This window comes from Saccostrea cucullata, unplaced genomic scaffold (assembly GCF_032062105.1).
Source record: "Saccostrea cucullata isolate Sc308-1 unplaced genomic scaffold, CSIRO_AGI_Scuc_v1 ctg1803, whole genome shotgun sequence".
In the NCBI taxonomy this organism is placed as follows: domain Eukaryota; kingdom Metazoa; phylum Mollusca; class Bivalvia; order Ostreida; family Ostreidae; genus Saccostrea; species Saccostrea cuccullata.
Window position 1 is genome coordinate 302 of NW_026917940.1, and position 72089 is coordinate 72390.

The 72089-nt window shown below is 36.0% G+C and overlaps 1 protein-coding gene and 1 pseudogene across 1 annotated transcript; one reads left to right on the top strand and one right to left on the bottom strand.

The window, feature by feature from the left end:
• Window positions 1–1808: 1808 nt before the first annotated feature.
• On the bottom strand, window positions 1809–41788 carry LOC134265031 (poly [ADP-ribose] polymerase tankyrase-like). The gene is made up of 14 exons (XM_062747310.1): window positions 41092–41788; window positions 38557–38862; window positions 35874–36227; window positions 35378–35755; window positions 34882–35187; window positions 34609–34644; window positions 34229–34386; window positions 24287–24335; window positions 22658–22939; window positions 6952–7218; window positions 6055–6158; window positions 3281–3650; window positions 2569–2697; window positions 1809–2140 (listed from the first exon to the last, which is right to left on the bottom strand). Exons 1-14 carry the CDS (start codon window positions 41786–41788, stop codon window positions 1809–1811), a joined length of 3768 nt encoding a protein of 1255 aa, XP_062603294.1.
• An 870-nt stretch (window positions 41789–42658) lies between these two features.
• On the top strand, window positions 42659–43677 carry LOC134265132 (uncharacterized; annotated as a pseudogene).
• The last annotated feature ends 28412 nt before the right edge of the window (window positions 43678–72089 follow it).

The following is a 72089-nucleotide window of genomic DNA, read 5'->3' on the forward strand; positions in this document are numbered from 1 at the left end:
CTAGTCTAATTTGTTACGCCTTTAATTTTTTACGTTTTTACGCTCAAACGACGTATGCAATAACGTCAGCAAAGTATATGTTGACGTTACAAAATCAGCCTCAATTCTGTGCGCGACATATATAGACTTAGCATGCTTACTCTATTTAATTAATACCCAGAGGTAGATCAGAGTAACATTAAGAGAAAATGCACTTCCACTTTATAACCAGTTGTGCATCTCATCCCAAAGGAACCACTGATCCTGGGGCCACATATTTCAAAATTTTGCAAATTTTATCATAAAATGGTTGATTAACACCAAAGAGCAGATTTCAAAGCATTAAATTTATTTTCAGACTTTGCACCCCCTCACCCCCGACCCAGGGAAGGGGCGGGGTGCATAGAATTTACCATTTTTCTAGGTCACCTTTCTTCATCATGAATATATATATTTGGATCATTGGCATAAAACCCAGGAGCAAAGGAAAGATTTTCAAAGAATTAATGTATTTTCACTATATAATCAATAGAGTCCCGCCCTAACACCAGAACCCAAGACCCTCGGGCCATAAAATTCACAATTTTGGAAGAGGCACTCTTGCTTATCATAACTATGTACTAAGTTTATTTAATACTCAGGAGCACAGAAGAAGATTTTAAAAGAATAAATGCATTTTCACTATATGATCAATAGAGCCCTGCCCTAACACCAAAGCCCCTGACCCTGGGACCATAAATTCAAAATTTTGGATGAGGCACTCTTGATGATCAACATAACTATTTACTTACATAGTTTATCTAATACCCAGAAGCAGAGAAGAAGATTTTCAAAAAATTAATGCATTTTCACTATATAACCAATAGAGCCCCGCCTTAACACCAAAACCCCTGGGGCCATAAAATTCACAATTTTGGAAGAGGCACTCTTGCTCATCATAACTATTTGCTTAGTTAGTTTATTTATTACCCAGGAGCAGAGAAGATTTTCAAAGAAATCATGCACATTTTCTCTATATAATATAAATAGCCCCGCCCTAGCACTAGAACCCCTGACCCTAATTTTAGTGGTTTTGGTCCCACCCCTCAGGCCCCTGGGGGGGGGGAGCGGGGACCATAAAATTCACAATTTTTGTTCCCCTTCACCCATAGATGCTGTATACCAAATTTGGTTGAAATTGGTTAAGTGGTTTCAGAGAAGAAGCTGAAAATGTTCAAATGTTAACACACGACGCACGACACACGACGACGGACGAAAACGGATAGCAAAAAAAAAAAAAAAAACTAGAGGTACTGTGAGCAATGAGCTCACTAAATGATACCCCCCGCCTCCTATATGGTTATATGTCCATGTTTTGCTGTGGCCGGGAAACCCGTGTCGGTGTGTCGGATCAAAAAGTAACAAATAGGAGGTGTACAATGGCAATGTGTAAAAAAAATTCTGCAAAAGTTTCATTCAATTTCACTCAGTGGCATAAGAGGAGTTGCGGATAAGAGATGGGTACCCCAAAGCATAACAGACAAACGGACGGACAGACATACAGACAGACGGACGGACATAACGATTACAGTATACCCTCCCACTTTTAAAGCAGGGGCTATAATAAGGTATAATGAAGTTATATTACTTCAGATATATTAAAGAAGGAAAAATCTACCATTTCTATGCAATATTATAATTTTATAATAGAAAGTGACCGAACGGCTGCGAAGGAACAGCCAATACCTATATTTACATCTAAAGGTGGATGCAGTGCGACAAAGGGGAATTAAACCCCGGAAATTCTTTCACTAAGTGAATGCCCACCACTAGTCTTTACGAGACCGGTTTTAAATACCTGACGAGAAATAACGATGAAGTGGAATCTGTTGATGCTTTCCCCTATGATTTACATCTGCACCTCTATTGACCAAGATCTGAACAACGCCTTGAAGTCCGTTGGATACAGCCATATGTAAAACAGAGTCTTGTCCTTTTTCATATTCGTTGCATTTTGCCCCATACAAAAACATCATTTCGACTAATTCTTGAATCTTCGTTTCATTCCTGCTCTTCGATAATGATTTAATAATAATTTCCAGTGGCCGTCCGCCGGAGATATCACTGATATTAGGATCTGCCCCAGCTTCCAAAAGGAATTCGATCACTGGCAGTACTTCATCTAGATAAAAATATTTTAAAGACTTTTCTGAGGTGTTTTTGTATATACATGTATCATATCCTATTCCAAGCATATAAATCTCGAAACACTCATTTTTGAATTACCCAGATATACTAGTATCACATAATTCATAAATGCATTCTTTAATCTATTTCAAATGAATCAATTTCGGTATTTCAAATGAAATGCAAGTGGGTCGTAAGAAATTTTAATTTTGATGAAGAAAATAATCTAAATACACGTCAAACAAATTAATCAATCTGATACACAACCTGTTCTTCTTTCTGAATGATTCATTTAACACCATCTATAAACGTTCTTGTACAAATGAAAATATGTCACTTTAAGCATACAATAAAAAGAGGGGGTAATTTTCAAACAAATATATTATTACAACTACTGTTAACTATTTACTTTTCTGTCCATACCTTTTCTTCGCTTGCACGATGATTTCAAACAAAACATTAATCCTGTGTTGCCTTCCAATTCTCGTTTATTCACATCAGAACCAGCTGCCAAAAGTTTCTGAATCATCTCTATTCGCCCTGTGATGTATCCTTTTGAATCATTTAATACATTTTCCTTGCATTAATACCAACTTGTAAAACATTAGAAGAATAGAATGAGGTATATTTAAATATTTCATCACAATAAACATATTACTTATTAGCAAATGAATCTTTTAGGAGCCTTATAAATTGTGAAAACATAGAATTAATTTTAGTACACCGAAAAATGTGATTGTTACTATAATGAATTACCCAGTCTCCTTTCAAACAAAGCAAATCGGGAGCAGAGCAAACACAGACCTCCTGAAACATCAGAGATGGGGTCCGATGTCATAGAGGAGTAAGCTTCCCCTGTCGATCGAACAATTTTGTTCTAAACGCGGCACTAAGGGCCATTGATCACTGAGGGATCATTTTCGTGCCAGCACCTACTGCGACACCGGAACTTGATTTATAGAATCTCATCCAAGGGACCGGTCTCCACGTCCCACAGTGGGATTCTAACCTGCGACGTAATGACCAACTTCTTATTCCGCGGCTCTGGAGAGGACATTCTTACCACAACGTCACATTGCCGTTCGTTATCTTAAACTTTTACAAATAATTTTGAAGAGTTAAATGTCTGATTTACCGCTAGTAAGCTCCAAGTTTAAAACGGCATGAAGAGCAGTCAAACCAGATTTTCCTTCATGCTTTACATCCCCGCCAGCTTTCAATAAATAAGAAGCAACGTCCAGTTTACATCTCAAAAGTGAATTTATCAACGGAGAATTGCATCCTTTGAGGCATATATTTGGACCAGCTTTTTGCATAAGTAAGTCCTGAACATCTTCCACATTCAAATTTGTCTTTTCCTTTATCATTAGGTTTAGAGGAGTGTATCCTTCGTGGTTTAAAACATTAATATCCGTCACACTTTTAAGCAGAAGCTCCAGAATTTCTCCTTTCTTTTTTCTTTTTAATGTAGTTGAACCTAAAATCATACTGAATAGCTTACAAGTCTAAAATGAAATCGATTCTGTTTGTTAAATGTTATTAGTGATGCAAGTTATCATCAGATTCAAATCTATGTAAAAAGTTTCTTATGCCCCTGTAATCGAAAATTCTGGGTAAATATTTTTGCCCTGTCCGTCTATCTGTCTGTTTGTGTGTCCGCCAAAACTTTAACCTTGCCCATTACTTCTGACTAGAAGGGGGTATGGCTTCCATATTTCACGAGTGTATTCCTTGTGATAAGACCTTTCGTTTGGAGACCTTTTGACCTTGGAGTTTGAAACAATTTCACACAAATAAAACCCAAACTTTTACTTTGGCCAAAACTTTGAACGGTTGATGCAAGGACTTTTATCCAAGAACTTTGACCTTTTGACTTGACTTTTTGGAGATTGACAAACTATTAAAAAACTTGAACCCTGGCCAGGGCAAGGTACTGGCTAGGGCTTTCATATTTAACATATGTAATTCTTGTGACAAGACTTTTCATTGGATACTAACAACTTTGACCTTGGAGTTTGACCTGCTTTTATAATTGATTTGCATTTGGGAACTTTAAACTTAACTAGGTTGCGATATGTGGGCGTCACTGTTTCAAAAAAGACATCTTTTTATGTCCCAGTAAACAAAATTTCAGGGTTATATAGTTTTTGTAGTGTCCGTCCGTCTGTCTGTCTGTTTGTCCGCAAAAACTTTTACCTTGCCCATAACTTTTGATATAGTTGAGCTATGACTTTCATATTTCACGTGTATTCCTTGTGACAAGACCTTTCTATGGGTACCATTTGACCTTGGCCTTGGAGTTTTATCAACTTTTACATGAAAATTTTAAACTTTTACTTTGGCCATATCTTTTGAACAGTAGATACCAGGACATTTATACATCAAATATGTAATCTTTGTCAAAAGTCTTTTCATTGGATACCAACAACCTTGACCTTTTGACCTTGACATTGTAGATTTCCGTACTTGTGAAAAAACTTTAACCTTGGCCATAACTTTTGAACGGTAAGGGATAGTGCTTTCATACTACATATAATATTATTAAATGATAAGGAATTTTGGTGCTCTCTGATTGGTCTAGACGCCATTTACTAGTGTGTACCTCAGAGTGAGTTAACCTCAAATGACGTTCTGGGAGGTTTATTCGGGTTTTCCCTCTCGACCAACCATAGATTTGCTTACAGCTTTTTCGACCAATCAGATTGCGTGTTTCAAAGCATGTGTCGGTGTGAATGTAAAACATGTCAGACGCCATTACCAAGGAGATTACGAACTTTTGAAAGTAAATGGTTGAGCATTTATTGTTTATTAATATTGTTTTTAACTTTTTAACTAATATTTGTTTAGCTGTTGAAGTATATCAACACGTAAAAAGTGTAATTACACTTTACATTATGGATGTTTATATTTGAAGGAGACAAGAATGAAAGAGTCAGCAGTGTTGTAAAATTCCTCATCATTTAATAAAACGGTTATTGACTTTTGAATTCGGTCTACTCGTGACTATACAGACCTGGTCAGGTATTGGTTAACCTCGGCCTTCGGCCTCGGTCAACCTATACCTGACCAGGTCTGTATAGTCACGAGTAGACCTCATCAAAAGTCAATAATTGTATAATGTAATCCTTGTGAGAAGACCCTTCATTGGATACCAAAAACTTTGACCATTTGACCTTGACATTTGAGACTGACCTACTTTAAAAAAGCAAACCTTGACATTACTTTTAAAGGGTTAGAGCTAGTGCTTTTATATTTGACATATTTTATCCTTCTGACAAGACCTTTCATTTGATAACAAGAACTTTGACCTTGCAGTTTGACCAACTTAAAAAAAAAATTTTCTTGGCCATAACTCTGAACGGTTAGGGCTAGGCCTTTCATACTCTATATATAAGTATTCTCTGTGGCAATACCTTTCATTTGATACCAAATACATTGACCTTCTGACCCTTGATTTCTGTACTTGTTGAAATTAAAAAACTTGAACATTGGCTTACTTTCAAATTTCACAATTGTTTTCCAATGAGAATACCCTACTTCTGTGCCAATTAATTACATTTGCATTTAAGAAAAGTTAAATCTTTGCTATGTTGCCATACGGGGGCATCAGTGTTTCACAAACACATCTTGTTTGTATATACTAGTAATAAATATATATTTACATGAAAGGAGACATACACAAATGATGCAATACGGTGTTTCCATTTTGGTCTTGAACTGTTGGATCTGCACCAATATCTAGAAGTTGCTTGATGAGACTGTAATTACTAACTGCTAACATCAAGCAAGTAGTTCCTCTTTATTCTGTCTGTCAGGATAGATTCCCTTTTTAAAGAAATTGAAAACAAATTTGAAAAGACCGTGCTTTTTCTCATTGTTTAAAACGAAACAGCCTTTATTTATCCTTACAGTCACTGGTGTGTTCACACTGCTTGCTTGGCTGTTCACTGAGGCTCCTGCTCCTAATAGGAGATTGAAGATTTCTGTGTTAGGGTCCTCTACTTCAAATTTACCTTGAAAGATAGGTTAAATATCTATACAAGACGTTAGGCTAAGAGATATTTTTTCATCGAGTTCAAGATTATTGTATTAAAGTTGATGGAATCTTGCATCGAAAAAGATAAAGGGACGGTTTCAATCTTGCCCTGTGTTTTTCTTAAAAATAAAAGTGATGTAAAATAAGTTAAACTCATGTTTTCTGGATCTTTGGAATTCCATGCATAAATATCATATTTGTTTCTCATTACCTTCTCAATGCTAATTGTGACGTCATAAATTTGTGCATTTTCACGTATTTTCTTTAAAAAAGTTGCAGAAGTCACTATTTCAATGAAATTTTTGTTTCAGTTGATATTGTCCACAGGCATCACCCACAAAGATTTTGAGATATGTGATTTTTCAAAGAACTTTACACAACATATCCAAAACATAAAGTTGGTCAGGGCTGTGGACACTACATGTATATTCTAAAGGAAAAGAACCTTTAAAATGATTTTTTAGATTTTTTTCTCTTTAAAATTGAGGTGGATCAAATTAATGACGTCACATTTTCAGAATTGTATTCCTTCAAGACATATTCTTTCGGATTTATTACAATTATATTCTTGACTAATATTTCAGCCAGTTTCAAAACTTTTTGAAATCATGAAATTTTTAGGGCACAATAAAGCTTAAACCGTACCTTTTTTATTCATCATATAGTTTTAATAATTTTTAATTTTTTTTGTGTACTTGAAACAGCTGCATTTAGTTGTTTTTATTTATTTCTCAACATTTTAAAGGTTGGTTTAAGAATTTATTGCTTACCCTTGATACAACATTCATGTAATGCTGTAAATCCGTTCTTTCCATGGTGATTAACGTTTGCTCCTTGTCGGAGTAACAAATCCACAAGTTCAAATGACGAAAGTCTGACAGCTTTTATCAGAGGTGAAGCGAATCCCTCTTCACATTCGTTGACGGAGGCACCATTTTCAATCAAAATTTGAACAAGATTTACTAAGTTGCTTGCCTTAGAGAATTCTCCGTTCTCATCCAGAAATCTATTTAGCAACGACTGTTTTTCACCAGTACCTACAATATGTATTTTATTGTATACTTATGAACATGTAGGTGTATGTCAAATCATTCATTGCGTTTTACTCAGAGTTGAATACATGTACTAGTACTGTATTTATTTTTGCAGATTTCTCCAGTCCTAGAATTAAAAAGGTAATAAAACATAATTACAGTATTTCTTTGGGAATTAATAAATGAAAGACTTGATAATAAAATTTAAAGAAAATGTTTCATGTTGGTACCTTCAAAAGAATTGAGATAAACTTTCAGATATGCATAACGAGTATACTACATGTATATGATTATATTTAATAATTATGCAAGTCATAAGAACAATTGGACTGTCGGAAGAATACTGTAACACGTTCGTTTAAGAAATAAACAACAATGTGAAAAAGTTCTCTGCGAAATGAACTTTTAGTTGGTCATGAGATCAAAGCCGAAGGGCTTCTCTGCAGGTGTCATAACTGTTATGTCCATTATACCGGAAATCCGGAGTTCATATCATATTGGGTTCATCTTTTAGATATTACGCATGCTTTCCGTTTTGTGTATTGGCCAGTAGCCATGATGTGTTGTAGACTGATGAATAAACCATAGTTCCCGCACCTGTAGCAAGGTTTACTCTTTACAACACTGACCTTGTGTACAGTTTCATGTCCGTGAGCATCCTGAGCGTCAGCCTTTAGTTTGCGGGCTTTGTTCTCAGCGAGTTCCATAGAAATTGCTATGTCCACGGCTCTCTTTAACTCTAATTTGTCCTCAGCTAATAATTTCCGCTGGGTTGCCAGTGATGAAAGACCACACACTAAACGATCACGTAATGCTTGATTCAAAAACTCACCAAAATCACAATGTTCACTAAGCTTTCTAAGTTCAGCAATATACTGACTAACAGTTTCCTGTTTTCCCTGATTTCTCTGGTAAAATCGAAATCGCTCCGCAATCGCTAGTGGTTTTGGTTTCAAGTGTTGCGCTATCAAAGTTTTCAACTCTGCATAGGATTTATCAGATGGCTTTTCCGGGGACGTTAAATTACGAATAAGTCCGTACATCCTCTGACCACATACTGTCAATAATATAGACTTCTTTTTGTCATTATCGTCAATTCCATTGGCAGTTAAAGAATGTTCTAACCTTTCAATGTACTCGTCCCAGTTCATGTCGAACTCGTAGTTCTCTATTTTTCCGTAGACAGCCATAGTACCAGTATTTGCGGTTGTGGTGTTGTAAATCTCGTCGCCAATTGTTATGTTTATCACTCTGTTCATAGGGTTCTTTTAACACACACAACATTAACTGACTATCCGAAGACTAACCACACACCCGATAAGTGCTTTTACAAGAACAGTAAATGTCACACATGTCAGGAAATGGGACATATACAGTGCTCTCCCGTTATAATTCCCCCCGTTATAATGCCACCCCCGCCTACCGCCAAAAAAAAGTCAAGTCCCGATTTCCTCGCTATATAAAACCCCGTTTTACCGCTATCCCCCGCCTATCGCCATCCGCCAACGTATTTCAGGTACAAATCTGTCCATTACCGTTATAATCACCCCGATAATTACCGCCAATTATATCGTCGGGGAGAGAATTTCAGTGAACAGTCTTAAGCAATTATCCGTCATTAGTCTTCCAGGTATCAAAGTTTGGAGTAAATAATAAGTTACATACATAATTATTTGAGTTCAAATCTTTACTCTTCTTTTTGAAGTCAGAATATGGCTGACTCGCCGAAATCAAGGCGGGTTATCTTGAATTTGAAACAAAAACTGGAAATCATAAAATATCACGAAAAAAAATCCAAAGCGTTCGCAGCAAGAAATTTCAATTTATTTTACGGAACTATGGAAAATTGATGTGAAAAGATGGAAAAGGCGTGTTCCTACATACGTAGAGTCCAGACAGGAACTTGAATGTTTCTTACGGCATTTAGAATCAAAAGAATCAACAACTAAATCTGAAATAAACTTTTTACTGGAGTAGCTATTTAAATAAAACCATCAACACAATCAATAATTGATCTGTTTTTCAAACCAGAAGTCTCTGTCGAGACTGTAGCTCTACTGGTTTGTACTTATCAAAAACCATTGCACTATTTTATGTATCTTTGTGTAGTCTACTTGTGTGCCAACCTATTTTGAAATCAAACTAGAACTGTAGAAGGAGTAGCGTTTTTAAGGAATTTCACAGAAAATTTTATTTTTAGTAACCATGGTAATACCGTTAATCGAAATCAGAAACAGATGCACTATTCTATGTATCTTAGTGTAGTCTACTTGTGTGCCAAGTTATATTGAAATCAGACCAGAACTGTAGAAGGAGTAGCGTTTTTAAAGAATTTCACAGAAAATTCTATTTTTAGTAACCATGGCAAAACCGTTCATCAAAATTAAAAACTGATGCACTATTCTATGTATCTTTGTGTAGTCTACTTGTGTGCCAAGTTATATTGAATTCAGACCAAAACTGTAGAAGGAGTAGTGTTTTTAAGGAATTTCACAGAAAATTCTATTTTTAGTAACCATGGCAACACCGTTCAACAAAATCAAAAACCGATGCACTATTCTATGTATCTTAGTGTAGTCTACTTGTGTGCCAAGTTATATTGAAATCACACCAAAACTGTAGAAGGAGTAGCGTTTTAAAGGAATTTCACAGAAAATTCTATTTTTAGTAACCATGGCAACAAAGTTCATCGAAATCAAAAACCGATGCACTATTCTATGTATCTTAGTGTAGTCTACTTGTGTGCCAAGTTATATTGAAATCAGACCAAAACTGTAGAAGGAGTAGTGTTTTTAAAGAATTTCACAGAAAATTCTATTTTTAGTAACCATGCCAACACCGTTCATCAAAATTAGAAACCGATGCACTATTCTATGTTTCTTTGTGTAGTCTACTTGTGTGCCAAGTTATATTGAAATCAGACCAAAACTGTAGAAGGAGTAGCGTTTTTAAGGAATTTCACAGAACATTCTATTTTTAGTAACCATGGCAACACCATTCATCGAAATCAAAAACTGATGCACTATTCTATGTATCTTAGTGTAGTCTACTTGTGTGCCAAGTTATATTGAAATCAGACCAAAACTGTAGAAGGAGTAGCGTTTTTAAGGAATTTCACAGAAAATTCTATTTTTAGTAACCATGGCAACACCGTTCATCGAAATCAAAAACTGATGCACTATTCTATGTATCTTTGTGTAGTCTACTTGTGTGCCAAGTTATATTGAAAACAGACCAAAACTGTAGAAGGAGTAGTGTTTTTAAGGAATTTCACAGAAAATTCTATTTTTAGTAACCATGGCAACACCGTTCATCGAAATCAAAAACCGATGCACTATTCTATGTATCTTAATGTAGTCTACTTGTGTGCCAAGTAATATTGAAATCAGACTAAAAATGTAGGAGGAGTAGCGTTTTGAAAAATTGTTTACAGACAGACGGACAGACAGACAGACAGACAGACAGACGGACGGACGCCGGACGCATTACTATCACATAAGCTCTTCTGGTCTCTGACCAGTAGAGTTAAAAAAGACAAAGAAATAGAAGATTTTAAGGAATTTCACAGAAAATTCTATTTTTAGTAACCATGGCAACACCGTTCATCGAAATCAAAAACCGATGCACTATTCTATGTATCTTAATGTAGTCTACTTGTGTGCCAAGTAATATTGAAATCAGACTAAAAATGTAGGAGGAGTAGCGTTTTCAAAAATTGTTTACAGACAGACGGACAGACAGACGGACAGACAGACAGACAGACAGACAGACAGACGGACGGACGCCGGACGCATTACTATCACATAAGCTCTTCTGGTCTCTGACCAGTAGAGCTAAAAACTGATTTTCTGACAAGCATACGTAAACTTTTATATTCGTTTATTTGATATAAAGGCATTGAAATCTTGAAATACATGTAGTACATGAACATTGATAATAAATTTGTTTTCATTTATTTGTGCACGTCACTTCTCTCCCCCCGATATAACGCCACCCCCGTTATAATGCCAAAATGACCAAGGTACAAATGTTGGCGTTATAACGGTGGATCACTGTACATAAAATGTGCTCGAAAAAGAAATCCGTGCAACATAAGAAACAAAAGAAGAAATCCAAGTTAAATTTTGTGACCGAAAACCAGGACTGTTCAGATGATGACAATGAAAATGAACATTGGCCAGTAGCCATGATGTGTTGTAGACTGATGAATAAACCATAGTCAGTTAATGTTGTGTGTGTTAAAAGAACCCTATGAACAGAGTGATAAACATAACAATAACAGTATTACACTTTGGTTCACGTCAAATCATGGCTGACGGAAAATATTCCCGGAATCTTCCCTTCCGATTCGGGCATTTTGATACGAGACTGGAGATGATTTTTTTTTATGAGATGAAAAACAACATGTAAACTTCCTGTATTGACCAGATTTATTTAAATTTAGGGCGCGCTGATTTTTCTATATACTGTCAAGAGTGGGGAATGATTAGGCCCTGGACTAGATTTTAAAGCACCTGCTCGACTTCGACCGAAACAAACTTGTGTGCCTTGCTGGATGGCTATGTATTTTTTGGTACTAAAATCTTTATAAAGAATGGTTTTACAAGATCTGAAAAGGAAACTTCTCAGAAGTTTCTTTTGAATTAGTTACATCTACTCAAACTTGCGCATTTTTGGTAAGAATATATAGCAGAAATTAATACTGTTGTGACACCAGTAGATTTGATCACGTACCAACTAAAAGTTGAAGGTATATCGAGGCAACTGAAAGTTATAAACCCCATATGTATGTAATTAAGGTAGATTGCTGTGTAATAGAAGTTGACGAGTGAAAAGTCCGAGTCATAACGTTTTATAATAAAGCTTGGTTGTTAAGATTACCATTAACGTCTTTCAAGAACAATATAGAACTAGTGCTAATTGTAACGGGGACCGTTACAGATGTTCCCCAAACGCTCCCCAACTCCCTTTTGGTGCCCTATCCCCTGTAAGAATTATTAAATAAGACAAACTCTACGCATTTGAGACTTTAACAACGTTTACCCAGAAGTGTACCAAGTTCATTCAAATTTTAGCATTGCACGCGTGCGCGTGTGAATGCATGTGCGTAATGACCATATCATATTGTCTACACAATCTATATATTTTAATATACTAAATATTAAAGTATTTAATCCAAAAGTATTAAAAAATACGCTCATTCAAGTGTATTTTTGATTTTACTCATTTCACGTGCACGCACGTGCATACATGAGCATGGTGACCATACCTTCTTGTAGAAGTCCATTACATCTATCTATATTCTAAATCCCACCCAGTTTGGTTGAAAACCAAGGGAGTTATAGCTATTTAAATTTTCAGCCAAACAGATTGCAGCACATGTACACGCACGTGTATGCATGTGCGTGGTGACCATACCCTCTTGTAGAGGTCCATTATATCTATCTATGTTCCAAATCCCATCCTGTTTGGTTGAAAATCAAAGGAGTTATAGCTATTTAAATTTTAAGCCAATCAGATTGCAGCGCACGTGCATGCATGTGTTTTCATGATAATTGCTATATATCCTGTTGTAGGATATCCTACTATATGGCTATGTTCAAAATTTCAAGGGATTTCGTCAAAAAACAAGAAAGATATAGAGACTTTAGTTTCAGCCAATCAGAGCGAAGTGCACGTGCATGCGCGTGAGATCTTGCAATTTTGACCATGTCATATTGTCTATGCTACTAATATATCCTTATATTATGAGTTTCAAAGCATTTCATCAAAAATGTAAAAAGTTACGCCTATATCAATAAAATCGGTCATTTCACATGTTGCACGTGCACGCTTTGCAAGCACGTGCGCGCAAAATGACCTTCGTTCCGCAAATCTACAAACATGCCTACTAACCCTAAAAAGGTTTTACCTAAGTCGGATGTGTAGTTTACAAGATCACTCCCGGACAAATAAGTATAGGAAGAAGAAAAATAATAATAACTAGTGCTAATTGTAACGGGAACCGTTACAGATGTTCCCCAAACGCTCCCCAACTCCCTTTTGATGCCATATTCCCTGTAAGCCTTATTAAATAAGACAACATCTGTGCATTTTTGACTTTAACAACGTTTTCCCAAAAGGATACCAATTATATTCAAATTTTAACATTGCACGCGTGCACTGCCCATGTGAATGCACGTGCATAATGATCATATAATCTTGTCTACACTTTCTATATATTTAAATATACTTTATATTAAAGCATTTAGTCCAAAACTATTAAAACTCACTCATTCAAGTGTATTTTTAATTTCACTCGTTCCAAATGCACGCACGTGCGTGCACGTGCATGATGACCATACCTTCTTGTTAGAGGCTCTTATATCTATCTATGTTCTAAATCCCATCCTGTTTGGTTGAAAGCCAAAAGAATTATAGCCATTTCAAGTTTCAGCCAATTAGATTGCAGCACACGTGCATCCACGTGATTTCAAGAATTTTTTTTCTAAATCACATTGTAGAATATCCTAATGCATGACTATGTTTTAAATTTCAAAGCATTTCATCAAAAATCAAAGGAGATATAGCCATTTAAAGTTTCAGCCAATCAGATTGCAGCACACGTGCATGCGCGTGATTTCTTAAAATTTTTTATATATCATATTGCAGGATGTCCTAATGCATGACTATGTTTTTAATTTCAAAGCATTTCGTCAAAAAACAAAGGAGATATAGCCATTTAAAGTTTCAGCCAATCAGATTGCAGCGCACGTGCATGCGCGTGATTTCATGAAATTTTTTCCATATCATGTTGTAGGATATCCTAATTCATGACAATGTTAAAAATTTCAAAGCATTTCGTCGGAAAACAAAAGAGATATTGAGATTTTTGTTTCAGCCAATCAGAGGAAGGCGCACGTGCATGCGCGTGAGTTCGTGCTAATTTGACAGTGTCATATTATTAACACTATTAATATATCCTTATGTAATGAGTTTCAAAGCATTTCATCAAAAAATGAAAAAGTTATAGCTATATTAAGTATTTCAGTCAATTCACTCATTTCACGCGCACGCACGTGCAGGCGTATGCGCGCAAAATGACCTTCGTTCCGCACACCTACACTACACACCTATTAACCCTAAAAAGGTTTTAGGTCAGTTGGGTGAACAGTTTCTGAGAAAAAAAACAAAAAAGTACCGGAGAACAAATAAGAAAAAAAATAATAATAATAACTTGCTAATTGTAACGGGGACCGTTACAGTGTTCCCCAAACGCTACACAACTCCCTTTTTTATTCCCTGTAAGCTTCATTAAATAAGACAAACTCTATGCATCTGAGATTTTAACAACATTTACAAAGAAGTGTACAAAAATCATTTAAACTTTAGCATTGCACGCGTGCACATGTGAATGCATTTGCGTCATGACCACATCATCTTGTCTACACAATCTATATTTTTAATACACTGAATATTAAAGTATTTAATCCAAAATTATTTAAAAAATACGCTCATACAAGTGTATGTTTGATTTTACTCATTTCACGTGCATGCACGTGCATACATGAGCATGGTGACCATACCTTCTTGTAGAAGTCCATTACATCTATCTAAGTTCTAAATTCCACGTTTGGGTGAAAACAAGTTAAAGCTGTTTAAAGTTTCAGCCAATCAAATTGCAGCACATGTACACGAACGTGTATGCATGTGCATAGTGAAATACCTACTTGCAGAAATTATATCTATCTATGTTCCAGATCCCATTTGGTTGAAAACCAAGGGAGTTATAGCTGTTTAAAGTTTAGCCAATCATATTGCAGCGCACGTGCATGCACGTGTTTTCAGGATAATTGCTTTATTTCATGTTGTAGGATATCCTAATGCATGACTATGTTCAAAATTTCAAAGGATTTCGTCAAAAAACAAGAAAGATTTGAGACTTTAGTTGCAGCCAATCAGAGCGCAGTGCACGTGCATGCGCGTGAGAAAGGCTATTTTCATCATTCATTTTATACTACTGATATATCCTCAATTATGAGTTTCAAAGCATTTCATCTAAAAATAGAACAGTTGTGGCTATATCTATTATATTTTTTCACATGTTGCAACGCTCTTGCAAGCACGTGCGCACAAAATGATTTCCGCAAATTTACATAACATGTCTACTAACCCTAAAAAGGTTTTACCTACATCGGACGAACAGTTTACAAGGTCATTCCTGGACAAAAAAGTTCCAGGAAGAAGAAGAAGAAGAAAAATAATAATAATAAGAAACAGAGTAAAAACAATATGTTCCCCAACTTCGTTTGGGGAACATAATAACTAGTGCTAATTGTAACGGGAACCGTTAAGATGTTCCCCAAAAACTTCTCGTGCCATATTCCCTCTAAGTTTCATTAAAGAAGGCAAAATCTATGCATTTAAGACGTAAACAACGTTTTTCCAAAAGTATACCAAGTATTTCAAATTTAAGCAATGCAGGCGTGCGCATGTGATTGCATGAGCATAATGACGAAATCAACTTGTCTACACTATTTTACTCATTTGCACGTGCACGCACGTGCATGATGACCATACCTTCTTGTAGGAGTCCATTATGTCTGTCATTGTTCTTAATCCCATCCTGTTTGGTTGAAAAACAAGGGAGTTATAGCCATTTAAAGTTTAAGCCAATCAGATTGCAGCGCACGTGCATGCGCGTATTTTAATGACAATTATTATACATCATATTGTATGACATCTTAAAGTATGCTTATGTTTTAAATTTCAAAGCATTTTGTAAAAAAACAGAAAAGATATTGAGATTTTTGTGTCAGCCAATCAGAGCAAAGCGCACGTGCACGCACATGCATGCATGTGAATGGTGACCATACCATCCTGTAGGAGTCCTTTATGTCTATCTATGTTGTAAATCTCATGCTGTTTGGTTGAAAACCAAGGGAGTTATACTCATTTAAAGTTTCAGCCAATCAGATTGCAGCGCACGCGCATGCGCGTGATTTCATGAAAAATTTTATATATCATATTGTAGTACATCCTAATGCATGTCTATGTTAGAAATTTCAAAGCATTTCATCATAAAACAAAAAAGATATTGAGATTTCTGTTTCAGCCCATCAGAGCAAAGCGCACGTGCAAGTTCATGCAAATTTGACCATGTCATCTTATCTACACAACTTATATATCTTTATATAATGAGTTTCAAAACATTTCATCAAAAAATATATAAGTTACAACCATATTTAATATATCAGTCATTTTACTCATCGCACGCGCCCGTTTGCATGGAATGCGCGCAAAATGACCTTTTCGGCACATTACACAACATGCCTACTAACCCTAAAAAGGTTTTAACTTAGTTTGGTGAAAAACAGTTTCTGAGAACTATACTTCCAAAAAAGTACCGGAGAAGAAATAAGAAGAAAAAAGAATAATAATAATAATAATAATAACTAGTGCTAATTGTAACGGGGACCGTTACAGATGTTCCCCAAACGCTCCCCAACTCCCTTTTGGAGCCATACTCCCTGGAGGCTTTATTAAATAGGACAAACTCTATACATTTAAGACTTTAACAACGTTTACCCAGAAGTGTACCAAGTTCATTCAAATTTAAGCATTGCACGCTTGCGCATGTGATGCATGTGCGTAATGACCATATCATCTTGTCTACACAATCTATATATTTTGATATACTAAATATTAAAGTATTTAATCCAAAAGTATGAAAAAATACGCTCATTCAAGTGTATTTTTTATTTTACTCCTTTCACGTGCACGCACGTGCATACATGAGCATGGTGTTTTTGCTTCCATTACATTTATCTATGTTCTAAATAATTTTTTGTAAACCTGGATTAATAGCTGTTTAAAGTTTAAGCCAATCAGATTTGTACACGCACGTGCATGCATTTTTTCATACCTTCTTTAATACATTAAATCTATATTCTAAATCCCACCCCGTTTGGTTGTAAACAAAAGTAATAGCTGTTTAAATTAAAATCTGATTGCAGCGCATGTACACGCACGTGCATGCATGTGCATGTGACCACACCTTCTTGTAGAAGTCCATTATATCTATCTCTGTTCAAAAACCTCGTTTGATTGTCAAAGTTAACTATTTAAAGTTTCAGCCAATCAGATTGCAGCGCACGTGCATGCACGTGTTTTTATGATAATTGCTATATATCATGTTGTAGGACATCCTAATGCATGGCTTTGTTAAAAATTTCAAAGGATTTCGTCAAAAAGCAAGAAAGATATTGAGACTTTAGTTTCAGCCAATTAGAGCGAAGCGCACGTGCATGCGCGTGAGATCTTGCTATTTTGATCATGTGATATTGTCTATGCTACTAATATATCCTTATATTATGAGTTTTAAAGCATTTCATCAAAAATGTAAAAAGTTAAGCCTATATCAATTAAATCGGTCATTTACGTTTGCACACACGCTCTTGCAAGCACGTGCGCGCAAAATGACCTTTGTTCCGCAAATCTACATAGTGCATACTGACCCTAAAAACATTTCACCTAAATCGGATGTGTAGTTTACAAGATCATTCGTGACAAAATTTTCCCGAGAAGAAAAATAATAATAATAATAATAAGAAACAGAGTCAATATGTTCCCCAACTGTCCGTTTGGTCTGAACATAATAAGAAACAGAGTGTAAACATTGTTCAACTTTTTGGGACAACATAATCTTAAGAAACAGAGTAACCACAATATGTTCCCAAATGGGGAACATAATAATAAGAAACAGAGTAAAAACATCCTTCCCCAACTTCGTAAAGGGGAACATAATTAAATTGAATAGACATGTAAGACTCCGTGGATTTAGCCCATGTTCACTGGGATATATCGTATCGGCATAAGAACGGTAATAAACATGGTAAATTGACAATAAGTAGTCGATATATCTAAATGTCCAGTTGAAGGCCACAACTAGTGTTTTCTTCTTTTGCAATAAGATTTTGGACAACTGTTGCTTCATATGAATACAAAAACAGGTCTGCAAATATTATGCAATTGGTACCCCATAGAATTCCGATAGATTGTTGAAAGACCTTGTCTATAAAAACCACATATATATTGTCAATTAAAAACCCAAGCATCTTTTTTATTTTAACCACAGAGTACTTGTGTCATAGTGTGCACAATCAGAATGTTTTTAACAAAATAATGTTGAAAATGATCGATTTTAGGTAAATAAATTTACGAGTTTCATTTTTATTGAAAAAAATTGTCAATGGTATCAGAAAGCCTGGACTTTTTCGTGCCAGAAATTGTTTTGTATAAAGTAAAAATGTCGTTTAAGTTTTTAAGCTGTTGATTTTTGTAATATCTTTTAATATATAAAGTTTACCAAAAGTTCCTTAGATACACACCACTTCTGAAACAATTGTTCATAATACTCCTGAAGTTTTTCCATCACGACTGTTAAAATGTTTGTGAGGAGTAAAAAAAGAGGCTTGGATAAACATTTACTTGAACCTGCTATGTATATTTGTAAGAATTTTTATTAAGCTTCGGAATTATATAGATAATTAGATATTGTAATTCAATTTGTTTTGGATGTTTGGAATATTAAAAGTATTCCAAACTGACATACGATTTTGAAGAATTTCCCCCTTAGAAAGATTAGAAGTTGGATTCCTACTTGTAGATCTACTTAAGGTACATCTATACTCTGATAAGATATTTAACTATTAATGACACAAATGTCTATTATTCCTATATACATTTGTCAAGTTTAAGTGCCGTTTTTGTCAAATTTTGCCCCGCAAGCCATGCTATAATTGTTTGCATTTTATTCAGCAGATACATTTCCTTTGGAAAATCATAAAAGTTGAGGAAAAATTTCATTTGAGGTAGCAGAGAGTTTATGAACTTTAAATCCAAGTTCCTCTAAAATACATTTTATATAATAAGCCTTACAAACAAAGACAATGTTGTTACCTGCTTTGCCAGCATTCATTTTCATCAATCAAATCTTAAGTCTTCAGGAATAATATAAAATACAGGAATTTTTTTCAATTAGCAAGTTTTCGTAAAGTAAGCGGTATTGAAAGTGCATGGGTACAGATTTGAGGTTAATATTTTCTGTATAATATTACTGATATATTTTAATAGCAATTCATGCAAAAATAAATTTAAAATCTTATTTCATTAAAAGTTATTAATTCTTCGAATTTTTACACGGGTTTGAAGGACACATCCATGCTCTTTCACAAATTTTAATTTTATTCTTAATTTTACTAATGAAAAATATTTCAACTATAATCCAAAAAATTCAGAGTAGAAATGTTCGAAAGCAAAATATAGACACAGTTTATTGTCAGTCCGTGCAGTTTTGGCGAGCAGACTTTAACAACTGAACGCTCCCGGTGAAGCGTAGACATCAACTATAACATAGTTCGTGTCCTGTTAATAAAAACTTTACGTTTCACGAGTGTGATCAATTTGCTTAACTCTGTACACAAGACCTGGCGCGGAATAACGTTACTTGTGAAGGGTTTTTGCTTTCTAACATTTCTACTCTGAATATAATTATTTTTCTGGATTAAAGTTTTAATATTTTTAATCATTTTTTCATTAATACAAAACAAGATTGCAACTTTTCCTAAAAGAATAAAATTAAAATTTGTCAGAGTGCAAGGATGTGTCGATCAAATCCATCCAAAAATTTGTAATTTCAATAACTTAAAGAAAATAACTTTAAGATGAGATAATTTTTAGCTCTACTGGTCAGAGACCAGAAGAGCTTATGTAGCAATGCCAGACAAAAATTTTAAAATGAAAATTTTAAATTTTTTTTGTTGTGGGTGCTTTTTACAGCCTATTTAAAAGTCAAAACAGAAAACATTAACTTGATACAACAATTTTTAACAAAATGACAGACGTTTTAGTACGGCACCCCTGTGAAATATGAAAAACAGATAAATTACAAAAACCAGTAAAATGCAACCCCACTCCAGTTGACCACTAAAAAAGTCAAATTTCTACATTTTATGACTTCTAGGTGATAGGTATATGTCTCTACTAATAATTAAGACTAAAAATTAAAATTCCCCATCAATTATGGGACAGTCAATACCATGATAAATACGACAATTTCAATAAAGTGTAAAATGAAAAGAAACCAAATTTAAGCTTAAAATCATATTTAAAATTTCAGCTACTATTTCACAGCATTAATAAGTTTTGTGTTATATTTCAAAATGTCAGATTAATGTATAGATAATAAAATGTGCCTTTATATCCATACAATCTTATTTACATTTTACTTATAGCATATGAGCATGACAACAAGTTGTATTAATTACATCAAGTGTATGTCAGAGTTGATTTATAGGGTTTTTTCCCTTTTCAATTAAAAGGTAATGAAATTGAGAAGATTTTTAAACCAATAAATGTTACAGTTACTTAAGATTTGAATAACAAGAACAGAAAAAAATGTTTATTAATTATAAACAGCACCCCAGTACTCCGAAGCTGAAACAACGTTGAAAATCAACATACCAACATTTCTCCAAGTTAAAAACTGTTTAGCATGCTAGGTTATAGCTAACACCCCCTATTCATACTTCAAATGAGATTACTGAACAATTCCCAAGTCATTAAGTTTATAAAATAAATGGTGTTGTTATTTAAATTAATCTATGCTGTAAATTGAAACAAAATGATCAATTGCAATTATACTGATCCACTGTGTTTCAAAGAACTACTAGTATCAAAGAATTCTGAACAGAATTTTTTATGAAAACTTACAAAAAAAAAAAATAAATTATCAGTTAGTAAGTCACTAAGTGTCATCTTTAAAAGTATTTCAAAATGTTTGGTCTTAACATTCTTGAACATTGATTTTTATTTATTTTTATAAATACATACACGTGCATGCATAGAATTACTTATTCGTGACAATGTGATTATACTCACATCACTTGTATCTAGGAATTTTGTTTGAGAATTTTTAGATGATCAACTAATTTTTAAAGTTTTCAAAAAGATTATTTTCATTGATTGCCGTATTATTTGCATAGTGTACGTTGTATTTCTATAGTGGTACTGACGTGTCTTTCCTAGCACTGACAGTCGTGATTTTTCTCACAGATAATATTAAAAATATGTCTTCACAAGTGTAATACAGCAAAATATACATTGCAATACTTCCTACACATTGTTTGGGGCTTTAAACGTCATTAACGAGTCAAATTTGCCACGAAGATTAACATACGAATTTCCTCTGTCCCAACTTCCGGTTAAGGGTACATGAGATTATCGAATGTTTTCAAGTATATTACGTAGGCAAACTTGAATGAAATCTCTTGATATCTGTAGTTTATACAATAAACCTGTGGAATATCACCCCTTTTTTCGCGTATTCGATCGTTAAAGCTGAAAAGGGCAGTTGATAAAAATTCAATTGCGCTTACTAACAATGCCTCATGAGATTTTCCCGGTAAAATGTTGATATACACTTAGTTCAAGGTCATAACTTTCAGAATATCCACCAATCAAAACATAGGAGAAGGCAGGGAAGGTGTCAAGATGCGTAATATAACATGATGTGCATCGGGGTCGAAATTCCTTGTGTTTACAAAACTGTGCGCGCGCAGCGCCACCTATACCGCTGGCATTGCTAGCTTATGCGATAGTAATGCGTCCGGCGTCCATCCGTCTGTCTGTCCGTCTGTCTGTAAACAATTTTTCAAAATGCTACCCCTCCTACAATTTTAGCCTGATTTCGATATTACTTGGCACACAAGTAGACTACACTAAGATACATAGAATAGTGCATCGGTTTTTAATTTCAATGAACGGTGTTGCCATGGTGACTAAAAATAGAATTTTCTGTGAAATTCCTTAAAAACGCTACTCCTTCTACAGTTTTGGTCTGATTTCAATATAACTTGGCACACAAGTAGACTATACTAAGATACATAAAATAGTGCATCAGTTTTTGATTTCGATGAACGGTGTTGCCATGGTTACTAAAAATAGAATTTTCTGTGAAATTCCTTAAAAACGCTACTCCTTCTACAGTTTAGGTCTGATTTCAATATAACTTGGCACACAAGTAGACTACACTAAGATACACAGAATAGTGCATTGGTTTTTGATTTCAATGAACGGTGTTGCCATGGTTACTAAAAGTAGAATTTTCTTGTAAAATTCCTTTAAAACGCTACTCCATCTAGTTTTAGTTTGATTTCAAAATAAGTTGGCACACAAGTAGTCTACACAAAGATATATAAAATAGTGCAATGGTTTTTGATAACTACAAACCAGTAGAGCTACAGTCTCGACAGAGACTTCTGGTTAAGTATATTTATATGAAATACTACAATGTATTAAAATATATAAGTCGTGATATTACATTGTATACAGAAAATTATCACTTCAAATCTTTATCCATGCACCTTTAAGAGAACGTTGCATTATTTAGAGGTTATTTTACCTGGAAGCACCGTGCAGTGATTAACGTTTGCCCCTGCTTTAATTAGCCCTTTGATTATGTCTTCATTTCCACGAATCAAAGCAAAGAATAGTAGAGATTCATTCATTAGTTTCATGCAGTTAGGGTCTGCTTTCTTTTCAAGAAGGTAATCGATTAGCGAATGACTTCCAAGCTTAACAGCGACACACAGTGGAGCAAGTCCACAGGGCGTTTTGATGTTCACATTTTCGTTGTTTTTTTCGATCAGTATCTTGATGATTTCACAGCATATGTTCGATTCACCTAATAAAAAAAGGAAATGTCACATTTTGTTTCAGTTTTACGGTAGAACATATGAATAACCGAAAATAGTCTATAATAATCGAAATACTGTATGCCTGATTTGAAATAAAAAAAAATTGCTGAAAAATTAAGCTCATTTTGAATTTTTTTTATCCATAGAAAGAGCCATGATTAAAAACCTGAAAATGTTTCACCCTCATACCACGCTACAAATGTATGGCACGATAGATGCCAAGTGACGCAGACGATGTAAGAAGTAAATATTAACCGACTACTAGTACTCATTTTCTAATTGAAAAATTCTCATTTGGCATATTTTTGTAATTAGAAATTAGATGTCTCCAATAACTATACAATAATAAAAATGCATGATTTTCATACTTATACGGACTAAAGATTTACCAAATACTAACATTTTTACAAATACATTCGTAAAACTATTATGATAAGCCAGATAAAATATTCAGTAAACCAACTTTTATTCGCGTGCGAGAAATTTTCGCCAGAGCCTCATCATCGCGAATATTTCTCGCCGCAAACGGGTCCGTAAAGTCTTTTTTCTATCAAAAAAAGTTCAAAACAAGAGATGTTTGTATAACACTTATGCCCCCTCCCTCAAAAGTGGATTTTTTGTAAGTCCAAAAGTACAGGACTTAACTCTGTCTAAAATGGTGCGATCCTACCCAAAACAGAACTTGACCTTGATATTCAGCTGAAAAATCTGTATATTAAATTTCATTTCATTATGTGCAACCTCTGCAAAGAAAATGAACGGAAACTGCAAATAAGTGGAATTTTTCTAAGTCCGAGGGGCATAACTGTCAAAAATGGTGCAATTGTACCCAAAACAGAACTTGATCTAGATATGCACCTGATAAACTTGTATACCAAATTTCATTCCAGTTTGTGCAACGATTGTGAAGAAAATGAACGGAAACTAAATGGACCGACATACAGACCGACCGACAGACAGCAGCAAAGCAATATGCCCTCCCTTCTTTTAAGGGGGGGGGGGGGCATAAAAAGGCTTGATCGCGAAAGTAAATCGTCGCGAACTACTTTATTTCCTGTAAATCGCTAAATAAAGTCGTCCCGAATAATAGTTGTTTTACAGTTCTTGGATTTATCCAAAAATAAAGTTTTTATTATTGTTCTTGATTGAGTCCTTTCAAACTTTTAAAATGTTCTTTCTGTGAAGACTTGAATCATACTGTTTGAGTACTTTTTGCTAGTTGATATCAGTTTAAATTATTCACAACATAATTTAGCGAATGAAATGAAAATTTCTATTTACATGTAGTAAGCTTGCAATTATACATGAAAAATTATACTTAGATCGTTATGTACATTTTCTTTGCTGTTCAGATAATTTCTGAGATCTTTTCTTTGTTAAAATCTGTAAAAGAAAATATTAAAGTTAGAGTCACAGTAATAATCTTAAATCAATAATTTTTTGACAAAATGCTTGTACGCATTGTAATTATCATATACTCTTAGTGGTTTTACGAATTTCCTCTTGTGATACTATTCCTCTATTAACTTACGTGTATATGCACTTGTTATAAAATTATTTTTGCTGACGATTGCAGGGTCGTTGTATCGAACATAGAACTTTCTAAATAACTTTACTTTAAACGAGACTGTAGATGTTCTTGTTTCATATTTAGAACACGCTCTTGCGTATCGAATCAACTGAAAAAATTCCGTTCGGCGAGGAAATACGATTCGTGAAACGAGCTTGGGGTGAAGTTAGCCCGAAAACAATTCAGATCTGTTGGATCCGTAGCGGACTGACAGAGAACGATCAGGATGGTCATATTGTAACTGCAACTGCCGACTCACGGAACAGCGAACTTTCAGATCTGTTAGCGAGGCATAGCTATGTGCTTAATTAGTTTATTTAATACTCAGAAGCAGAGAAGAAGATTTTCAAAGAATTAATGCATTTTCACTATATGATCTATAGAGCCCCGCCCTAACACCAGAACCCCTGACCCTGGGGCCATAAAATTCACAAATCTGGAAGAGGCACTCTTGCTCATCATAACTATGAGCTTAGTTATTTTATTTAATATCCAGAAGCAGAGAAGAAGATTTTCAAAGAAATAATGCATTTTCACTATATAATCAATAGAGCCCCACCCTAGCCCCAGAACCCCTGAACCAAGGTCATGAAGTTCACAATTTTGGTAGAGGACTCAATGCTCATTACATTCATGCTAACAGTTTGACTGCTTGATGTCCAGGAGTAAAGAAGATTTTTAAAGATTGCAATAATTTTAGTGGTTTTGGCCCCACCCCTCAACCCCCAGGGGGGCAGGGACCATGAAATTCACAATTTTTGTTTCCCTTTACCCATAGATGCTGTTTACCAAATTTGGTTGAAATTGGTTCAATGGTTTCAGAGAAGAAGCTGAAAATGTTCAAATTTTAACACACGACAGACGATGACATACGAAAACGGATAGCAATAGGTCACCTGAGAACCTAAAAATAGGTCTGCATTTGGTACGTGGAGCAATCGGTAACCATTAGAATTCCAATATATTATTTTCTCCATGGTCTCCAAAACAACATAGATATTGTCAATCAGACAAAGTTAATAAATATTTATGATCCATATAGAAAATGTAATAACGGTCCCTCATCCAAGCATACCTTTAGGGATGTGAAGGATGAGACATTCTATGTAATGATCCTGAGGCTCAAGAGGGTATCATATAGCATTTGTTTCCTTGTGTAGCGAAGCATAACTGAGAAGATCTCAATTCAAAGACTTAAAAATAGTGTGTCATGTGACTACACTCGGAACCCAACCCATACAAGAGGCCCAAGGGCCTTGAATCTTTCTTCTGATAAATTATACAATCTATCCTAAGACCTAAGATACAATTTGAATGAAATTTTCTTAGAACACAAGATGCATTAATTGACAAAGATTGATGATTCTAAGCCAATAAGTAGGTACTTGAGATATTCAAAAGTGGGTCACAGTGACCTACTTATTGGTCAACATTCTCCGAAAACCCAAGGTGCATCAACTGACAAAGTTTGACAATTCTAAGCCAATAAGTACCCTCTTAAATATAGCCATAAAATGTCAAAAGTAGGTCACAGTGACCTACTTTTAGGTCGACATTTTCCGAAAAAACCAAGATGCATCTACTGACAAAGTTTGATGATTCTAAGTCAATCAGTACCTGAGATATTCAAAAGTAGGTCACAGCGACCTACTTTTTGGTCAACATGCTCCGAAAACCTAAGATGCATCAAATGACAAAATTTAATGATTCTACGTAAACCAAATAGTAACTGAGATACATAAAAAATTTCCATAAATTGTCAAAAGAAGGTCACTGTGACCTACCTTTTGGTTGACATTCTCCGAAAACCCAAGATGCATCTACTGACACATTTTGTCAATTCTAAGCCAATAAGTAACTTAGAATAATTAAATATAGCCATAAAATGTCAAAAGTAGGTCACAGTGACCTACTTTTAGGTCGACATTTTCCGAAAACCCAAGATGCATCAACTTACAAATTTTGATGATTCTAAGCCAATAAGTACCCGAGATACTTAAATCTAGCCATAAAATGTCGAAAGTAGGTCACAGTGACCTACTTTTTGGTCGACAGTTTCTGATGACCAAAGATGCATCAACTGACAAAATTTAATGATCATAGGTTAAATAGTATTCAAAATAGGCCTTTTAAACAATTTGAAAACAAATGCCAGCAAAATTCAAAAAGTAGGTCACAGTGACCTACTTTTTCAATTATATGTTTTAAGGTCCCAAGATGCATCAACTTAGAAGATTTGGTGATTCTAAACCTCTCAGGGTCTGAAATAATGGGATTAAATGTTTTAAAAAGAATTAGTCATAAAGTTCAAAAAGTAGGTCACGGTGCCCACACTGTGACCTACTTTTGAGTTAACATGATGTGAAGTCCTAAGATGCATCAACTTACAAGATTTGATGATTCTAGTCCTTATAGTAAGTAAAATATTAACATTTTTATTAATTGTAAATTTAGGTCAACTTTGAAGTGACCTTGAGACCACGCCCTTTGCCCCAGGGTCATACCTTGAACAATTTTTCATCTTTGACATATCCTGATCCCTGTATGTAAGTTTGGTGAAAATCTGCCTGGTGGTTCTGGAGAAGAAGAATTTTTAGCAACCAGTACTTTTGGTTTTGTTTTCCTGATTATCTCCCCTTCTTTAAGGGTCCCAACCCTTATTTTAGTACAAAGGGTAGCCCTTGGCCCTGTGACAAATTTGACACTGATTGGCCAAGGGGTTCTTGAGTTATGGCCCATATTCTAAAAAGTTAACGCACACCGCACAAATGGCCATAGCATTAGCTCTTTGAGCCTTTGGCTCAGAAGAGCTAATAAAAGCGACTGTCCACGTGTGGATATCATAATTTACAGAATTTGTGACAACCCACAAAAAGGGTTGGGAAAATCAAAACATGAAAGTCTGTTAAATATGGGTGGGTATATGATACCCTCTTGAGCCTCAGGCTCATTACATAGAATGTCTCTCATCCTTCACATCCCTAAAGGTATGCTTGGATGAGGGACCATTCTATTACATATCGCCTTTCGGCTCTACGATGGTATCATATTGCATATTCAAAGTGTTGTCACAAAATAACAAACACAACAAGAAATATTTTATAAACACATTGAATGTTTAATCAAATGAAATGATATCAGCCATTTATTTACACAAAAAAGAAAAACTTCACTTGAATCACTGTCTTTTCATATTATTGTCCAACACACTTTTCGCAAAGGAATTCTGCACAGGAAGTTCTTTCAAATAATGCGCATGGAAAGTTTTTGCAGAGGTCCAGTTAGCTAAATCCATGATTTCCTTCATGGAGGTGCAAGCGTTATATGCCAGGGATGCTGCTGTTCCCCTAAAGGAATGAGCGGTAAAGGTATCAATTCCAGAGGAAAGTAAAACTTCTTTCAATCATCTAGCTAGTGTACAAGTTGTCACTTTCAAATAAGTTTTGTATGCTATAAATAAACAAGAGGCCCATGGGCCACATCGCTCACCTGAGCACTGTGGCTAGGAAAAGTAGAAATTGGTTAATTATTGAAAAATTCAAATCCAAAAGTAGTTCCATGACCAACCATGGCTTTGCTATTCTTGAGAAGATGATTTTTAAAGAATTTTTCCTATATATTTCTATGTAAAACTTTGGTCAGCCATTGTGGTCCCGCCCTACCCCCGGGGATCATGATTTGAACAAACTTGAATCTACACTACCAGAGGATGCTTCCATATAAATATGAATAATTATGGCTTTGCTATTCTTGAGAAGAAGATTTTTAAAGAATTTTCCTATATATCTCTATGTAAAACTTTGGTCGGCCATTTTGGCCCCGCCTTCCCCCCGGGGGTCATGATTTGAACAAACTTGAATCTACACTACCTGAGGATGCTTCCACATAAGTTTCATCTTTCCTGGCCCAGTGGTTCTTGAGAAGAAGATTTTTAAGACATACCACCAAATTTTCATTAATTCCCAATTATCTCCCCTTGAATGAGGGCTTGGCCCTTCATTTGAACAAACTTGAATCCCCTTTACCCAAGGATGCTTTGTGGCAAGTTTGGTTGAAATTGGCCCAGCGGTTCTTGAGAAGAAGTCGAAAATGTGAAAAGTTGACAGACGGAGACAGACAGACAGACGCACAGACGGACGACGGACAAAATGTGATCAGAAAAGCTCACTTGAGCTTTCAGCTCAGGTGAGCTAAAAAGGACTTTTGCGTACATCCTTTGTTATCTTTAAATATTCTGTTAAAGTATCAAGAACACAAAGTTCTTTTTCATCATATTTATGGAATGTGACTGAAGGCAATACAATACCTGGCCTTGAAGTTTTCATAAGAGTATGAATTTGAGACACAATTTTATCATTGTAAATTTTCATATAATCTAAATTCAAAGCTGAGAGACTTTGTGCTCTTGCAGCAGTAGTTCGTGCACAAAGTGCTACTAATTTTAGTGTCAACATTTTGAGATTCAATGTTTGAACTGGATAAAGGCCGCTTAAGAAATGCAAAACTTTTGAGACATCCCATGTCATTTTACATTTAGGTACAGGGGGATTTAAATTATAATATCCCTTTAATAAATTTGGAATCAGAATCTGGTTATTTACCCATTTCACATTGAAAAATGAAAGGGTTTGTAAAAGCATAGCTTTATTTGAATTTATTACTGAATATGAACATTTTTGTTTCATTAAATGTGCCAGATATTTGACAACATTCACCTCAGACGGTTGATACGGATTAACTTTCCATTTACCACACCAAAAAACCCATTTTTGCCAAGCATATTGATATTGTTTATTGGTGGTTGGTCTAAGGGCTGCATTAATAATTGAGCATTCAAATTCTGGAATTCACTGACTCTCAAGGTGTTTCCTGATAGAACACAGGCCATCAAGGACATTTTCCTTACCATGGGATGAAACTCTCCAGTATGCGGCATGATCAAGAGATCCTTGCGCCCTGGTAACCTGGCAGGAACAGAAATTAAAGATGAAATTAACATTGGAAACCAACTTGGAGTTCTCCATAAAGAAATGATTGCAATAGCCTCCTCTACTTTATCTGAAATGATTTTATTTCTTATTTTCCCTATTAATCTGAAGGGAGGAAAAATATATGGTTTTAAATTGGTCCAATTCTGGGAAAAAGCATCAGTATCGGCAGCATCTGGATCAAATACCAAAGAAATGAAATTGCTTAACTGTGCATTAAGTCTTGAAGCAAACAAATCAATGTCAGGAAAGAAAAAATGATGACAAATTCGAATAAAAATATCGGATTTTAACATCTATTCTTTAGAATCTGAGAATTGTCTTGAAAGAAAATCTGCTTTAACATTTTCCACTCCTGGAATGTTTAGCTGAAATAATATTTTTGTCTAAACACCAGTTCCAAATTTGAATAGCAACAGAATCAAGGGATTCAGAAGTCATTCCCCCCATGGAATAAATATAAGCAACTGCAGTAGTATTATCAGATTTAATACCAACGTGACAGTTTGAATAGCTTGCAAAAAGAGCTCTGAGTGCAAACTGAATAGCTCTAAGTTCCAATTCATTAATATGCATCTTAGATTCTAAAACAGACCAACGGCCTCCAGTAGACATCCTCAAAACTTGCTCCCCAACCTTGAAGTGATGCATTAGTTTCATCCCTGCTGTCAACTGATGGGTTGCGAATTAATTTCCCATTGAGATTTTTAATATTATGTGACCACCACGTTATTTCCTGAACACTATTTTCTGAAATAACCATTTCCGATTCATAATCTATAGAATTTTTAAGACTATTTATTTTGTCTCTTTCCAAATTTCTATAATGCAAAGGTCCAACAAATATAGCATTGAATGCATGAACAGTAAGACCAATCAAGGATGCAAATTTACGAATTGGAACAATTTGCTCGTGTAAAGTCTCTAAATATAATGTCATAATTTTTGATACCTTTTCATCAGTAAGAATGACCTTAAATTCCACAGAATCAATGATAAGGCCAAAAAATTTTATTCTTTGAGTGGGGCCCCGTGGGGATCCGGGTAAGAATAGGTCCTCAGTACCCCCTTGCTTGTCGTAAAAGGCGACTAAATGGGGCGTCCTTCGGAAGAGACTGTATAAATCGCGGCCCCGTGTCACAGCAGGTGTGGCACGATAAAGATCATTCCCTGCTCAAAGGCCGTAAGTGCCGAGCATAGGCCTAAATTTGCAGCCCTTCACCGGCAATGGTGACGTCTCCATATCAGTGAAATATTCTGGAGAGGTACGTTAAACAGTATACAATCAATCAATCATCTTTGAGTGGGTATCATTACTGACTCACTGACTTCTTGCGATTGATTGAGAAACCAAGATTGTCCAACTCATTTGTCACTATACCAGTTTCTCTCTTACATTTCTCAAAACATGTATTAACAATGAGAGAATCATCAATATAGTAACAACATTTAATATTCATAGATCTGAAGGCTGCAAAAACTGGTTTCAAAACTTTAGTAAAAATTCTTGGCGCAGAGGCCAGACCAAAAGGAAGAACAGTAAATCTATACAAACTGTCATTCAATAAAAAGCCAAATATTTCCTGAAATCTGGATGGATACTTATACTGAAATAAGCATCTTTAAGATCGATTGATGTCAAATAATCATATTTTTCAATTAGTTCCAAAGCAAAATGCAGATTTTCTTGCTTAAAATGTTGGTTTTCAATAAATTCATTAAGACTCTTTAGATTTATAATTGGTCTCCGACTTCCATCTTTCTTTGATACTAAAAAAATGTTAGAAATATATTCATCTGATGGATTGTAAACTTTTTCAATGGCACCCTTTGCTAATAACTGTTCTACTTCATTCTGAACCAGTTTTGAATCATTTTCATTAAAGGAGATTCCTTTTGGAATAAAAGATTGTTTTGGTTCCTCAATGAAATCAATTTTATAGCCTTCAACTGTGCTTAAAATCCATTTATCATTTGTAAAATTCTTCCAATAGTCAATGTTAAGCTTTCTCACCTTAACTATCTCTTCTGACTGTTTCTCTGATAATAACTTTAATTTGCTGCTGGGAATAGCTCTGTCCTCCTCTCTTGTAGCTCTTGCCTCCTCGAGGTCTGTATTGGTACCCTCTGTTTGGATACGTATAACCTTGACCGTACTGATATGTTTGGTTGTGCTGCTGGAAATTTCCAGCAGCATCCCTGTAGTTTAAAGGAGCTCTGTTTCTGTATGCAGAGTAGTTTCCACCTTGCCCCCTGTTAGAGCTAAGGGGATACTTATTTTTGTCACCTATGTCTTTAAGTTTCGACATACAACTGTCACCACACAGATTTTCAGAAATAGGGACATCAGAACTACATATCTTTCTGTACCTAGGATTCAAGTGATTTCTGATCTCATGTCGTCTTTTCATTGACAAATTGTAAAACCCATAACCAAGAAGACTGATTGAATCAGACAACATTGCTTTTGTTTTTTGATTGTCGATTTCTTTATTATTTGCTAATTGATCTGCTAAATTGACAATAGATACTAAACCCTGAGCCAGAGACTTCTGTATCTCTTGAAAAGACAAATCAGAAGAATGAGCTTGTTTTCCGAGAACATCCCATATTTCCTTGTTTACCCGTGGAACTTTAAACAAAGTGCAATTTTCTGGTCTATTATATTTTTTTACCAATATCATTCATGGTTTCTTTTGAAAATTTTACAGAGAGAGCAGCGTTAACTGCTTTGGCTAGACCAGACCCAATTTTAGGGCCGGTAACCTCATCTAGATTTAGCTTTGGAATATTCCACGATGAATCATCATCTAAAGGTTTCTCAATTTCAACCGACTCAAAAGCATTCTGAAAAGCAACTTGAGGATCTACCCCAGGCAATGAAGGACTAGGGGGATTATCCAAATAGCTAAAATGGAAATCGTTTAAAGTCTCTTCATTATCAAAAAAATTTGATTCACCCTGATCTAAACTTAATATAGGTCTAGAAACAGTTGCACTGGGCAGACCAGTATTAACCGTGTCATGTCCCATATTGGGCGCCATACTTTGCCAATTTTGACCTACATGTACATCCGAAATTTTCTTAACAGACTCGGAAAGAGTAAAAATTGATTGCAATATAGTATCAATTCCTAGTGCAGATTTTAATTCGTTGATGTCTAAACAGGTAACATTTCCTGTTGATTTTTTTCGTGATACGTCTTTGTTTAGACGGTTTAACAGTGTTTACACCGGGCTCTATGGCCGACTTTCTCTTTTTATTGCCACGTGTTTTACACTGTGACTGTTTATCAGACCTAGTCTGCATTTTTCCAGTTTCATTATCAAAAATCTCTTCATCACTGTTTCCCCCCAGCGAGAGGACATCGTCTCTGTCGTCCAAATCCGACATTATCAATATAAGACAAAAACACGTGTTTAAACAGGTATTAGAAAAAAACACCTATTTAAAAGTAAAACGACCAGAACAGCGTTCTTGGTAAGATTACAAACAATTAAGTCACTTTATTATTTTTTCTCTGGACTTCGTCCTAGAGACGTATAGACTTAAAACGTTAAATATAAAACCCAACACACGAATACAAACGTGCGTATTTGTTATGCTCGCTCAAGAAAAAAGATGATATCCACACGTGGACAGTCGCTTTTATATGGGTTGGGTTCCGAGTGTAGTCACATGACACACTATTTTTAAGTCTTTGAATTGAGATCTTCTCAGTTATGCTTCGCTACACAAGGAAACAAATGCTATATGATATCCTCGTAGATCCGAAAGGCGATATGTAATGTAATGTCTATGTCTGAGTTGGATATACCCAAAAGAACATTGTAACTATTCTTTTTGTGAGACAGTCAGTTAAAATAAGCATCGAATCCAGCGCCAAAGAAAACCTAATGTACAATGTACGAGGTGGTCGAATGCCAGATTATTCGATGATGCTCTTAGATTACGATTTGCGATTTTTGAACTTAACAAGAAGAAAAACAAGAAAAACCCTGATAATTCGGTTTGTATACTGCACTCGCCGAGTAAATTGATGTCGTGTAAAACACTGGACAGTGAATAATTATTTGGAAAAGTTCATTTTCAGCGATGAAACTGCGAGTGTGATTGATCAGAAGAAGCGATATTACATGTGAAAAAGACTGGACGAAAAATGGCGACCTGAGTGCCTCGGCGACCGTGAAAAAAGTGTTTTTGACGATTTTGGTGTGTGCAATACTCATGAAGAGTCAGACAATTTACAGATGTCGTTACCAGTTCACACCTCTAACACAACGAAATTATGGAAAACCGGAAACAAAATTTCAAGTTTGACGATTTATGACAGACTTATACCATGGTACTGAATATCGAGACGCCATTATTTTCCCTTGGGGGGGGGGGGGGGGGCAGCAATTTTAAGACCTATTCTCCACACCCAAGGGCATTTAAAAAACTTTTTTGTTTCATCCACTACAACTTTTCGGGACCTCGATTTATACGATCTGGTCCGAAGGGCCAGTTTTCTTGTCTTGCAGCGGGAATCGAAACCAAAAGGAAAGGATTTAAGGATCAACTCATTACTCCGCAACTCTAGAGTACACGATCTTACCACTGCGCCACACAGGTGACTAACACCTTTATTCAATATTGTGAAAAATATGTTAATCAGAAAATAAGAATGACTTATCTCTTCAGAATAGATGTAACTGAATGTAGTAAGGGAGGATACCTTTTCTTTGCCCGAGAACGGCTTCATTTCTCCAGAGGTTGTTTCCATAGGTGTACGTTTTGTGGTGTCCTCAGCTAAATTTGTCCTTTGCTCCAACTCCACTTTACTCTTAGCAAACTCGAAATGATCAATAATGAGTCGTGTAGATTGCGAATTCGCTGTTAAAATTGTAAAATGTTCGGTTTTTGATATAATGCTTTTCAACAATACCTCTTAATTTTCATGCGACAGATATGAAGAAAAACACATACTTGTTTTTTATATTTCAATTTAAATTCAAAAATAATTTATACGACATAAAAATATTAATCTCTTCAACTTTGCTATTCAGTGTTACAGATGAATAGGAGCTAACAGAAATTTAAAATGAGTTTACTCACGCAGACAGCAGTACTGCTCATCATAAAATACCTTTTCTGAAATCAGTAGTGAAAGCTATAAAATAATGTTCTGTAAATTCACCGTAATGTCTTAGTCTTAACTTTGCAGACCAAACACTGAACGCCATAGCATTTTTTTAAAATACAAAATAGTCTACTCCCTAACTACATGTAAATATTTAACTATTAGTCTTAAAAAACTTATTTTTGACATGTAAATGTGATTTGTCACTAACTTATTGTTTAAATGTAAACTTATATAACTATGCCTACCACAAAACAATTTAATGACGGAAATGCCCTCATTGCTTTTGACAGACGTATCTGCGCCAGCTTCTATCAAAGCATAGGTAACAGAAGGATTCCGATATAGGGAAAGCACTAAAGGAGGTTCACCCCCTTCTTTGTATTTGTTGGGATCTGCTCCTTTACTCAGCATATCTTGTATAATAGCGTCTGTATTCGTATAATCCATAACTAATTGAAGTGGATATCTGCCATCGCTTAATGGCTCATTTAGGGGAAAATTTGCTTCAATTATAAGCGAGAGTATACGAAGCTGATTTTCACCGAGGTTTTCTACAAAGAAAATAGATAAATAAAGAATATATTTTCTTTAAAATTATTTTTTAATGCATTACTACTAAAAATTCTCCATCCACAAAATCAAGTCGCCATACACCAATATTTTCCCCTCAAATCTCGAAAATTTGACCCCATGTAAATTTTGATTTAACGGTATACATGTATCTTTTCATGTTTACATCACCTATTTCATCATTCAGACAGCAAGCTTCAAATGTCGTCATCTTGTTCCTTCCAATGTGACACACATCTGCCCCTGCCTCAACTAACGCACTCGCAACATCATCCATACCCGGCGTCTGTATTGCCTGTATTAAGACAGAGTCCTGGCCTGGTGTGGCGAGATTCGGGTCAGCTTCATTCAGAAGAAGTTGCAGTAAAATTGATGTTAATTTTTCTATTAGATCTTCTCTAGGTTCCATTTCATCCCGAAAGGAAGAATAAGTGGACTTCAATTGTTTAAAAACACGTTCAAGAAGGGAAGTCCCTCCTTTGTCCAACACATTCGCAGAAGCGCCATTTTCCAGCAACATATTTACAACACTTGTTTCTCTCGCTGAATCTGGGTGCATGAATAATCATATTTTGGTTATACCATTACATGTATTTTATAAATTGTTTTAATAACCATGTTGTAATTAAAAATGAAATTATAGAATGTTATATTTTGAAAGATATACCTAAAGGAAAAAAGGCAAAGATTGGCGCTTCACCATTCGTCTCGCATTTGTTGACGTCATACCCAGCTTTAATTAACATTTTAGCTGTTTCAAAGTCCCCTTGCATGCAAGCAAAATGTAATGTAGACTCTGAGGTGGTTGGAAGGACAACATTCACATTAGCCCCGTAATTCAAAAGACAACTTATAAGGCTTTTGTCTTCATGTCGATCGTTGCTCGTAGGAAATTCAGCGGGAGACATTTGCATCATTAGAATTAGCAGAGGTGTTAATCTGTCATCGTTCATCACGTTCACATCTGCCCCCGCTGTGCACAATTGTGTAATCATGACTTTATAGTTGTCCAAAAAAGCAACTGCAAAATAAAATTGTACATAATTATTCAGTTAAACAAACAAGAGACTAATGGGTCCTGAATATCCAACCATGAAGCATAATTATGATGACTAGTGCTCTCCCGTGCTAATACCTTCGTTAATCTTCTAACGGAAGGATACGTCAGTTTCGTATTATCACTTAGAATACATACATCTTGTCTTTCATCTTCAGATTACATACATATACATATGCTTATACATGTATATACAAAATTATGTAAAACAAAAAGAAAAAGTCATTTTCTTTGCTACATTCCCCTGCCGTACCGTCAATCTCTGAAAAACAACCTTGACTGTTCTACCCCTTTCCACAAACATTCATAACAAGTAAACGGAGATGTCTTATCTCTCAATATTTTAATTGATAAGAAACGATTTATTTTAGCATTAAATTTTTAGAACTCGTAAAATTTTTTATTCGAGCGTACCGGGAAGTTCTGAGAATATCTGGGACCAGTTTCACAAAGCTTTTTTAAACTTTTATGTAAAAAGACAAACCCCTTTGATTTCGTTGTTTCTGCAAGCCTTGAATGTATTGGGTAGATTTTTTGGCGATTTACAGTTGATAACCCTGATTCAGAGTATTGTATTAAAAGTAAAAGTACATTTTAAGATCGTTTCTCTTTCAGAAAAGATTAATCATCTGAATTTTATTTCTAAAAGTTCCCACTGTGCCTATTACTATTAATCAACAGAAAAACTACTAGTATATCAATTGACCATAACATTAAACACGTGTCACAATATGTCCTTGTTTCCTGCAAATGATTCATGGGTCTCCTAGTTAAAGCGATGCGTAAAAAGAATGATCTACGAGTGAATATTTCAGTGAACAAAGCCGTTGTAATTTAAATTACCTGTACATAGAATACGTTTAAGAATTGTAAAAGTATTTAGTTTTATCAGATACATGCATATCCTTCTGTTTCAATAAGATCTATTTACATTGATTTGAAATTGATATCTTTGCACACTTCTCCGCCACACCCTCTAGCTGGCTAAATAAGCTATCTGATTGGCTGAGGTTCAAAACTGCGTCTCGAATTTCTACCTTGAATGTTGCAATACCTTAAATTTTGTTTAAATGCAATCTGCATTTCAAACTCTGAAATAACATATTCTTATCCATTCATTAAGGTGAAGGTATTCATTTAAGCTAAGCCACAAACTGCGTGTAACTATGCTGTTTTATCGCAGGAAACAAGATACTTTTATTTTCAGAATATTTATGCTATAAAACATATTATAGTAAGGTAATTTATTTTTAATGTTTGCATATCTTTGGGAACTAGTCTACGGAAACTTTTCAGATTAAATGTTCGCCAAAGTAAGTAAGTAAGTATTTATTTCCAACTTTGGGCCTAGAAGGCATACAAAAGCACACAAGTAACAAAATAAAGAGTGAAAATTCTAAATGAGTCAGACAATTAATGAACATTAATGATGAAAAGAATACACATGTATTTCTCATGATAAATTAACTTTTCTTCTTTTAAAACAGTTATGAATGTAATTTGAAAAAAATTGTGATAACATTATTCTTTTCATTACTCATTAACCACATAAAATTTCTAATAGGTAAACTTGATAAATTCTTACATATCGTATTGATAGCTCTTAAAATGGTTTTCGTATGCCCTGATATGCTGAACGCCAAATGTGGACATAGCTAACTCCTATTCAAAGAAATACATGTACATATGATTACATATGTAAAGAACCCCCTAAAACAAGAGTCTGCGTACATTCCCATGGAATAAAGGCATAAATGTTATTTTTGTCATGAAATGCATATTTTATTATGCACAGGTATTTTTTAAAGATAAACTTCTAATTCTGTTTGACTCAAAGGCCTCAGTTCAGTACAGGTGATAAATTCTTCCTTTTATAGCTTTTTCTTGTCTTCATGCACTTAATAGTCATATAGTTTACCAGCTATAAATCTATGAGAAAGAAAGAGTTATTTCAAGATTGATTATATGTTGTTTAACGTCCCTCTCGAGAATTTTTTACTCATATAGAGACGCCATCATTCGCCGGTGGAAAGTTGCAAATTTTGTCCTATATTCGGCACTAACGGCTATTGAGCAGAGTGGGATCTTTTTCATGCCAGAACCTACTGCAACAGGGGACCTCGGTTTGTGCGCTCTCATTCGAAAGACCGATCTCTACGTCAATGAGTAAAAAAAAAAAAATAAAAGATAGAATGCTCTTCTAACACAAAGTTGCCCCATTGGTGACCCGCTTGATTGAAAAACAGTATTATGCCGGAAAAATTCTGCACTTTATTAGTAGATTGACACCTACCATTTTGGCAACAGACGTGTAGAGCTGTATTTCCACCTTCTCCTTTGTGGTTAAGATCCGCTCCTTGAGCTATTAGTATATCGACTATTTCCCAAAAATGTTTCTTGATTGAAAGGATAAGTGCCGAGTCTTTGAATGTTTCAGTACCATTTGGAATAGCTCCGAATGATATCAGCTTCAGTATGTTTTCATAAACTGTCGCTTCGCAAAAATCTTCCAAGATAGCCATAGCTATTAGCGAATCCTTTAACTGGCTTTCAATTTCCGACACTGGAACTCCACTCTCAAGAAAAGCAAATATTTGGCCTAAAAAGTATAAAAGTTGAAGTAAAGTACAAAAATATGATTGAAAAACAAGAAGCAATTTCAAATAATTAATTTTCTTTCTATTTTCTATACAAACTAAAACTCAACAAGTAGTATATCATAAATAATCCGTAAGGACTCCAAGTTAGTGCTTCACAATAGAAACGGCAATCGAAGTGTTCCAATGTTAACTTTTATGAAAAAAAAATTCATCAGCCTTTATTACTTAAAAAGGAAATTAACAAAGAGTGTAACTCCCCTTTCCCCATCGTTTAAAATGATTTCAATTTGAAGGGGAAACCAGAAGTCTCTGTCGAGACTGTAGCTCTACTGGTTTATACTTAAAACAAAGGGAGAGAAAAGTAGCAGTTGGGACGCGAGACTTCAAAACAGCAATCAATAGAAAAATGATCCTTGCCACCCATCAAAATAAAAACGGATAAAAGAATTATGTATCTTAGTGTAGTCTACTATTGTGCCAAGTTATATTGAAATCGGACCAAAACTGTAGGAGGAGTAGCATTTTGAAAGAATTTCAGAGAAATTTCAATTTTTAGTAACCATGGCAACACCATTCATCGAAATCAAAAACCGATGCACAGAATTATGTATCTTAGTGCAGTCTACTTGTGTGCCAAGTTATATTGAAATCGGACCAAAACTGTAGGAAGAGTAGCATTTTGAAAGAATTTCAGAGAAATTTCAATTTTTAGTAACCATGGCAACACCGTTCATCGAAATCAAAAACCGATGCACAGAATTATGTATCTTAGTGCAGTCTACTTGTGTGCCAAGTTATATTGAAATCGGACCAAAACTGTAGGAAGAGTAGCATTTTGAAAGAATTTCACAGAAATTTCTACTTTTAGTAACCATGGCAACACCGTTCATCGAAATCAAAAACCGATGCACAGAATTATGTATCTTAGTGTAGTCTACTTGTGTGCCAAGTTATATTGAAATCGGACAAAAACTGTAGGAGGAGTAGCATTTTGAAAGAATTTCACAGAAATTTCTATTTTTAGTAACCATGGCAACACCATTCATCGAATTCAAAAACCGATGCACAGAATTATGTATCTTAGTGTTGTCTACTTGTCAGCCAAGTAACATTGAAATAGGATTAAAACTGTAGGAGGAGTAGCATTTTGAAAGAATTTCACAGAAATTTCTATTTTTAGTAACCATGGCAACACCCTTCATTGAAATCAAAAACCGATGCACAGAATTATGTATCTTAGTGTAGTCTACTTGTGTGCCAAGTTATATTGAAATCGGACAAAACTGTAGCAGGAGTAGCATTTTTGAAAAATTGTTTACAGACAGACCGACCGACAGACGGACGGACAGACAGACAGACGACGGACGCATTACTATCGCATAAACTCTTCTGGTCTCTGACCAGTAGAGCTAAAAATGATACCCTCGAAAACTTGGAGATATTTGCCGGTTATGCCACTGAGTGCCCCTGAAGCCATGAGTTCTTTACACAGAAAGACATGACAGCTGGTTAATCAACTGAATATGGAATAATGTTTTTTTAATAAATAAATTATAATTGGAATTGTGTTTCAGTATTTTTATTCAGTAAGTAGAAATATCTCATCAAAACCCTCCGAGTCGCCCGCGTGGCGCTGTAAGAGCGTCTGCTCTAGAGTCGCGAAGTGAGGAGTTGATCCTCACGTCGCAGGTTCGAATTCTGGACCAGTGCTCCATGTCGCGACTAAAATGGTCGCATTTGCGACCAAATAATTGATTTCCACATTTGAGACTTGGAGACCGTCCCTTCGGATGAGACCGTATAAACAGAGGTCCCGTGTCGCAGTAGGTGCTGGCACAAAAAACCCTCCTTGCTCAAATGGCTCCGAGTGTCGAGTATAGTATAAAATTTGCTCTCCGCCAGCAAATGGTTGCGTCTCCATGAACACAAATTCTTGAGAGGGACGTTAAACAGTATACAATCAATCAATATAGCTCTCACAAATATATTGTAGATAGAAATTAATTTGTGAAAATCTCCCCTTCCTTAATCAAAATTTTTTAGATGCACGATAGGAACGGATGATGAAGATCAATATATTTCAGTAATGAATTTCTTTATTGCAAATATAAGCGTCAGTTGAAGCTCTAGATAAGGACTCTATCTGCCTTTTAGAGAATTTGTAACAACAAGTGTTGTCATGTTTAACCATTATAATGAATTGTAGATATACTAAGTATATCACTTGCCTAGATTTTTACAGCACTCGATGGCAGTCTTCCCTCTACAGCCATTGCTGATGCAAGCTCCTGCCTGGATGACAGCTTTCACTGTTTCTTTGTCTCCATTGTTTTCTAACATGAGCCCAAGCACAGAAGAACCACAAGTGGAAAGATCATCATTCGGATCAGCTCCTTGTTTCAAAAACTTGGGAACAAGGTTAGGACATTTTAGTGCAGCCAAACATAGGGTTGATATATTCGAATACCGCTCATTATCAAGTCGTATGCACCCAGAAATATCAGCTCCTGCATCTAATAAAACTTCAACATTTTCAGTTCGCGAGTGTTTTAGGGCCAAGTGAATAGCCCTTTCTCCGTAGAGCCAATTTTCATCAATATTTGCTCCATGATTAATCAGAAGTTTTAACATTTGTGGATTGTTTTGTTTTTCACATACCCAGTGAATTGCTTTATAAGAGTCATAAGTACCTAGATTAACATCTGCTCCGTGCTTACAAAGAATTTCTGCTGAAAGATAATCGTTCATCATCACTGCGTTCATAAGTACTGTTGTGTTCAAACACTTGATTATGAAATTAACGTTGAAATCCCTGGGTAAAGTATTGCATAACTCTCGGAGTTTTTCAACATCACCTTCGATTACTGCCCTTGTTATCTTTCTCTCATAGTCCGCTGTTTCGTTTGAAAATTCTCCCGAATCCATTTTGAATACCATCCGATTGCAAACCGAAAGTGCTTTAAAATATTTGTTTAAAAACCACTTATATACCTCTCTTCTGTGGACTACTTCCGCCTTCGTATGGCCGATACAAAAGAGGATTTAAATATAACTGGAACTGTCCAAAAGGACAAAATACCCCCGCTGGGTTTTTCAGAAGTGCCAAATCATGAATATTTTATGGATCTAAGAGAAGAGAGAAATTCTAAAACATTTTTAGTGCAAATGTAATTGCTCAGTATATCTCTTATGAATGAAATGAGGGTGCAGCCTAATAAAGACTTAAGATAAAGACCTATTCACCGTATATTTATAAATCTTTAATTTGCAAAATAATTCAATCCAACGCACTTCGTGCAGATGTCAACTACGAGAGTATTTCATAGAGGAGTAAGGATTTTTTTTTAAATGTCTTTTTTGTGATTGAGGTAAGAATTTTGAAAAACTAATTCAGAACTAAGCAGAACTTTTTGTGTGCAATAAATATACAGTTTTTTTTTTCAACGGTTGGCACTGTAGCTCTCCGGTCTGTAAAAATATATTTTTTTGGAAGAGATACAGATTTGCAGCTAGTTTCTTCTCCCAATGGGGTGCCTCAGTCTCAAATGAGATGATAGCTTACCACGTGATTCACAGATAAAGCAAACGTGATTCGTACAGCAGCAAAATTTTTACGCTCTTGGATTTTTCAGTTTTAATTGTGTTCTAGTTTAGTGCTATAGTTTAGTTTTGATTATATGTGTGAACTTTTTATTGGATTCTATTCGTGATTGCAAGACGGATTACCTATCTTTGGAACTTTCTTGATTGAACATTATATATCATAAATTGTCTAGTGGCGACGCGCCCAAAGACATGAGCACAGACTCTGAAACAATGGCCGTCAATGGCAATGATCGTAATGCTAAAGATCTCAAAGGTGACGCACCTGAGACAGCTGTGGAATCACTAGTTGCCACAATGCAAAAACAATTGTCAGAAAATCAAAAAACAATGCTGTGTCTTACACAAACTGTACAAAAGATGCAAGAACGCATGAATGGCGAACAAAAAAATAAGCATGAAAAGGGGGAGAAGCGCAAGGCGCAGGATAAACCCCAGTCTGCATCAACAAGTAAAAAGCAGGCACCTGACTGTAGTAAGTCCGAGTCGGAGGCAAACGAAAAAGACGAATTTGAGGAACTTCTATCTGAAGTGACGGAAGAAAAAGAAAGTGATCCAGACGATCTGTTAGAAGAGCTGGCAGAATGTTTTGGTTCTGATGACAAATGCAGCGAACCAATTTATGAGAAATTGGCAAAAGTCGCCAATGAAGGCATGCGGACAAAATTAAACAATGACAAAATAAAGGAGATCGGTGAAAAGTATAGCAGACCGAAAAATGTCGCAAATCTGATCACACCTAAAGTGAACAGCGAAATCTGGGCACATCTTAACAGGAAAGTCAGAACACAGGATGTCCGACTTCAAAAAACCCAGGCACTTGTGTGCAAAGCTATTGTGCCACAACTCCAACAGCTGGATATACTTCTTAAGTCAAAAAAGAAGGGGGGTGAAACAGCTCCGATTGGCGAGGTTACGAAACTAGCGATGGATAGCCTCAAATTAATGATTTTTGTATATTGCGACCTTTCATAGTCGAGCTGATGGTTCAGCCGGACAAAAACGAGGAGTTTAAGGCTTTGTGCTCCAATGACCATCCGGTGACTGACAACTTGTTCGGAGACGACCTTGGGAAAGTTGTTGAAGATATTGTTAAAGGCAATAAAGTAGGGTCGAAGATATCCGGAACGTTTCCTAAGGATAGAAAAACCTTATAACAGGAAACCTTTTGGCCATGGTTACAAATCAAATTACACTCAGTACGGAGGATCGGGAAAACAGTCCCATTTTTTAGGCCACAGATCCACTCCTCATTTCCGGAAGTAGGCCCCGAGCACTCGATACAAACAGCGGAAATGAAAACTACAAAAGAAGTGAGTAAATTTGATATGAATTTCATGAACACAAATGATAATTTCCAAGCAGGGAAAATATCCCAGTGTATTGAAGCTTGGACAGAAATAACTTCTGATGCTACAGTACTATCAACTGTTCGAGGGTATTCCATAGAATTTGATGAATTTCCCTATCAAATGTGTTCACCAAAACCAATTCAATTTAACAATGAAGAAATGATTTTGGTAGATCTAGAAATCAAACAATTATTGCATAAGAAAATTATCGAAGAAGTGATAGATTCGGATGAAAATGAATTCTTATCAAATATCTTTATCAGACCAAAGAAAAATGGGAAATATCGAGTAATTCTCAATCTTAAAAATCTGATTCATTGCGTAGAATACCATCATTTCAAAATGGAGACATTAAAAGCCGCAATAAATTTAGTGACCAAAGATTGTTTCATGGCCTCAATAGATCTACAAGATGCATATTATTCCTGTAAGATCAATGCTAATGACAGAAAATATTTACGATTTTTGTGGAACGGACAAAAATATCAGTATACATGTTTGGCAATGGGATTAGCGTCAGCGCCCAGAATATTTACCAAATTAATGAAACCTGCATTTTCAACTTTACGGAAACAAGGTTTTACAATTAACAAACTCTGTAAATATTGGCTCACATCATTTAGTTTGTAGATTTTTGAGAGGTGTTTTTATAATGAAACCTGCTTTACCTAAATATAGTGTTACATGGAATGTAGATATTGTGTTGGATTATTTGAAATCTCCAGAACCTTTGAAGGATTTGACCTTGTTACATGTATCTCACAAATTATTAATGTTACTTGCGTTATTGTCAGGAAAAGGGGTCAAACGTTGCATTTAATAGATATAAGAAATGTACATGTCGATGACAAATTTTTGAAAATTGTTATAGGTGATCTATTGAAAACATCAAATCCTAAGTCACATGTGGGCGAACTCAATTTTTCAAGCTATCCTCGTGATGAAAGTTTATGTGTTGTTCGTGTTATGAAACACTATCTTCTAAGAAAGAGTAACCTGAGAAATTGTGTTACAAACTTATTCATTACAACGCAGAAACCCCATCGCGGGGTGTCCAGGGACACTGTCGGCAGATGGATGAAATCCGTTATGTGTGCGGCTGGAATTGACATTAACATATTCAAACCCCATAGTACTAGGGCGGCGTCCAGCAGCGCAGCGCTTGCAAGCAAACTTCCAATGTCTACCATCTTGAAGACTGTTGGATGGAAAAGTGACTGTGTTTTTAGAAAATATTATAACAAACCTATCATTGTTGATGACAATTTTAGTCAGAGAATGCTTTCCAAATATGATCAAGTTTGAATGTCACATATATGTCATGTATGCCAGTGTTTATTTCTTTTTAATAGATTTGAAACAAATTTGACTTCTGCTTTATATTGATTATTACTGAAAGGCAAGAGGATCTTTATGATATAACTAAATCATAGACATTATGAATTACGATTATTTATACGTGATACACAGCCAAAGTAGGCTTTAACACGGATGCAAGTTTAACTTTATATTAATACTTATAGAAAACTGAAAAAAATTGGATTTATCAACTCTAAAGTCTCATTTGAGACTGAAGCACCCCACTGGGAGAAGAAATTCTGAAGTTAAACGAGACTTACCTGGAAGGTGAAGTTTGACTGGAATTTCTTCGACCAATTGGGGGTGCAGAGGGATCAAATGCCCTCCCGTATACTTGCAGTATACACCCACCCGTAAAGTATAAATTGATAAATCCAAATATAATTCTAAAAGTATGAATCACGTGGTAAGCTTATCATCTCATTTGATCCCTCTGCACCCCCGATTGGTCGAAGAAATTCCAGTCAAACTTCACCGTCCAGGTAAGTCTCGTTTAACTTCAGAATTACACAGTAATAACGATGAACATTATATTTAATGATATTAACAAAACAAGAGGCCCATGGGCCTTATAGGTAACCTGAGCATTATGCAACAACTTTCCAGTGATTAAATTTAATTCATCATAACAATACACTTAGCAGTTGCTTAGTTTGTTTACTTAATACCCATACACAAGGTAGGGGAACAAAAATGCATTTCAACTAATCAGTTATATTCAGCAATAATCAGTAGTGCCCCTACCACACATGAACCCCTGACCCTTAGGCCTTGATATTTGATTAATACCAAAGCAGATTTCAAACCATTCATTTTTGCTACATAAGTACAGCCCCCCTCCCCTTCCTCTATGGTACCCCTGACCCTGGGGCCTTGAAATTCCCAATTCTGGAAGATTAGGGCCCTTGTAGATCATAACTATGTAGGTAGTTCATCTGCTTAATACCCTAGAGCAGAGAAGAAAATTTTTAAAGATTAAATGAATTTTCACTATATAATCTATAGAGCCCCGCCCTAACACCAAAAACCCTGGGGCCATAAAATTCATAATTTTGCTAGAGGCACTCTTGCTCATCATAACTATGCACTTAGTTAGTTTATTTAATACCCAGGAGCAATGAAGAAGATTTTCAAAATTCCTGTATTTTCACTATATAATCAATAGAGCCCCACCCTAACACCAGAACCCCTGACTCTGGGGCCATAAAAACAATTTTGGTTGAGGCACTCTTGTTCATCATAACTAACTTAGTTAGTTTATTTAATAAGATTTTCAAAGAATTCATGTATTTTAACTACATAATCTATAGAGCCCCGCCATATGACCCTGGGGCCATAAAATTCACAATTTTGGTAGAGGCACTCTTGCTCATCATAACTAACTTAGTTAGTTTATTTAATACCCAGGAGCAGAGAAGAAGATTTTCAAAGAATTCATGTACTTTCACTATATAATCAATAGAGCCCCCCCCCCCCCTAATACCCGAACCCCTAATCCTGGGGCCATAAAATTATAATTTTGGTAGAGGCACTCTTGCTCACCATAACTAGGCACTTAGTTAGTTTATTTAATACCCAGGAGCAGAGAAGAAGATTTTCAAAGAATTCCTGTATTTCACTATATAATCAATAGAGCCCCACCCTAACACCAGAACCCCTGACCCTGGGGCCATAAAATTCACAATTTTGGTAGAGGCACTCTTGCTCATCATAACTATGTACTTAGTTAGTTTATTTAATACCCAGGAGCAGAGAAGAAGATTTTCAAAGAAATAATGCATTTTCACTACCTACTTATTTAGCCCCGCCCTAGCACTAGAAACCCCAGGGCCATGAATTTCACAATTTTGGTAGAGGACTAATGGATTTTTAAAGATTGCATTAATTTTAGTGGTTTTTCAGGCCCCTGGGGGGCAGGGATCATGAAATTCACAATTTTTGTTCCCCTTTACCCATACGAAAACGGATAGCAATATGTCACCTGAGTTTAACAAAAAAAGTGCAGAGACTCTGGGGTTACTAAATAGAATAAGTATCCTGCCAGTATCATTTTGTCCAATGTATCCTAACTCTGTCACCAGGGTTCTCTACAATATGCTAACGTATTAAAGAATCCCCCTTAGTTAAACTTTTCATGAACTTAGTATGAAAAAGGAAATAATGTACGTGTCATATATTTTTGAAATTGCAGCATGAAGGCTCTGGGGCTATAAAATTTAGATGAGCTCACTCTTGCTCTCAGTCTCACTTTTCTACAAATATATGTACAAGTAATTCTTTATAAGTAAAAGTGAAATTAGATCAAAAGTGCCCCGGAGCAAGGAAACAACATTTATCATTGATGCAGATAGCATTTAATACAATCAAAAACCCTCTCTCTAGTATTTTTTTGCCAAGAGAAGGCCCAGTTTGACATTTTAAAGAAAGGTATAAATTCTGCATTTTTAAATTTGACTTCCCAAATAGTAGATTAGGGGATTAGTGATTTTACTTTAGTGATTGAATTCGCCCATCAAATCAAAATCTATATTATTAGCTTAAGATTTAAAATATACATGTAACTATCAAATTAAAATACTTAGCATAAGGTATAGTTAAACCAGAAGTCTCTGTCGAGACTGAAGCTCTACTGGTTTGTACTTATAGCAAAGGAAGAGAAAAGTTCTTAAGCAGTTGGGAATTGAAACTTTACCACAGCAATAAAAAGAATAATGATCCTTGATTAAGTCTTGATAAGTGGGGCATCTAGAAACGATTCAACAATAATACAACGTCATCGTAGTATTCAAGGTAAGTGAGGGGATCAAAAAACTGATTCCAACAGCCAAATTGTTGTTTACACGTGGAAGGCCATGGACGAGGCAGTCCTATTTGAAGTGAAAGGAACAGTTATTGAAGGTAGAGTTGGCCATGAAACCCAAGGACTGGAAATGGGATGTTTGCATGGATACTGAAGGTTCAATTTGCAGATCGACAGATGGTTGAATGCGAGAAGGAAGATGCTCAGAATGACCGGATGAATTTGGCACATTTAAATTCCCAGCTGCGAACGGTAAGTCTACACGATTCAGTTCAGCATTGTGGACTTTTAGTGCGGGATTCATTATACTGCAAAGATCATCGCTCATGGACTTTTTTTGTGTTGTAGAACAGTCGCGGCTGTAGCTCCGGACAGATGCCTCGTTCTTGTGCCCACTCATATGCATGATATGGCGGATTTCAAATCCAGCGTCGCTCATACCCTGTATGGCGGTGGCTCGGAGACAGTGAGCAGTGTAAGATTTACTACAGTGAGCATTCTTTGCAATTTCGGGCATGAAACGTGTGAATTGATAGTGTTTCAGAGGGATGTTTGAGTACCAAATATCTTCATTGTTAGGATCTTTGAGTGCAGATTTTGAACATCGATTAAATAAACTGGTGGCGTCAGACTGAATTTAGGACATGAAGAGCTTGAGAGATTTGACGGGGCATTTATCATCTGCGGAAGGAATTGAATACATTCTTATTTCTTTTGAATTTTCATTTGCATCGATGCCATCCTGCCAGTTTTTAGCCGGGCTTATTGCTCAAAGAGCAATTGCCGGCTTATGTGATCCTGTTCATGGCAGGATGTTGACCCCATAGTCGCCATTTTAAAGTTACATGCAAAAATATAGTTCTTACTCTCAACCGCTTTTGAGATAATACAAACGCTAAATAAAGCAACAAAAATAAAAGTTTTATCTATATAAAATAAACATTAGTAGTAATGACTTTGAAAACTTCATAAGTCAAAGAACATAGTTCATTAGCGTAAGGATTTTTGATAATCAGTGTTGCCCTAGTTCTCTACACATGCGAGGTAAAGCAGGAGAGGGAACCAGACTGGCCTGTTTGTTTACATTCAGCTGCGGTACCAGATTAATTCTGATTCTGACAAACTCGGACTGTGGTAATAGAATTGAACCAGAAGTCTCTGTCGAGACTGAAGCTCTACTGGTTTGTTCTTATAGCAAAGGAAAAGAAAAGTTCTTAAGCAGTTGGGAATTGAAACTTTACCACAGCAATAAAAAGAATAATGAGCCTTGATTAAGTCTCTTTATGTTCTTAGTGTAGTCTACTTACATGCCACATTATATTATAATCAGACTTAAACTGTATTTGGAGTAGCATTTTGAGAGTTTTTAACAGAAATTTTTGTTTTTAGTTACCACGGAAACACCGTTCATCGAAATCAAAAACCGATACACAGAATTGTGTATCTTAGTGTAGTCTACTTGTATGCCAAGTTATATTGAAATCAGACCAAAACTGTAGGAGGAGTAGCATTTTGAGAGTTTTTAACAGAAATTTTTGTTTTTAGTTACCACGGAAACACCGTTCATTGAAATCAAAAACCAATACACAGAATCATGTATCTTAGTGTAGTCTACTTGTGTGCCAAGTTATATTGAAATCAGACCAAAACTGTAGGAGGAGTAGCATTTTGAAAGAATTTCACAGAAATTTCTATTTTTAGTAACCACGGCAACACCGTTCATTGAAATCAAAAACCGATATACAGAATCATGTATCTTAGTGTAGTCTACTTGTGTGCCAAGTTATATTGAAATCAGACCAAAACTGTAGGAGGAGTAGCATTTTGAAAGAATTTCACAGAAATTTCTATTTTTAGTAACAACAGCAACACCGTTCATCAAAATCAAAAACCGATACACAGAATTATGTATCTTAGTGTAGTCTACTTGTGTGCCAAGTTATATTGAAATCAGACCAAAACTGTAGGAGGAGTAGCATTTTGAAAGAATTTCACAGAAATTTCTATTTTTAGTAACAACAGCAACACCGTTCATCGAAATCAAAAACCGTTATAGAGAATTATGCTTCTTAGTGTAGTCTACTTGTGTGCCAAGATATATTGAAATCAGACCAAAACTGTAGGAGGAGTAGCATTTTGAAAAATTGTTTACAGACAGACAGACAGACGGACGGACGACGGACGCATTACTATCGCATGAGCTCTTCTGGTCTCTGACCAGTAGAGCTAAAAACTCACTGTCAGTGTCTTATCATTTATATTGAAAGTTTTAAAATAATTTTTTCATCAGAATATAAACGTGATTCATGTAAGAAATCCATTCTACTCTGTAAATGAGCCCGGCTCTCTGTACTTCTGAGTACTTTGATTCTCTTTTGTCGCGTGAGAAAGAGTTACGTATTCACAGCCATTTTCATCAGTGGAGAAGAGGAGTGAATTTATTTTCAACTGTTCATGGAATTCAAGGCCACGGCTAACAAACTGCATGGACAAAATGAACCATATTCTGAATCGCAAAGACACAGGATTAAAAGATTCATACAGGTATGTTGAATTTTTTTCTAGGTCAGCTTTAGGAATAATTTCTTTATGCTTTGTAGGACGAGCCAAACACTCTTGAACATTTTTTTTTCAATTTACCATCTAAAATGCTATTGCAGATTTTAAATTGGCGATCACGCACAATATCGAAATCCCTCCCAATGTTTTGAATGTGTCTATTAAGGGCAGATCGGATAGAACTGAAAGAATTTTTGTGGTACTCTGTAGCTTGTTCCTTCATTTTTTCAGAGCGTTTAGTGTCGGGTTTTGGATTGATTCAGCATAAAACTTGCCAAGTTTTAATGCTAGTTCCTCTGGATTTCTTTTTTCTAAATCTGTCATTACCCCATAGGTTTCCAGAGACCATTCTGTTAAAAAAAGTGGTTTAGGGGAAAAAAAATTAAGGGAATGAAAATCAACAATCAGTAATGATTATCTGTTTTTAATACCCTAATAGCTTAATTAGTAAAGCACTCATACTTATGTATGAGGTATTCAGGTGCAATTCCTGATTAGGGTCTACCATATTTACTGTTTGTTGATTTTTTTTTATTATTAAATTTTTAGATTTTTTTTTTTTAATTTTGTGTGAATTTTCATTGATTTTTTAAAAATATTTTTACACAATTAATTCAACAATATTAGGCCTATATTCTACCTTGAAAAGTCCTCACTCCCCACTTAGTAGCTTTTAAAGTTGATAAGGAATGTCTCTTCTCCATCAATTCCTGAAGTTCGCTGTCAGAAACAGTTTTGAACCTCTTTTTTTCTGGAAGTTGTGGTACACAGAAATTTTCGGATTTTTCTTTTGCCAATGCACTCTGCAATTCTTTTTCTGCATCCTGGGTGGACACTGATGCAAATGCATCTTGCAAAACAACCTCAGTTACCTCCTCCACTTGCATTTCCTCAATAAACAGGGATTCAAGAATTTCTAAATCATTTTCTGGTGGAGGGTCATTTGGATTACACAGGTGTTGGTCAAAATTGTATCCCAAGTTAAAATCTGCATCCATTTTCTTTGTTTACATTAGCAGACGTTAAGAATAATCACTTCCCAAAAATACTCCCATGTTTATTATAAATATGTATTAAATTTAATTAAAATTATAAACAAATTAAAAGAAAAACATTTTATTTTTTGTAGGATTTTAATTTTTTATTTGATTTTCTTTAAATAAACACTTTCCAGTAGATATTAACCAAAAAAGTAGTTCCGGCAGCTGGTTGTTAGGGGGGGGGTGTCCCCATACCAAACCAGGTTATCATGTTTTATTCTGTGTTCCTTTTTGGATATTAACCAATCAGAGGCAAGAATACCAACAAAATTGAATTATATTGAAATCAGACCAAAACTTTAGGAGGAGTAGCATTTTGAAAAATTGTTTACAGACAGACAGACAGACGGACGGACGCATTACTATCGCATAAGCTCTTCTAGTCTCTGACCAGTAGAGCTAAAAATATATTATTTCAAATTTTCCAGTTACAAGGCATATAAATGTCTACAGTTTGAAAACAAATTATTCGCTATTATCAATCTAAAGTTTTTACATCCTCTTCAAAGTTCATTTTCAAATTCCTTATAATTACTTTATTTTTTGTGAATTCTTAAAGATATGTATGCCGTGTTAAACAGTATTTTTGCACAGCTGAAACCGAACAAAAATTTCTGATGTATGATAAGCTATCAAAAATGAAGCATTCTTGCAAATTCGACGAAATATTATTCGGTATTAATAAAGTACCGGTCGGGAAAAGAACACGATATTCTCATGCATATTTATAAAGGGCTGACGTTTATCCTGGATCTGCGCATGTGCGCGGGAAAAGCATCGCGAGAATCACCAGGTCAAGGAATTTTTTTTGTGACGTCTGTTCAGTGAGAAACCAATATAACTGACAAATCGACCAATCAGCTCAATGAGTTGCATTAAATGCATTCATGGGTTACTACATAAAATACTACATGTGTTTTTCGAAAAAGCTAGTTTTTTAAAATCGCTCTCGGAAAGACTTGATGCATTTTCCCAAGCATTTACACGCTTAATGCATTATGTACATCATTATCTACTAATCCCATGTTCATAAGATTATTTGCATACAAAATATTAACAATGATAAAAATTAAAGTTTTCCCCACTCCATTGTACAGGTCCGTTTGTTTAGAGTTTCCCCGTGCTGTACTGCTAGTGAAAAGACAATTGCACGTGGTTATTCCTCGGTACAAAAAGCAACCAACACTGAGGTGTGCTCACGTATTGACAATCCCTAACTCCCGTGTTTGTAGTAAAAACGTAGTAGACCATCATGCTTTCGGTTCATTCACGAGATTGGACCATTGTTTGATGTGAGCATGCGAGACCACGTGATCATGAATATTTCAATAAGAGGCGGTTTATTATCCGATTCGGAGAGAAAATAATTTTTACCAAATAATATTTCATAACTTTTAAAAGTGATGGAGTGGAATTGTCTTATTTGCAGAAAGTATATAACTGTTGTATTATTGACCATGGCATTGCATAGCAATCCGGATATTTGACCGTGCATATTTGAGTTGTATAATTCTGAGACTAGAGAGTTCCGATAATAAAATGAAGTAAAACGTGCTTGAAGTCGAAGTCATTTGTCAAGAGAATTGTTTGCATTATTATATGTTGCCAAGCGAGTAAACATACGTATAACATGGTGGAGAATTTAAAGAAGAAGATTGTGAGTTAACATCTGATTAGACATTTTGTGAGTGTGTGACAGAAAGTGAGAAAATCACGGGGGAAGGCGCGACTGACATTTTGCCGCCATTTTCAGTCGAGGTGTGTATCATCGGAATTGATCGTCATGCACATATAATACTTGACTCTTTACCACTGTACAATGGCTACCTATCAAGACGATACTAATCCTCCTGAAATTAGTCGAGTTCTACCATCCCTAGACGATTTGTGTAATACACCTGCACCAAAGTCACACATGTTTAGGGAGGAACCATTGCACCTAACATATGACTGTCCCCCACATCAATCTACCCCATACGTAGAACCGCCAAGGGCACCTGTACTCCATTCGGCACCAATCATTCCCATTACCCTTACAAAGTTTAGTGGGTTTGCCCATGAGGATGGAGAGAAGTTTTTATCGGACTTCAAAGCCATCATGACTTTACAAGGAATCACACAGGATCATCCCAAAGTTTCTGCTTTTTCTCTATATTTAGCAGGACCAGCCTTTTTGTGGTTCGATACGTTACCAGTCATGACAAAATCATCCTGGCACCGGATTGAAGCCGAATTTAAACTTAAGTATGTGTCCTTCACTCTCCATATGAATGGATCTCTCATAGCGGACACTGAGGCATTTAACAGCCTCAAACTGAAAACTACTGTTGAGGAGTTTTATTTCCACATACTCAAACTAGGAAAAAAACTCAAGAAGTCACCGCTTGATTTGATGACGAAATTCATTGACGGGCTTCCGACACAGCTACAATTTTTTGTTCGGGCAGGGAGACCTACCGACATTGACGAAGCACTGCAGAGTGCACGGGTAGGGGAGTCAGTGGGATATGGTAGCGCTGTGAGTAGATGCAATGCAATTTTAGCAACTCAACCCAGCTCATCTTTACAGGACCAAATTAATGATCTCACGGTAAAGATGACATCCTTGACAGAAATGTTGAAACAGCCACCCCAACCTCCTCGTCCACAGACTAGGCAGCAACGCACTGAGGGGAACAGGATCATCTGTTATACCTGCCATGGTCCAGGACACCGCCGAAGTGAATGTCAGTGGACGGGGGCGACACCCAGTAATCCGGAAGCACAATGCCAACTGTGCCAACAGTATGGACACATTGCGACAGACTGTGCCTTGTTCCCTCGTTCGCAACCGGAAAACCAGAGAGGCTCGGGCGCCACCGGACGCGGGCGAACCAAGAAGGGCAATTAAAGCGTCACCGGAGTCGATCCCCTAGTCGCAGTCGTATACCAGCTGTGAACGCGTGTGAATACCATGACAAGCCGTGTACATGTGACTTTATTTCAACTGATAGTGACAGTTCCTCACGCTCACGCTGCAGTGCACATGTAACTGATATTGACAGTAGTGTATCTGCAGACAATATGCGCGAGTCTTACAAGCCGTGTGCATGTGACTTTATTTCCTCTGATAGTGACAGTGTTTTAGGAATGGCAAATTGTATTCACAATGATGTTCACAATAATTTATCAACTTGTACTGATACAGACAGTACTGATATTGTCAATGATGAATGTTTAGATGTTATACATGATGTTTCAAAGCTTTTGTACATGCCAGTGTCTGTGAAACATGTAAAAATCTCTGCTTTGTTAGACAGCGGTAGTACAATCAATATTATGTCATATGCATTGTTTAGTTCACTGCCAAAGAAATCTTGTACCCCATTACTTACCTGTTGTACGGATAATGAGATTGTTGTTGCTAGTGGTCAGAGAGTTGACATAGTGGGTACTTCATGTGTGAAACTTAGAGTTCCCTCTGGGAAGCATTCAGTTCTTGTTTATGTACTTAGACATACCTCACATCCTTTGATTTTAGGTACAGAATATTTAAAATCGCATAAGATAGTGTTGAATTTTGGAAATTGTTCTGTGCAATTTAAAAACTGTAATTTGAAGTGTGGTGCTTATGTTGAATTACCTCCTAACAAAGAGAGTATTGTACAAGTTCGAGTACCTAGATCTGTTTTTGTTGGTACTCAAGGTATTTGTATGACATCAAACAAAGCATTGAAATTAGGATTGTTGGTCGCTAGAGCAATTGTTACTGTGTCATATAATCATGTACTTTGTTTGAAAGTTTGTAATACTACTACTTCTCGTATTCTGTTGAAGAAAGGAGACCTTTTAGCCAAACTGTCACCGTTAGATGACTCATGTCATGTTATTTCATTACAGGGTAGTAGACAAGCTTATGACCAATGTAACAATGTAGATATCAAGTCTAATGCAGTTCAGACATTTATGTCAAATTTTGATTTAGACAAACAGTGTTCACATTTGTCTGATTCTCAGATATCTCAATTGTCACAAACACTTTATGAACATAAAAATTTGTTTGTTACAAAAGAAAATCCAAGTTTAGGGTTCACCACACTGGTCCAACACCATATCCATCTTAAACCAGACTCTAAACCTAAACATCAGCGTCCATATCGGTTAAACCCAGACAAGAAGGAAGTGTTACGTCATCACTTACAGGAGCTCTTACATCAAGGTATCATTGCACCTGTAGAAGCTGATGAAAATGTTCCCATCACTAGCCCTATTGTGCTCGTAAGCAAACGTAAGAAACCAAAAGCGGGTGTTCACCCTGGTTCCAAAGAGTCAAGTCTGTCTATGTATCGTTTCTGCTGTGACTTCCGTTATTTAAACTCCCAGTCTGAACATTTTAGATATACTATACCTGACTTACAGGAGTTGGCGGAATCTTTCACCCATCGTATACCAAACTTCATATCATCTATTGACTTGAGCTCTGGATTCTTTCAGATGGGCATAGCTCCAGAATCTTCCAAGTATACAGCATTTAACACCTGTTTTGGCACCTATAAATTCCTTCGCTTACCAATGGGACTCAGCACAGCGCCAAACTCATTTCAGCTCTTGATGGACAAAGTTTTACATGGACTTACCTTTCGTTCAGCATTATGTTATCTTGACGATGTGATTATATGTTCTGATACCTTTGAATCACATTTAAAGGACCTTACAGAGCTGTTTGACCGATTCCGACAGGCTGGCCTTAAACTTAATCCCAGCAAGTGCACATTTGCACAAAGGAAGTGTCTTTTCCTTGGACATGTGATCTCCAAAGATGGTCTGTCCCCTCCCCCAGATAGGGTAGATGCCATACAGAAATACCCAGCACCATCATCTGTGTCATCACTTCGACGTTTCTTGGGCATGGTGGGCTGGTTTCGGAAGTATATTCCAAATTTTTCCTCTATTGCTGATCCACTTTTCTTCCTTCTCAAGAAAGGTGTGCATTTCCGGTGGACCAAACAGCATGAGGTATCGTTTCAAGAACTAAAGAAGCAACTTTCGAACTCACCAATACTTGCATACCCTCGTTTTGATCTGCAGTTTCGCATTGCTGTGGATACATCAAGTCGGGGCATTGGGTTCATGCTGTACCAAAATCATCCAGGAGAGGATAACTTGGAAACTCCACATGTCGTACGTTATGGTTCCAAAGGACTGTCCAAATGGCAGCGTTCTTATGGACCAACAAAGTTGGAACTCTTGGGAATGACATACGCTGTTTTGGAATGTGCGTCATACATCAGAGGAACCCATTTCATAGTGGAATGTGACCATCAAGCTCTGAAACCCCTGTACCAGAAGAAACTCAAGGGTGCCATTTATGAGCGCTGGTTAGCCATTCTACAGGAGTTTAATTTTGATATTGTTTACAAGCCAGCGAAGGAAATGTGTGTACCTGATTCATTATCTCGTGACTTACCAGATAACAGTGACGCCAGTTTTGACAGTCCAGATCAGGAAGATCTCTTCTTTCCCTACATTAAAGAGGAAACTGGACAAATTCATTTTCCGTGTGGGAAACCCCTGACTCCGCATCTGATCAACACTGGTCACAAGGAGCTTAATCATCTCAGACTGGACACAAAACCTCATCAAGACAATGGATATGATGCAGATACCGATGAGCCAACTGCAAAAATATTTCCAAAACCACCTAAGAAATCTCTGGATTTCCTACCATGGAGGAAATATCCCAATGGAAAGCCATTTCCTAAATCACCATTGGAAAAACCAGACAAAGTTGACCATGTAATGAGTGCATGTGATAGTGACACTGTTACTCACAATACCAACAAAAGTGATATTGACACTGTTGTAAGTGAAACTAATGGACACTCAAATATTTGTGCACCTTTGATCTGTGACAACAAACTTGGTGATAGTGATACTTGTACTATTGATCATCCTAATAGTGCGAATGACCATCACATTGACACTGTGCTTTATGATAAAACAAGTGAAAATGACACTTATACTGACCATCATACTGACACTGTGCTTCATGATAATTTTAGTGCTACTGACACTTCTACTCATGTTCACAAAATTAGTGCTAGTGATATTGATTCTGACACTGTGATTCAGGAATCAAGGAATACCGATGCTATAAGTGATAGTAACCATGGATATCACGACCTTGTTAACTCTGATACTGTACTTGACGATAGTGTGACAGACAGATACAATGCTGATACCGTAATTGAGAATGAGACCTCGGACAGAATACCTGACAAACCTGTTCAGGATAGTGCACTGGAGCTACTTACCAAAACAGACCTTTCTCTGTCCAGCATTGCCATGTTACAGAAATCAGATCCTGATTTGAGACTTATTCTAGATTATTTGCAGCAAGACAAACTACCACTTTCACAGAAAGCTGCTCGAAAAATTATTCTAGAAGCCCCGGATTATCTAGTGACTGATGGTGTTTTATTTCACTCGCGTATAGCCAAAGCTAAGCGTACCAAGGGCCTTAACAACTTTCAACTTGTCGTCCCACAGGCTCTTATCAAAACAGTTCTAGAATTGTACCACGATTCACCTATGGGAGCTCATGGTGGCATTAATGACACCCTAGATCGCATAAAAGAACATTATTATTTTTCCAAGATGTCATCCATCATAAGTGATTTTGTGAAATCTTGCAATATTTGCCAAAGTCGGAAAATGACCCAAGCAAAGACAAAGGCAAATATAGTGTCCTTTCCTACTCCAGGTAAACCCTTTGATGTGTGGCAAATAGATCTACAAGGACCACTACCTGTGTCTTATAAGGGAAATACATACATATTTACTGCTACTTGTATGTTCAGCAAATTTTTGTTTGCTGTACCCATCCCAGCTAAGGACGCTATTACTGTGTCATCTGCCTTGTATCAGCTGTTTACTACATTTGGTGGATGCGACACCATACTCAGTGATCAAGGGACTGAATTTACCGCACAGGTAACAACAGAAGTTTGTAGAATGCTAGGCATATCCCAACAATTTACGCCTAGTTTTGCACACCACTGTCTCGGTGCATGTGAAAGAATGCACAGAACACTAGAGGAACGACTTACTCCATATATGGACAAACAGAGACGAAACTGGGACGAGAAGCTCTCATCCATTGTGTTTGCCATTAATCAGAGCATAAATTCTACTCTAGGATATTCCCCATTTGAGATAGTGCTTGGATACAGACCACGGTTTCCCCTGTCACCAGTGACCCTTAATTCTGACCTTCATACTTTACCGAAGGGGAGTCAGGAGTACATGGATGCTTTTCTTGACAAACTACATACAATCCGCACAGAAGTACGGAACAACATTGAGGCTAATAAGGATACTATGGTTACCAGAGCAAACCAAAACTCGCATCCTTTACACCTCGTGAAAGGGGATTATGTTTACCTGTCTATTCCTGCAGTAGGCCCTGCACAGAAGCTTCAAGCCAAGTTCTCTGGACCTCATATAGTGCATCAAGTTTTCTCGGACTCTCGTGTATTACTAGTAGATCAGAACACTGGGAAAGTTTTTAGTGAACCCATTCATGTGAACAGATTAAAGATGGCTTACGTTCGTGCACCATCACCACAACCCTATCTACTTGGCCCGGTTATAACTCGCACGACAGTCTCGCCTGCTTGTACTGATCAACAGACACAGACAGACACTCATACCAAACCGGATTCCAACCAAACACCAGATCTCCAGAATCCCATGGTACATACCCCAGGTGATGACCCTTTGACCCAGAATTCTCAGGGAGGAATCCTGGACATGAACTCTACACATAAAGATGGTTCAGGGAAGCGTGAACGTAAGGTACCTGTGTTACCCGAACAAGTGCGACCTCGCCGCATGTGTAAGAAGCCTCTTCGCTATAGAGACTCTGACCATCGAGATCCTCTTTCAGTTGAAGTTAGTTCAATGTCGGACACTGGAACACTTTACAAGGTTAAGCGAGTGCTAGGACAAAGAGGATCGGGTAATTCCAAGGAGTTCCTAGTGCATTTCTCTGGGGAACCAGCTCAGAATTCTATGTGGTTACCTTGGGATGCTTTGAACACTAAGACACAAGAATTAATCAAACAAAAACCTCCCCCAATGTTAAAGTAATTTTTGTATACTACAATTGAGTTGTGTTTCTTTCATATACTGGTATTTGAAATTGCTGTGGATGCATTACTGTACATGTACTACATTTGTCTTGAGAATGTAATGAATTGTAGTATGACATGGTAATTCACCTGAAATTGGTCAGTTGATGTCAACATATTAATTAATAACATGTGTTGCATATTATTTGATGATGATATTAATTTCTTTTTTATTGCAAATTTTTTTTACAGGAGATACCTATTTTCATGTATTTTTTTTTACATTTTCAATAATATTTATATTTTTGCATACATTTACATGTGACCACTTTGTTTGAGGTCTGCTTTATTGTGGATTTATCACTGAAATGGCATAATATTACTTGTAAGTTGTATAATGATATACATTCTGTAAATGTATACTTTAGTCACTTGGGCTCAGTTATGTTGTATGAGTTTCACACCATATCGATGACTTTTGTTTGCATAGGTTGATGCTTGAAAGAGGTATTGTTCATGTCATTGAAGTCATATTGGTTTTGACTGAGTTATCACTTTACTAGAATAGTCTTGAATTCAGCTTGTAGGATCATGAATCTTGTGTACCTTTGGTGTGTGTGACTGTATCATTTATCATATTCTACAATACTTACATATGCTTTGTGATATATGGACATACATTATGGTCATTGTATATGTATGTTATACCCGGACTGCTTTGTCAATCTCATGGTTCTTATAAAATTGAACAATTTTATTTTTGTGGGGGGATGTTGTATTATTGACCATGGCATTGCATAGCAATCCGGATATTTGACCGTGCATATTTGAGTTGTATAATTTTGAGACTAGAGAGTTCCGATAATAAAATGAAGTAAAACGTGCTTGAAGTCGAAGTCATTTGTCAAGAGAATTGTTTGCATTATTATATGTTGCCAAGCGAGTAAACATACATATAACATAACTTATATAACTTGATGAGACACCACATATATTTATTTCTTTTAAAATAAAACACTAATACGGCATATATATCTTTAAAATTATGAATAACAGGAACCACATAATAATAACTTTATTACAAATACAAATTATTATGTAATCTAGATTAATAGCTCTAAATTTTACATGCATGTCTCTATTTACAGCATGGTTCAATCATGTTAATATTAGAAATGATCTACCTTCGGTATGAAATCGATAGATGTTTAGTTGTGTTAACGTTGCGTCTTGTTGTGTATAACTTTTTTTGTATATAAATTTTTCATATGCGGAATCCTAAATTCTAGAGGAGTTCCGACCGAGTATTCGATGAAGTGGTCATTACTCATTAGCATGCAGCGAAATAGGTACAGGTGCCCCGCTGTTATTCTCCTTTTTCAACAGTGATAGCACCAAACAGATTTATAAGATCGGGACGATATTTTTACGTTCTAAACATATTTTTTTTAATAAATTACAAACACAGAAGGGTGAAAATAACTTCGCTTTTGTGATAATTTACGGTGAAGTGCGAAAACAACTTCTCTTTTGTAATAATTTACGGTGAATTTTGGAGCTCAATAGGGACTATTGCGCCTCAGACGCCTCTATGTTAACCCCAAATTTATTTAATTGCATGTTTCAATTCAAGCAGAACGCTTCCTTCTGTTTTGTTTCAGTGTATACTGTTCTGTTCTCTCCCTTGCCTGCGATCGACGTTCAATACACATACATGTAGGTCACGATCCCTGCTGCAGCCAGTTGTTCACATTTTACCCTCGCTAAAATAGTTCAGAGCGTAGGGATACTTCATATCTTATTCCCACTCAGGAACTTGTATTTAGTATTTATAATCCATAAAAACACTACTCTCTGCTTGGAAATTAAATTGAATACATTGTAGATCTTGTTTTGTGATTGAAATTCTGATTTTAATACATGTATAATCAGGGGACTATATTTCTTAGAGAACTGATAAAAATTAACGTTTTAATATTTCCAATTAATCTTGCAAGTGCTATTGTTTACATATTAGCAACCTATCTCTGATTTGATCTTTGCCTTCTAAGGTATCATATTTAAACAACAAGATTACTGATCTGTCCCAAAGAACTAAGATCAATAAGAAAATGCAAATGGTAGTGATCACAGGGGTCCGCCATTAAGCTATACAGCAGCTATCGAGGCTGACTTACGTCACCTCGAAAAATCTTGGAATATGGCTAGATATTTAGTTATAGGGGTTATTATGGGTGGCTATGAATGTTTTAAAAGAAAAAGTCTTTGCCTTTTCATGAAATGTTTTGTTTTTAAATGGATTTGAATAAAAAGTTCACAATCGCAACAAATATTTTATCTAAAAAATCTTCTGCAAATAGGATTCCCTCAGCTGGTTGAAATTTTTACGTCCATATTGATTTTGCTACAATACAATTTCACTTGATTATAAGGTGTAAATCGTCTACACCGGGTGAAGTAAGGTGTAGACAAATCAAGTGCGCCCTTAGACTTACGTCAAATTTCAATCGCCTGTAAAATGTATATTGAAAATTGAATTGATCTGAAAATTTCTAAATAACATTTTTATAAATCAGAATTGAACCACATTTCAATTTTGATCTGTTTGCCTTCTACAAAATTTAAATACAGCATGAAAATTTGAACTTAAGCTTAAGGTATTTCATGATCCCGGGGCCAGGTCTTCCAATAATTCTGCGCAAACGAAGCATTACAGGAAGGCCCTGGAAATAGGCTAGTACCTGGCACACTGACTTCGAGATTTGAACGGAGCCTAGCCTAGTCAGCCGAGAATTGCCGTTGGTCGAGACCGTATAAACCAAGGTCCCATGTCACAGTAAGTGTTGGCACGAAAAAGATCCATCACTGCTCAATGGCCCCGAGTGTCGAGTATAGGACAAATCTGTAGCTCTCCACCGGCCAGTGATGGCTTCTCCAAATGAGTGAAAAATTCTTGAGAGGGACGTTAAATAACATACATGTACAATCAATCACTGCTGAATGGATTTTGGTGCCAATTTAAAGTCTAAAATTTTAGCCCTTAAGGGGGGACCTATGTCCGAAAAGTCTTTGTGTGAAATTTTCAAAACTTTGACATTTCTTTCCTGACCACTTGCTCTTAATTTTCAGGTATTAAAAACAATACCTTTATATGCTTATTTTTACACAGCAGCACGTGCAAAAACAGTGTGAAATGCTAAAAATATATATTTTCAGTCATTATTGTTCTACCCCAAATATGCGCTAAAAAGAACCAAAAATGTCAAATCATATTCGAAATCAACACTTATTTAATTTACATGACTTGTATCTTTAAAATGGAGGCAAATTAATTGAAATCCATCTCGCATGAAAAATTATAATGGAGCACAATGTAAGTATTACCCCATTTTTCTTGTCGTATTTTTTACAATTCCGACATGCATAACAGGTAATATCTTAAAAAGTCTTTGTGTGAAAATTTTGTAATTCATATTTTTTGAAAGAAATGATTCATCTCTTTATTTCAACAAAGAAAAAAGTATACCTTTATGATAAAATAAACGAGAAATATGACGTTTCCTTTTATTTTTGTACTCTTGTGTCATAAATATTGACCTTTTTGCACTAAAAAGGGTAAGTAAGCACTGACAAACACCTGAATATAAAACTATTTTGCGGAAAACGAGTATTTTGTTTTGATTAGAAACAATTTAAATAGATAAAAAAAATTTCTACATTCCATTCATTCTGTTTCTCTCTCTCTCTCCCCCCCCCCATTTCCCCGTTAACAACCAATGTCTATTAGAACCTAGGAATGACTTTATACAATAGAATCTACATGTACTATATACCGGTAAATCAATAAGCAAATATACACCCGTACAAGTATATTTCTTAATTTTTTTTCTTAGTTTTCTCCAGAAACTCGATTAATGGTAATTATAAAATTAAACATTTTCCCCTGATTGAAGCCGCTTTCTTTCCTGAATTTTATCTCTTTTTTGCACTATCATATCAGCATATTATCGATGTATTTTTTCACAACAGAAATTGCTATGAATTATCAACCAAAGGAAGAGAATTCTAATATTAACAAACTCCATAAATCAAATAAAACTGTGATTAATGATGAACAAATTTTCCTTTTTGTAAATTTTGTACGTTATTGATTATCAACAATGTTATGCCTATATCACAGTTGCAAAAGTCAACAGGTAAAAACAAACGTCGCTATTGTGACGTCACATAACGCTGCCTTGACGTAGAACGACATAGGTCCCCCCTTAAGTGGTATCATCTCAATATGAGTGAAAAATATTTGAAAGGACGTTATACAACAAGTAAACAAACTTTACTAATGAATATTTGTTTCATTCTCCATCATTTAAACAAAAGTGATACGTGCATTTCCTGTGTGACGTAGTTAATCTGAACAGATGATACTAGTCTACTAAAAAGATGAGACTTCAGGTAGACAACAAATGTATAACAGAAGATTTTAAAATGATCATGAGATGTATTTTTGTCATATTTTGATATCTAAACAAATATCAAACAAAGTTAAATTTGTTTAGATTTGTTATGTGTGCATACTAAAAACTCAAGGGAAGATTCACAAGGGACAAGATAAGGTAAGACGACTTTTTAGCCCCTTATTTTGGGTGTCTCATAGAAGGATACTACACTTCATCCCTGCCACAAAAGGAGTATTGGATCTATGTTTTTGAATACACAGAAAGGTCAGAAAAAGGACAATATCTGATATTTCTCATTTTTATGCAAATTTAAATCGATTTTACTGCACATTTTATTCCGAAAAACATACAGCACAAGTTTGCATTTATACCAAATTTGTATAATTTATACACGCGTTTCAGATGCAGTTTATGTATAAAAATCTCAGATAGGCAAGCTAGTGCTCTTTGTCCTCCAAAGAGAAAAGTATCAAATATCAAAAGTATCAAATATGATAAAATTCATATACACTTGAAGAAAATCGGGGAAATCACCTACTTCTGCACCCTCTTGTGACCTTCATGTAAGCTTTTAATCCAAATAACTCAAGTGCTGGTTTTAATGCAAGCATCAATTTAACGAGGCCCAATCTAGTTGAAAATTATGAAAACGGAATGATAAACAAATTTAATTCTTGGAAATATATTTGTATGTATTATGATCAGAAAAATTAGAATAAAGTTTTGTTACTTTGCCTTTATTGTAGTCAAATGGGGGCACTTTCAAGATGTGGACCGTTTTTCGTGTTTTTATACACTATTACAAACTAAAACTCCCCAATAAACAAAGAAATTGACAAACTAAAAAAAATAAATGATCAAATGTTTTGTTTTTCACATATATCATGCAATTTTCATTCCTGTTTTGAAAAATCAAAAGAAAATTGGAGGTAGCTTTTATTGCAGTGTAAAGGGGGCATATGAAAACACAAAATAGGACTTATTGTAGCCAACTAAATATTTTATGAGTCGCAATGCGTTTACTTTACATCAACAAATGATTGTAATACTGAATTAGTTTTTAAAAATTAAATAATTCTTACAGTATGAAATAATTTTCTCTCCGTGCTTTATTTTTTTTCTTAATGCACGACATTGTTTTGCGTGGAAAAGAGGGGGAAAGGGGGGGGGGGGTAAAGGCGACAAAATAACAAATTTTACTAATATCATGTATTACATAGAAAAAATAAAATATTTTGGGGCTTGCAATTGCATATAAATGATTCATAGACATATTTTTAGGTCACCTGAGTAAACTCAGGTGACCTATTGCTATCCGTTTTCGTCCGTCGTTGTGCGTCGTCCGTCGTGCGTCGTGTGTTAACATTTGAACATTTTCAGCTTCTTCTCTGCAACCACTGAACCAATTTCAGCCAAATTTGGCACAAAGCATCTATGGGTGAAGGGGAACAAAAATTGTGAATTTCATGATCCCTGCCCCCCTGGGGCCTGAGGGGTGGGGCCAAAACCACTAAAAATAATGCAATCTTTAAAAATCTTCTTCTTTACTCCTGGACATCAAGCAGTCAAACTATTTGCATGATTGTAATCAGCATTGAGTCCTCTACCAAAATTGTGAAATTCATGGCCCTGGGATCAGGGGTTCTAGTGCTAGGGCGGGGCTAAGTAAGTATACTGTGAAAATGCATTATTTCTTTGAAAATCTTCTTCTGTGCTCCTGGGTATAAGATAAACCAACTAAGTACATAGTTATGATGAGCAAGAGTGCCTCTACCAAAATTGTGAATTTTATGGCCCCAGGGTCAAGGGTTCTGGTGTTGGGGGGGGGGCTCTATTGATTATATAGTGAAAATACATGAATTCTTTGAAAATCTTCTTCTCTGCTCCTAGGTATTAAATAAACTAAGTGCATAGTTATGATGAGCAAGAGTGCCTCTACCAAAATTGTGAATTTTATGGCCCCAGGGTCAAGGGTTCTGGTGTTGGGGGGGGGGGGCTCTATTGATTATATAGTGAAAATACATGAATTCTTTGAAAATCTTCTTCTCTGCTCCTAGGTATTAAATAAACTAACTAAGTGCATAGTTATAATGAGAAAGAGTGCCTCTACCAAAATTGTGAATTTTATGGCCCCAGGGTCAAGGGTTCTAGTGTTGGGGGGGGGGGGGGGCTCTATTGATTATATAGTGAAAATACATGAATTCTTTGAAAATCTTCTTCTCTGCTCCTAGGTATTAAAAAACTAACTAAGTGCATAGTTATGATAAGCAAGAGTGCTTCTACCAAAATTGTGAATTTTATGGCCCCAGGGTCAAGGGTTCTGGTGTTGGGGGGGGGGGGGGCTCTTTTGATTATATAGTGAAAATACATGAATTCTTTGAAAATCTTCTTCTGTGCTCCTTGGTATCAAATAAACTAACTAAATGCATAGTTATGATAAGCAAGAGTGCCTCTACCAAAATTGTGAATTTTATGGCCCCAGAGTCAAGGGTTCTGGTGTTCGGGGTAGAGGCTCTATTGATTATATAGTGAAAATACATGAATTCTTTGAAAATCTTCTTCTCTGCTCCTAGGTATTCAATAAACTTATGAAGTGCAATGTTATAATGAGAAAGAGAGCCTCTATCAAAATTGTGAATTTTATGGCCCCAGGGTCAAGGGTTCTGGTGTTGGGGGGGGGGGGGGGGCTCTATTGATTATATAGTGAAAATACATGAATTCTTTGAAAATCTTCTTCTCTGCTCCTAGGTATTCAATAAACTGAGTGCATAGTTATAATGAGAAAGACTGCCTCTACCAAAATTGTGAATTTTATGGCCCCAGGGTCAAGGGTTCTGGTGTTGGGGGGGGGGGGGGCTCTATTGATTATATAGTGAAAATACATGAATTCTTTGAAAATCTTCTTCTCTGCTCCTAGGTATTGAATAAACTTACTAAGTGCATAGTAATGATGAGCAAGAGTGCCTCAACAAAAATTGTGAATTTTATGGTCCCAGGGTCAAGGGTTCTGGTGTTAGGCCGGGGTTCTATTGATTATATAGTGAAAATTCATTCAATTTTCTTCTCTGTCTCTGGGTATGAAGTAGATGAACTACCTATATAGTTATGATGAGCAAGGACCCTAATCTTGCAGAATTGTGTATTTTAAGCCCCCAGGGTCAGGGGTTGGGTGGGGGTGGGGGGGCTCTGCTTATATACTGAAAATGAATTTATTGTTTGAAATCTGCTCGTTTGTATTTATAAAACATTTATTTATTTTTTTGATAGGCAATTTTAAGGGTGCCTTTTAAAAATTTGTGCAATGTTTGGACCTAGGGTCAGGGGTTTATGTCACCGTGTAAGGGGCACTACTAATTATTGCTGAATATTACTGATTACTTGGAGTGCCTTTTTGTTCCCCTACCCTGCGTATGGGTATTCAGTTACCAAGCTAAGCAACTGTAAAGTGTATTGTTATTATGATCAGTGGTGCCTCTTTCAAAATTGTGAATGCCATATAGCATCTGGCTTAAAACAGGAATCAAATTCAATACACTGTAACTGGAAAGTTGTTGCATAATGCTCAGGTGACCTATAAGGCCCGTGGGCCTCTTGTTTTTAAACTCAAGCTTATACATGCATATTTAAAGTCCTCAATAAAAAAGGGAGTGTATAAAGAAAGATACTGAAATCGTTTACTTTTAGTTGCAGTGTTTTTTTGTTTTTTTTCCAACACACAAATTGAAATAAAAAAGATATAATTAACGAGTCTGTACCAAGAAATTGATACCTCAAAATAAATTATGTTCCAAATATGTTTATTAATTAAATTTTTGATAAAAAAAATGTAAATACGTGTAATAGAAATTCCAGATTGAGTCAACTTTCAACAAGCACAGTCTATAGAGCAACCAGGTATGCAAGATCAGCGAAACATTTTAGCGCAATTTGACGTCATTTTAATTGTGACGTTATTGTATTGAATTGTGACGGCATTCAAGGAAATTGTGACGTGCCTAAGTCTTTGCTGTGTTAAAACGTATGCGCAGATCAAGTAGATTGGGCCTCGTTCAGTTGAACGAAAAAGTATAACAATCTTACGAAATATACGGAGATATCGAACAGTATTCAAGATCAAAAGTCCATAAAACAATACAAAATGGGAGCAGAGCAAACACGGACCTTCAAAATATGACAGGTGAGAACAGATGCAATGGCGGAGTGAGCATCTCCTCATTGAAATTAATGTTGAATACCATAATAACTAGAAATTCATAGCCAGTGTATCGAGCAGTGACTTAGGTGATTTGGGAACAGCGCATCTACATGTCGACCCAAATGTGAAACCCAAAGCTCTTCCCTGCAGGAAGACCCCTATCGCACTCCAGAGTTTGGTACGAGATGAACTTCAAAACATGAAGATAGAGGAGTACTTATTCCGATTACAGAGCCTACTCCATGGGTCGGCCAGATGGCTATTTCTCGCAAAGCCAACGGCGAGCTAAGATTGTGTATTGACCCGCAAGCACTCAACACAGCGTTGATGAGAGAACATTATCGCCTACCTGTTCTTGATGACATTCTACCGCAGCTCAGCAAGGCTAGAACCTTCACAAAACTTGATGTCGAGGAGGCTTTTTGGCATGTTAAGTTGGACGAGGAATCCAACAGATTAACGACAATGATAACTCCTTTTGAAAGGTACAGATGGGCAAGACTACCTTTCGGACTAAAGGTATCAAGTGAAATATTCCAAAGGAAACTGGATGAGGTGTTTGGAAACATGACAGGTGTTTTCAGCGTGGTGGACGATATCATCATAGCGAGCTGTGGAGAAAACGATGCAGAAGCTGAGGGAGACCATGCTTTCAAATTGAGAAAAGTGTTTGAAAGATGTGAGGAGAGACACATCATCTTAAATAAAGAAAAACAGGAGATTGGACTGAAAGAAATCTCATTTCATGGACATGTCATTTCCAGAGATGGAGTGAAAATTGATGACAAAAGTTAAAGCCATCAATGACATGCAACCTCCTACAGATGTTTCAGGAATCGAGAGACTGTGGCATGGTCCGGTACATGGCAAAGTTCCTTCCAGACCTTTCTACAATAATGGAGTCGCTCAGAGAACTTACTCGCAAAAACAAGGCATGGCATTGGTCTAAAGACTGCGAAGCAGCATTTCAGAGGATCAAGAAGATGCTGACAGAAACTCCTGTACTAGCTTACTTTGACCCTGGAAAGGGGGTACATGTAGAAATCTAAGTAGACAGCAGAAAATACGGTATTGGTGCAGTTCTTCTTCAAGACGGTGGACTGGTGGAGTATGCATCTAGATCACTGACAGTGTCAGAGAGAAACTGGACGCAGATCGAGAAAGAAGCGTTATCTGTGTTATACGGTCTGGAACGTTTTGACCAGTATACATATGGCCGTAATGTGACGATACAGAATGACCATAAACCATTTGAGGCCATCCTGAAGAAACCTCTTGCAATGGCACTGAAGCGACTACAGGGCATCATGATGAGATGGAACCGGTACGATTTTGACTTTGTATATGTCAAGGGACTAACCTTACAATCGCAGATACATTGAGTCGCGCATATCTGAAGATAGAGGAGGGTAATGTTAGTGAGAGACTAAGAATCGTGGCATTGAAGAGTGACAAACTATGTGACATTCCTGATGCTCGCCTAAATGAAATTTAAAAAGCAACGGAGATTGACGAGGAAATGCAAATTCTCAAGAAAACCGTGATGAATGGGTGGCTGGAGCAGAAACATGAAACGCCACAGAGAATTCGCCATTACTTTGACTTTAGAGACACTATATCATACAGTGATGGGCTGGGAAGCTGTAATAATCCCTAAATCTTTGAGGAGTGAAATTAAGGCCAGACTTCACAAGGCTCACTTTGGATATAATAGCTTTAATTAAAGAAACAATTTGCTCGATTTGGAATTCCAAATGTAACCATGTCTGATGGAGGACCACAGTTTGTAAGCCAGGAATTCCAAGATTTTGCACAGAAGTGGGGTATCCCTCACATGACATCATCGCCTATGCATCAACAGGTCAATGGCAAGACCGAGTCAGCTATTAAAATCATGAAGACATTGTTAAAGAAATGTGAAGTGGAGAAGACTGACCCTTTTGAAGCAATTCTTGAAGAGAGTCATACACCACAGCGGGATACTGGTATTATTCCTGCAGAAATCATGTCTAATAGAAAAGTGCATGAAAAGTGGCATGATTTCACATTTTCCACAGAAACTGATGCATTCATCCGGAAGAGGAATCAGTGCAGACAGACAGACAGTAAAGAAATCGTTTGACAGGAAGTCTCGTGAGCAGAGTGAATTGGACGTTGGTCAAGCAGTATTCTTCCGGCATCTAGAGGGACGCAAATGGAGACTCGGAGAAATCAATGGTATTCTTGGACCAAGGATGAACATCGTCAAGGACCAGAACGGAACCACTTATTGTAGAAACAAGGTTCATTTGCGACCTACCACAATTAAACTTTTATAGTCGTGACCGCTCATCGATGCGTTCAGTCCAAGATGATAATTCAGACGGCATACAGAGAAACCTTGCAACAGACTCGAAGCCAGTGAACAATTCGAACTCTACCGTTAGTGAACAAGAAACACAGTCCGTTGAACATACCGTACCAACGCAAAATGAACTGCTCCATGAAGGAAGACCTGTTCGCGAAAGGAGAAAAGCAGCCTATCTGAAAGACTCTATTACTGGTTAATGGACTTTGCATCATAAAATTTAGTCAAGTAATTTTCTAGTCATTTGTGTACATGTTATTTGCAATTGACCATTTTGTGTTGTCTTTAGTTCAGATACTTACCATTTCAGTGACTGACATTTTGTGCTAGATAAGTGCATTATTGATTTTATGTGGGTAAAATGATGGAAGTTTATGTTGTTTATAAAATTCGATGTTTTGATGAAATTTTGACAAATTTTCTAAAGAAAAGGGGATGTTGATGAAATGATGTATACTCTTCCTACAAATTTAGTACGTTTTTCAGTATAACTTAGCAAGCAAGTAGACTACACTAAGATACATAATTCTGTTTATCAGTTTTTGATTTCGATGAACGGTGTTGCCGTGGTTACTAAAAATAGAAATTTCTTTGAAATACTTCTAAAATGCTACTCCTCCTACAGTTTTGGTCGGATTTCAATATAACTTTGCACAAAAGTAGACAACACTAAGATACATAGCTCTCTGTATCGGTTTTAGATTTCGATGAACTGTGTTGCCGTGGTTACGAAACATAGAAATTCCTTCGAAATACATTTAAAGTACTACTCCAAATACAGTTAGAGTCTGATTTTGATTTAATTTGGTATGCAGTTAGACTACACTGAGATACATAATTATCAGTTTTGTGTTTTTGACGAACGATGATGCCATGGTAACTAAAATTGAAAATTCTGTAAAATTTTTTGAAGAGATACTCCTACAGTTGTAGTCTTATTGCAATCTAGCCACAAAAAGAGACTTAATCAAGGATCATTATTCTATTTATTGCTTTTGGAAAGTTTTATGTCCTAACTGCTACTTTTCTCTTCCTTTCTTATAAGTACAAACCAGTAGAGCTACAGTCTCGACAGAGACTTCTGGTTTTCTCATTAAGTGTTTTAGATTGTGAAATGATTTTAGATTGTTATTTTAGCCCAGAGCAGGTAATGATGAAAGAAATAACGAAATCAGGTTTATACTGTACGCCATAGATTAAAAAACTTTATCCATTGCAATTCTTGAACTTCCTCCTTTTAGGTTGGATGTATTTTCCAGTACATATCTGTAATTAATGTAAGATATTAGAGTTACATTGTAATCATGCATATGATAAATAGCATTTCCAGTAAAAATGTTATCGGTTTACTAGCATTTTTGGCTATAATATGAAAGAAAGTATGTGAAAGTACGGTTACTAAT

Excerpts from the sequence above, each read along its gene's own strand:
- LOC134265031 (XM_062747310.1), bottom strand. The coding sequence starts at position 41,788 with ATGGATTCGGGAGAATTTTCAAACGAAACAGCGGACTATGAGAGAAAG. Across the intron at positions 34,387-34,608 it reads TGAGCAGTACTGCTGTCTGC|CGAATTCGCAATCTACACGA; the intron begins GTGAGTAAACTC and ends CAATTTTAACAG. Across the intron at positions 3,651-6,054 it reads GTGTGAACACACCAGTGACT|ACTTGTAAGCTATTCAGTAT; the intron begins GTAAGGATAAAT and ends ATTTCATTTTAG.